General features: G+C 39.8%; 5 protein-coding genes across 11 annotated transcripts; 3 read left to right on the top strand and 2 right to left on the bottom strand.

Annotated features, from left to right (window-relative positions):
• Positions 1 to 12639: 12639 nt before the first annotated feature.
• LOC104586422 (acyl-UDP-N-acetylglucosamine O-acyltransferase) lies at positions 12640 to 15566 on the top strand. The gene is made up of 4 exons (XM_010243652.3): positions 12640 to 14581; positions 14726 to 14989; positions 15110 to 15229; positions 15329 to 15566. The coding sequence occupies exons 1-4, from the start codon at positions 13388 to 13390 to the stop codon at positions 15380 to 15382; spliced, it is 1632 nt and encodes a 543-aa protein (XP_010241954.1). The 5' UTR covers positions 12640 to 13387; the 3' UTR covers positions 15383 to 15566.
• Positions 15567 to 19335: 3769 nt separating this feature from the next.
• GRXS17 (thioredoxin family protein) lies at positions 19336 to 36223 on the top strand. The gene is made up of 3 exons (XM_010243651.3): positions 19336 to 19753; positions 20000 to 20074; positions 34745 to 36223. The coding sequence occupies exons 1-3, from the start codon at positions 19583 to 19585 to the stop codon at positions 35984 to 35986; spliced, it is 1488 nt and encodes a 495-aa protein (XP_010241953.1). The 5' UTR covers positions 19336 to 19582; the 3' UTR covers positions 35987 to 36223.
• Positions 36224 to 49556: 13333 nt separating this feature from the next.
• Positions 49557 to 51122, bottom strand: LOC104586465 (heat stress transcription factor A-2e-like). The gene is made up of 2 exons (XM_010243715.2): positions 50687 to 51122; positions 49557 to 50196 (listed from the first exon to the last, which is right to left on the bottom strand). Exons 1-2 carry the CDS (start codon positions 50975 to 50977, stop codon positions 49861 to 49863), a joined length of 627 nt encoding a protein of 208 aa, XP_010242017.1. The 5' UTR covers positions 50978 to 51122; the 3' UTR covers positions 49557 to 49860.
• Positions 51123 to 53852: 2730 nt separating this feature from the next.
• LOC104586420 (uncharacterized) lies at positions 53853 to 62287 on the bottom strand. 7 transcript variants are annotated; one of them, XM_019195853.2, is made up of 8 exons: positions 61438 to 62287; positions 59476 to 59551; positions 58017 to 58066; positions 57791 to 57832; positions 56640 to 56728; positions 54463 to 54627; positions 54280 to 54358; positions 53853 to 54184 (listed from the first exon to the last, which is right to left on the bottom strand). In XM_019195853.2, the coding sequence occupies exons 1-5, from the start codon at positions 61704 to 61706 to the stop codon at positions 56641 to 56643; spliced, it is 525 nt and encodes a 174-aa protein (XP_019051398.1). In that variant the 5' UTR covers positions 61707 to 62287; the 3' UTR covers positions 53853 to 54184; positions 54280 to 54358; positions 54463 to 54627; position 56640. The 7 variants fall into 7 exon arrangements, 4 of the variants coding, with proteins under 4 accessions (XP_019051398.1, XP_088750459.1, XP_088750460.1 ...); XM_088894333.1 differs by having other exon boundaries at positions 56662 to 56728; XR_016080186.1 differs by lacking the exon at positions 59476 to 59551.
• A 177-nt stretch (positions 62288 to 62464) lies between these two features.
• LOC104586419 (Tetratricopeptide repeat (TPR)-like superfamily protein) lies at positions 62465 to 65331 on the top strand. Its single transcript, XM_010243649.3, has 2 exons — positions 62465 to 62887; positions 63822 to 65331. The coding sequence occupies exons 1-2, from the start codon at positions 62618 to 62620 to the stop codon at positions 65070 to 65072; spliced, it is 1521 nt and encodes a 506-aa protein (XP_010241951.1). The 5' UTR covers positions 62465 to 62617; the 3' UTR covers positions 65073 to 65331.
• The last annotated feature ends 5760 nt before the right edge of the window (positions 65332 to 71091 follow it).

Genomic DNA, 71091 nt, shown 5'->3' with positions numbered 1-71091 from the left:
GGCTCCTCATCCTTACTGGAGGCTTCGGCAAGAGGATCTGTCTCCATACGGCTCTCGCCTGCACCGATCTCCTCATCTTCGTCAAGCAGGTCACCATCACTTTCTGCTTCGGAGTCCGAATTTTGGGCATCTTCGACGGCCATCTCCTCTGTGATTCTCAAAGTGGTTATGGCATTGAGTTCAAGCTGGGGAAATCCACGTCAAGGCAACCACCTACTAAGTTTGAATCCTTTGCGGTAACTCACCGTCCCTACCTCGACCAGCTCTTTCCGAAACTCCGCTAAGGACTTGTACTCCTCGACAGCCTTAGCCTTGGCCTTCTCCATCGCTTGAAGAAGTAGCTCAGTTCGTTCCTTCACAAGGGCCTTGAGGTTTTCCACCTCCTTCTTCAATGCCACCTCACGCTCCTCGAGCTCCTTCTTCTCCGACATCAACAAGGTGAGCAGCTCCTTCTTAGCCTGCGCATTGTTCTTCAGCTGGTTATTTTCATTGCGAGCTAAGTTCAGTTCGGCGTGGGCTTTCTGGGAAGACTCCTTGGCTCCGAGAGCCCGCTTCAAGTTCACCTTGGACTGATAAGCCAAGGCGTGGATGGTGGAATTCACCTACCAAGAGAAGAAAACAAGCGTCAGTATACAAAAATCCAAGTACAAGACAATTTGAAGAGACAAGTCCGAGAACTTACCACCATGCAGTGAGTAGCCGCTCGGGCCCCGAGCTGAGCAACTGACAATTCAGCCCAACTAGTGACATCCTCAGCAAATACCACGCCCTTGCTCTTGAGAAGGCCGAGTTTTGGAGTCAAAATACTCCGAACTGCATCGTTGTTGCCCGAAGAAGCGGCAGCTGCCGGGACGGGCTCTGCAGACGTAGCTTCCTCGGGCACGCGGGGTGGGGAGGGCTTGTCTGAGTCCTCCTCGACCAGATCTATCACAGGAGGTTGATCGGCAATTGATGGCTGCTCGGGCTCAGGAACGACAGTTGGTGGGTGCTCAACGCAAGCCTTCTTGGAGGCTATCTTCTTCTCCCCCCTCTTCATGCTCCCGAAGAGCTCGTTGGCGGGGATGTCCATGACAGCTGCGAAAAAAAAATGAGTTGCCAGATACAGTACCGAAGTAAAACTGATGGGGAAACTACATCAAACAGCAACCTACCAGGACTCAGACCGACCTGCATGAGCTTTTCCTCGGTCACGAAGCCTTCGAACTTCATGCCGATCTCCGCCCAAGATCGGAGCGCCTCCCTTGTCTTTAGGTCCAACCCTAACACTGGGGTCCTGGATGGCTACCCTCCAATGAGTTAGAAAAGGCCACCCCTCTGTGTTGCGGACCACGAAATAGCGTCTCTTCTAGGCCGGGACCTTGTTAGGGAGTTCGTGCAAAAGTTTGAAACCAGGGCGAGGTGACAGATAGTAAGTTCGCCTGTGCTCGGTCAGAACACAAGACAAATTCTTCTTTATGGAAAGAATAGAAGAAATAATGTCGAGGTGAAGGGGAAGATTGTAATCGTGGAAAAGTGAAGTGATCCCTACGATGTTGCAGATAGAGTTCGGGTGTAACTGATCTATGGTGATGTTGAAAAATTTTACGATCTCAACTATGAGAGTGTAAAGTGGAAGGCGAAGACTAGCTGCGAGCTACTCCTCGAATATCACGATCTTGTTGTGACCGTGATCCAAAGGGAAGTTGCCTAAGGGGATGCTATACACAAAGTCATTGGGAAGTCTGTATCGAGCTACTAAGGTTAGGATCCTGTTCGTCGTCATTGTCGATGGGCTGAAGTTGTCTGGCAGCCGACCTCGATGTGAGGTGGAAGCCATGTTACTTGAGGCCTCTTGCTCTCGCCGAGGTGAGTTCACCTCGGGAGGACCGTGGACCACATCCTGGCCCGAAGTAATCTCCTCGGTAGGACGAGGATCCATGGTCTGAGCCGAGGTACCCACCTCGGCTTCAGCGGATTCACTGCTCCCGTCTAAGAGACTATCAAAGCTAAAGCTAGACATACTAAAATGACACGGGATCAAAAAGAAAAAGCAAAGGAAGACTCACCAAAAGGATGACCGAAGAAAGGAAAGCGACCTCAAAAAGATTTGAACGCGACCTCAAAGATTGCGGATTTGCGGACTTGTGGCAAGGAAAATGAACCTCTGGGCCCCTATTTATAGCCAATATATCCGGGGATCAACGGTCGAGATCAATATGATCCAACGGCTCCTAGGGAAACCGGTTGCATGACCCCCAGGGTTGAAATCGATTTAGCGTGTGTTTTGACATCTGCACGTAACTCAGTCGTGACCTGGGTTATTCTTGGGTTGAGCCGGGCAGTCGAACAGGTCCGACCAACAATTCGCCTGTCAAGCCGCCTAGACTTCATGCCAAATCCACCTGGACTCATCATGAACTCCCCGCACCAGGTTGAGACCCCTGGCTCGGGGAGTGGGGGGCAATTGATGAAGGGTGATTTGGCCCGACCTAGCGAGAAGGGGACATGTGGGCACGATCTAATCAAGGGATGACAGCTCAGCCTGGCAAGCCTAGTTCGCAACATTCGCAGTTCGGGTATCCAGTCACTTCGACTCAGACCCATCTCGGTGTAGAGGCACCTCGGGTATCCAGTCCAGTTCGGGACTGAGGAATCGAAGTTCTAGCTCGGGGCTAAGGAGCCGAAGCTGTTAGACAGTTGTATGCCCTTAGCTCAAATCAGAATGATGTACATTATTACATTTATTGTAAATGAATAAAGTACATATTTGATTCATGTTCTTGTGGTGTGTTTATGTGTAATACCCTTAAACTGGATACTTATGAGACTTGTGTTAGTTTAGAATGTTCACAGCCGTTGGATATGTCTGGGGAGATTTATCCTGCCAAGGCTAACACTAGTGTGTTGCCAAATGTTGGGGCGGCCTGTCTCAGCCACCAAGGTGAGACCCGAGGCACATGTAGTGTAGTTTTACTTGAAACCCTGAACCGGACCAGATTTCTAGTATTGCCCTGGACCTTGGAGATTGATGGGCAAAACTGGAAAGTTACACATAACCCCTAGACTCAATTATGATACTGCACTAGGTGTTGGATTGGGCTGTCTTTGATATGCCAATCAGTGCGATCCTTAGAGGGGGTCAAAACCTAGGTATGTTGGGACAGTCTGAGAATTCATCTGAGTAGGTGATCATAGTGACATGATCAGCTCATTTGTTGGACAAAGGTAATGATCGGGGATGCACTCTCTCTGATGGAAACCAAGACTGTCGGCAGCCGATTTCAATCGTTGAAATTTGTTTTGCAAAATATATTTTATATACGGATATAAATATATATATATATATATATTATGGTTTCAAAATGTTTGCAAAAGGTTTTAATTCCCGGGATCCATGTGAGCAGAGAGTGCAACGCTATTCCTTGCAGCCGAGGGAGAGGTCTTCTCTTGTCGGGCAGTGTATGATCATTATGGGCTGAGAGGTTAAGTGTAAGACCATTGAGGGTAATACCTAATGGGCTAATCTTGCATCTGCCCACAGTCCTTGGGCTTTTATAAGGTGGCTTGGCCCAGAGACCACTTAGTGTAAGTGTTGGGCCCATTAGGAGCCCATGTGATGGGCTCAAGGGGTGCACTGTCCATAACAGTGTATTCGGCCAAGCCTTGTAACAAAGGCTGGGCTGAACCCATGTGGTTGATGTGTAGATCAATGTTTGGGTCCCACTCCATACAACGAAGTCCAACTGGGCAACAGTTTGGAAGCATACTGAGCACTAAGACTTCATGGGCCTAATGCCCATTTTTGAACTGGCCTGATTTGATCAGTTAGATAAAGGGGCATATCTGAGATTAGATTAGCAGATAGGATAGGGTCTTACCCTATCCACTCAGGAAGTCCAGATCTGGAAACCTCCTAATGAGATTAGGAGAGGGGCTGATCTAATATGTAGATAAGATAAGGGTCTATCCTTATTCACTTAAAGGGAATTCAGATCCAAATATGATTTGGATCAGCTACTCCTAATGGGATTAGGAGCTGATCCCTTTAAGCTTATAAAAGGAGGAGGGGGTGGTAGCCTCTTAGAAGATCACATCCTCAATTTCAGAACAAGAGTTACAGAAGAGAGAACATAACATCTAGTGAGAATGCGCTATTTTCTCCTTGCCGCCTCCTTACTGCCGCCGCCATAACTGCTAGTTCGATCTCCTCTTCAAGCAAGAGCGATCAAGATCAGATCTTGATATCAGCCTTTGGGGAAATGTTGATTTGAAGTTGTGCTCACAGCCTCCAGCGAATTCTTGCAAAGGGTTCAGTTCGTTGGACGAACACTATTGATTCTGCTCCAACATTCACTGTGTCATCTTCAGTGGGAGCAGTCTTTGGAGTTTTCTTTGGGCGTGAACACCTTCGTTGGGAGATACTGTTTCTCCGTATCAGGTATATCCCTCTCCTGCTTCTGGTTTTAGATCTTGTTTGATTTAGGGTTCAAGATTGATCTTTGAAAATGCAGATTTTCTAAAAGAGGGAATGGGATTCCCAGATGAGGGGAGAGGACATTTTTGAAATTTTGCCTAACCTTCCTGCAGGGTTCGGTCATCCATATGATGGATCTCTCATTCCTTCAGAAGCGTCGTATAACCAACTCCGAAGGCCTCCCCAATAGATCCCGAATCTCTCGAGATCACGATAAGCTAACAAATCCCGACTTTTCCGAGATCACGATGAGGGCTCATCCCGACTCTGCCAAAGTCAGAAGTGAAACGATAAAACCTTATCTACGTACTGCTCCTTCGGAAGCGGAATGAACCCTATCTCCACACCCCGAAGATCCCAGAGCTCTTTCGTGAGACCCACAACCACTCCAGTATATAAAGACGGGAACCTCAAGGCAAAGGTACGTGTGACTACTCTACTCTCTAACACTCAAGCTCTCTAGCACTCAGCTCATATTTACAACATATTGACTTAAGCAATCGGAGCGACTTCACCGGGTTAGCCACCCCGAGTTCTCTGATAGATTGTTTTGCAGACCACCAATATAGCTCGCCGTCCACCTAGAGTCCAAATCGTCCTCCATCTAAGAATAGTCAGATCACGCCCCATCAGAGATCATTCAAAAACTTCAACAAATTCAAATTCCAAACATTGAATCTTGTATCGAAGACAAGTTGATTTGGACCTCACCCCCTCCGGTAGATTTACCTATAATTCTGGATATAAGCTCGATCTTAAGCCAAAATGCACTAGAATCTTCAAATGCCTCCTCGCTTTGCAATGGCCTTAGCTGGAAAGATTTCTAGAGAATGGATCTCTTAATCCCTTGAATTAAAATGTTTATTTGGTTCTACTATGATCACCGGTGTAGAATAAATATTCCATATATTTAGTTCCACAATAGGTGGAAGTGAGAGATGTGGAATGCTTTAGACCACCGTTTGAGCTTTCATGTGGAGTGGAAGACTCATGCTTCACCTAACCAGGCATTCATTCATTGAAAGGTCAAATGTTTATTTTTTTCAATTAATTGTTTATTCTTCTAAAGTCCATTTCTTTTCTTTTTGGACTTTATGGGCTATGGATTTATTGGAAGGTTCCCTCTCTATCCCACATCCAAGACCCAACTGTCTGCTCCACCAGCTCTTAGTTGAGACACATAAGAGCAGAATTAATTTAGCCCAGTAACCCATGTCGAGACAATTGTTAATGGAACAATGAAAGCGATTGAACTGAATGACTTATTGCTTTGTTTTCTTGCGGATACAATAGTCATATGAAAAGTATTTGAGGCCAAATAATTAACCCAACATGTCATTCCCCACCATCAAACAACCAGATATGAACATGTACTAATAAAGAGGAACAAAAATAGATTTATCATTTATATCATTGATCTGTTTACATCTTAATCAGATTAAATGAGATCAGATCAAAATAAATCCTAAACCTTGAAGATTATAAACAGATCTTCAAATTTAAGATCAGAACTTTGGGTCCATCAGACCGTAGGGGACACGATTATGAGTGAAACTGGGGGAGAAATCGAGTAATTATAAACACCCCACATTTGAAGATGCTGTCTCTCCTTCATGATTGATCCTTCAAAGCTAAGAACTGTCTGCATGCACTCTCCAACACTCTTTTGATGAACAACCTCATATACAGTCCAAAGGGAATAAGGAATGGGGCCCTATTACTCTCTTTGTAAAAGAGTGACAAATTAGAGGAACCAACACATCCTTCTGGTTCAGCTGTCATTATATACTCAGCCTTTACAAAGGAAATGAAATAGTTTAAAACATTCACAAGTTATATGTACAAGTAGCAATACTTGCATCAGAAAAGAGTGGATGAAAGCTATTGCATCTAAAAATAACAGAAATAAGAAGAATCACAGGAACCTTCCCAAGTTGGCTTGTATGCTAATTGTATAGCAAGGTCGACTTCAGATATTATTTTCCTAAGTTTTAATTCATAAATAATTTTAGGAATAATTCAATATTATTAAGGGTTAGTTGAAACAAAGTTTTAACCTTTCTCATTGTCATCATATGCTTTGTTAAATTATAAATGCTTAAATCGTTTCTTACTATTTCAATTCATGTCTTTTTTTGGTCTTTCCTTACCATATATTTTTTCTCATTTTATAGTTATTCCTAAATTCCTTCCTTTAAATGATTTCATATTTTCATTCATCCATCTTAACAAAACTTTTACTTTTTTACAAGTACCACAAGTTTATTATAAATGGAATTTATTAAGCTTGGATAAGAATAAAATTTTTTGAGACTCAGGGTGGTGATGTAGTACTAAGCATGTAGGGTCAGTGGGTCACTAAACATGGAACACACGTTTTGCCAAGTGTGGTTTTCTGATCAATTCATCAAAAAAAAAAACTTGTGGACCTGTAAATCCCTGATTGTTCCACATCCCAACCCACACTTCTGATGTACAAGCTCTCTTTAAACCCACTAACCTGATCTCATTTAGGCCCATTATTTAAATATTGATACAGGTTGATACGCTCCTATATAGGGGGTGTATTATAAAGCCACCAAAATGATATGATATATGGAACATATCGTATCTAAATTTTGAACCTTGTTTGGAAATAGGGAAAGTCATGATCTAAGAAAAACGTTTTTTTCATTTGGCATTCCTTATTTTAAGGACTTGTCTTTTTTTTTTTTTTGCAGTTAAAAACTCATAAGGGTATTTTAACAGCAAAAAGGAATGCCAAATGCAAGCAAACAGCAAATAATGCCGTTTTTTAAGAAAATGATCATAAAAAAATGTCATCCATTCCAAACAGTTACTAGGATTAAGGGGTAAGAACTAAGAACTAGAAACCCCTCACCCAGTGAATGGATGACATTTGTACCATAGATATTTGTATTTATGCTCTTTCCAAACTGAGCCTTATGAAAACAACACAGCAAATTAACAAAAGCCCATGAAGTAGGCCCAATTTGATGAAGCATTTACGCCCATAAATTTATTTCTGTGGGGACTGGGGAGGGTGGTGCGCAAACTGCACTGCACATACACCTAAAATGTAAAACCCAATAACCCATACTGAGCCCAGATTCACAAATATTATTCTTTTTCACTTTCGTTAGAGCTAATCCGTAACTATATTTCGTCTTTATCCCGCAATCAACGCTGTCATAATGAAAATAAAGACCGATCATCCACTCGATTGATGCCACGTGTTTTCCAGATCTTGGATACCCATATACGTTTCCGGTTTAAAAGAGAACCATCGCCGGCGCTAAAAAGCCCACGAAGACGACGAAGCTGAAAAAGGGTAGCGGTGTAGTGAGGAGGGAAACCGATCCAGACCAGAATCAAAACCCTAGCCCTAGAGCGAAACTCAATCTCTTTGAAGTGTAGCAATGGCGGATTTCGAGAAACAGCTGAAGGAGAGAGCGAAGGAGCTCAAGTCCTTCTTCAAGAAGAGTGTGAAGATTGTCGGAGACTCCTGCAAGAAAGGCTGGCACAAGGTCAGACACATCAGAGGCTGATCTAATAGGATCTACCGCAGAAAAACTAGATTCCTTTAGCTTTCAATGTAAATCGTACAAGTCTACCTTCCTGTCGTTGTGTTTCTTATTTTAGTTTTAGAAAATCTACTCTTTTTCAGACTCGGAGTGCTTGGTTGCTTTCTCTTTTGCTTCTGGTTTGATGTTTGAGCGTCTTCCATGAACATCTCTGCTTGAGTTTATATTGATTTTATTTTAATGTAAATCGTTTACCTTTCGGTGTCTATACGATATCTTTCTTTAGTGTTTTCATCTGTAACGGTCTCTGCTTCATGTGGTGTACAACTCAAGGTGGGCTGAATCAGCAGAATGGTTTCTTACCCTTTACCAGACACAGATCCATACTAACGATTGATAGAGCGCCTCTCATCACATGACTGGTGTTCCTCTGTATGTTAGTTAATCAACTTTCTGTTGAATTTTAGAAGACGATCGACTAAAGGCTCCGTTCAGTAGCACCGGAAAACGGATGATTTTCTGAAAGCTGCTATTTTACGGGTAAAATCACAATTCTTCCACTAATTGTAGAAAATTCATGTGTTTCTCAACTAGTTGAGTTATTTAAAAAAAAAAAGAGAAATATAATTTGTACTTTCCAACTAAAGCAAAGCACCATAAAAAAGAGAAATAATTCCTGTTGAATATTATTTTCCCTTCGACCAAGAGGAAGAATATTATTTTCCATGGAAATCTTCATTTCCTCTCATTTTGCATGCAATCAATCCTTCACTTCACAGGCTGTCCAAGTTACACAGTTCGTACTTCATAATTAAGTTACCATTGCCAGGATGTAAACGGTGTAGAGGGACCGTTGGATTAGAATCCTTTTTAAATGCCAGGATTTATTAGTATACTATCTTTCCACCCTGGATCCGCTGGTTACTTATAAATTGGATCCGTTGCTAGATCTCCATTAGGAGTTTACCTTGGAAAAATCAGGCTGTAATCTCTATGCTTTAACTGTACTCTCTCTCTCTCTGTACTTTACTGGTCCAGAGGATTCCTTTTTTTAGTCCCGGTACACAGCATCCTATGTGAGTATTTGGACCCATGGACCAAAACCCCAAAACATCCCCCTCCCCCATGACTAGCTGTGAATGTTATTCAACGCAAGACCTACTTCTACCATGTTCTCTCTCTCTCTCTCTCTAGTCTCTACACATACACACACAGGATTCCTTTTCCGTCAAAGAAAGGAGTTACTTTAAAGTTGCATCCAACTTACCATCCACAGCCAAATCTGTCTTTCATATGTGTAAAAAAAAGGAAGAAAGAAAATAAACAATGCAAAAATGCAAAAGCTTTATGACTTGGGGCATTGGAAAAACTTAGGAAGAAATACTTTGCATGCAGCAATCCTTTTTCTGTGGTGGTAATTCTTTCTCATATCTGTCTGCGCCATTTGCAAAGGTTTCTGGAGCTGTTATATCCTGATGCTCTTGGTTACCTCTTTTGTTTAGCAAATTTTTGCCTAACAGGCTTTAAAAAAATTCTCCCCTTCCCTCCCCAGTCCTCACCACCTCCCCACCCAAATTTCAAATTGTGTAAGTTGCCAATTAAGGAAAGTTCCTCTCGTTGGGAACTCATGTGCAACTTGTGCACTAGGCCTCTCTGATTTTATATAAACTAGGCATAACAGACAGCAGAGACTAGAATATTTGTTCAGGACTGGCCATGAGTTTCCAAGGAACTAAAATTCAGCAATACTTTGCTCCACTCCCCCTAACTGGCATTGCATTTTGAAGAGTGCCCATATTTGTTCTATAAGCACCCCAATACTTTACAAAAATAAGTAAATAAATAAAGCACCCCAACACTTTGCTCTGCTTCCTTTAGTTGGCATTACATTTAAGTTTTGTGTGTGTTTTAAATAAAGCCCGCTCTTTGACAGTTTGTGTTCTTTCTTTGCTTTGCTTTAGTTTTAACCTACTTTATATTTATATCCAATTTATAGCATCTTTTTTGTAATCTTCTTATGTTACCATATTTTTCATAAATTTCTTCATTTTGTGTTAATGTTCAAGTCATCCTTCACCTCTCTTTATAACTTAGAGCTACCTTTTACTTTTATATGCCAAAACAAAAGAGACGAAAGTTTCATTAGTCTATTCTATTCCAAAGGGGGAAATGGTATATTACAGTTAACTGGATCCAAAAATAAAGCATTTTCCAAGGAATCCTTTCACATGAATATGGATCTAGTGTGCAAAATAAAATCAAAGCAATGTTATGTTCATATGTTACCCATCAGTGTTGTACAGCTGTCTCCTGAAGATGCACATGACTACATGAGGCCCCATATTCCCACAAGTCATTACAGCCGCATATCAGGAACTTCTCCCTTATTATTCATGGGGACTTGGGGAGATGTTTTCTGAAATATGACTCCAATGTTTTGTTGGGGCTAGATCCGGTTTTGTCCAGATTAGCTCGTATCTTCTGAAAGCAAAAGTCATGTATACACCTGCAGGCACAACATCCAAATGCACATTGAGAATATCCCCCCTATTACTGTGTTAAATTTATGGGAAGATATTCCTTTTGTGAGTTTGGATCTACTACTACTCACACCAACCTTACAGCAAGTTTCAGCAGCACATGTGAAACATTTTTTGTACTTGTATTGTTATTCACAGGGAGATGTTTCTAATACACTGTGGGATATGGTGTGAGGAGAAAATCCCAATTCTCCCTATGTCGTGCTCTCAGGTATGTATACGATTTTTGCGTTCAATAGATCCCATCTCAGTCCAGATCTGCGGGCTAGCCCAATGGGCTATCCAACAGGGATAGCCCTCGTCAAAACCCCATACTCATTCCAAGTTCCAACCCTGGTGAGCGGTGAGGCAGGATTTAATCCCATGTCTCCTCTACATCTCGAAGACTTTAACACCAAGTCAGTGGGCACCTTCGCTATGAATATGTTTGTCATCACTATTGCTGTCCAGACTTATTGGCATTTGAGAGCCTTGTTGGAATGTTCAGTTAACAGTTTTTAACTCAGATAAACTACACAGTATGGCTTATAGCATTTGTTCAGAGTAAATTTGCGATCATTTATGCCCCAATACCTGACTAAAACAAACCCTATTTTGGCATCCTAAATTCAGATTTGGAGCTGTTGATATGTAGCTATTGTCTGACAGCCATAACTCGGCCCATCTTTCATGTTTAAGAGATCATCCCAACATTGGGATGGGATTAATTTCACCTTTTAGACCACAAAGTGAATCTGGGTTTGAATATATTCCTTGTCGGAAATGAAATCATCCTCTTTGAACTAGTATTTGGTTACTATTGAAATAGACCGAAAGCCAATACAAGAAAATGACCTGACCTGTTAAGCATTCTACTTATTCGTGGAATGTTGTAATTGGATGAGTTTTACCTTAGGATCACAAAGGTGGATCTGGATATGAATTTAGGCAAAATCTATGACGCATCAACTGTGCATCAAAGGACATGGATCAATGATATTTTTGGTTCATGCCATGTTAAATGTTAAAATATACCTTGTTATACACGAAAGTACATTTTATGAAATATGAATTAATGGAAAAAAAAAAGATTGTACTTAATATCAATGGACGGTGGCTGAACTCTTGAATGTATTATTCCTTGGGATCACTACCTAAGGCTCAGTTTGGAAAGAGTATAAATGCAAATATGTACAGTACAAATATATACAAAATAATACAAAACATAAGGTTTTACGCTCTACATATTTGCATTTGTACTCCTTCCAAACTAAGCCTAAGGTGGTGTTTGATATCTGCAGAAATAGGCACTGAAAGTAGGATACCGACAAAGATTTAAAAAAAAAAAATGAAGCTTGAGAAACAGTATAATTATGCCCCTAAAAATTTATCATATATCAATAAACCCTGCATTTTAGCTACGTTTAAGTTTAGAATCTTTTCTGCATTCCACTTTCAAAGCCAATTTTTGCAGTTGTCGAAGACCCATGGTTGTGTTTGGATAGGCTTTTGCTTTCATCCATCCAAATATACCAACTGTAAGACTGCAAGGTCAAATTCAACTGAACAATGTTTTAGGGCCCCGATTTATGAATAATAGCCACGTGGCAAATTCTTGCGTTACTTGAATGGTACGAAGCCTTAGACCATCCAATTCACTTGACATCACTTATATGGGAGTCTTGATCACATTCGCATACACATACATGCTCATGCTTTTGATCAACAAAAGGAGAATGTTAGTTCCACCAGTTGATTAGGGCTTAAAAAAGCCCAAGTGCATCCGACTGTAGATAATCCACATGATAAGGCCCGTGGACCGTTCTTAGTTCACTAGAGGAGAAAATGGTCGTTAATGGGCTAAGGGCCTAACTTTCATTTTCGGGAGTCGGGACATAACAAATTGCTTACTTACGGCACTAATTAACCGTTGACTACCATTCCGCTCTGAGACGACACGTAGGAATCAATACTCGAATCTTCTCCGCCTCTTTCTTATCTCCCTTTTGGGTAATCTTGATTGTAGTATGTTACAATACGTTACTAGCGTACACCGTTGGATATTTGATCCATGATTTGACGATTAGAAATTGAACGGATTAGGTAGGCTCTTGATTATATTAGCCCGCCAACGGAAGTTACGATATCATTGTTGGTTGTTCTTCCTTCTTACGGCCAGGACACCCGAAACCTGGGGCTAATCTTCGATGAAATTAATTAACATAACCAATTCAGTTAGTAGTTTCTGTTTCAGTTTGGTGTGATTTGTTCTCTCTCTCGCCTACTCCTTCCTGGATTTCTGTCTCTTCGGTTGCTCCAGGCTTTTCAGTAATCTTTCGCTGCAACAGATGGAGATGACAATGGCGGATTCTCGTTCGTGCGTCGTTTATTCACATATCTGTGAAGTGATTGCTGGAAAAGAGCGACGAATACGTTGGGCGCCGAAGAGATGTAAGGTATGTACGGCCGGTAGTGGTCGGTTTAAGGGTTACTGAGTTGCAATTAGGTTTTCTCTTGTGGAATTAGGTTTTCTCTTATGGAATTCGAACATCTGTTTAGCATTCTTCGTTGTCTGGGCTGAAGGTACATGAAGAATTGAATTTGAGTTTTTCTTTTGTGGGTTTCGAGGTGTTAGAATGAGTTCTAATGGTAATCGTTTGAATAGAAACGTTGAAACCACTTGTGTCTGTTGGCTTCGATGGAGAATGCTGTCAAAAATCGTATGCTAGGGCTTTCTTAGAGTTTTATCTGGAAAGGATTCAAAAGTTATTATTTCTTTGTGGTTGTTGTATGTTGAAGACGATTTCTTTCTGTTCAGAAGTCAAAAGGGTTTAAAAACTATTGACGGCTCAAAATTTTGGTTCTTTGAATATAAGAGCGGGAAATTTTGAATGGCTGGAAGAAGAGAATTAGGACTTCCAAGGCCAACGGCTTCCAGTCTAAGAGAACAAGCCGCCAGAACTACACTTCGAAAGGTAAGATTACAAGGACACACGTACGTTGAACTGAGAGAGGAAGGGAAACGGTTCATCTTCTTCTGCACCCTTTGTCGTGCTCCATGTTATAATGACTCTACATTGTTCGACCATCTCAGAGGTAATCTTCACAGGGAAAGGTATGAGGCTGCAAAGGTTACTCTGTTAGGATCAAACCCATGGCCTTTTAATGATGGAGTTCTTTTCTTCCATGATTCACCTGAACAAGACAAGCCCCTGGCTATCTCTAGTTCTAGCCAAAAGAGGTTATTGATTTCTAACAATAACCACGACGACAATGACCACAACAACAATGGTCTCGCTCTTGTCAACCATGGTGGAATTTCCAACTGTCTGCCCAATGGTCCCCTTATGCTTGATGGAGTTGATCATAGAAAGCAAACTGTTTCCTGTGGGGTTGAATCAAGATGTATATTGAACATCAATGACAAGAACTTGGATGCTAATGGTGGGAACCAGACTATGATTATTCGTGAAGTTGTCATTAAAGATGAAATTTCAGATTTACAAGTAAAGCTTATGGGTTTTGGACAGATATCGGCAAGGATCTGTGAAAACGAGATCTCAAAAAGGATTAGTAGAATATGGTGTGCTTGGTTGGGAAAACAGGATCCAGGTGACAGGGACATGTTGTCAATACCAGATTATGAGTTTGGTGTTGTTATTTTTTCTTCTACTTTTGATTTAGGTAGAAAAGGGTTATTAGATGATTTAAGCCCATTGCTCTCTTCTAGTCCTCATACAGAAATTGAGAATGTCACTGGCACGAGAAAGAAAAGAAGAAAGTCCTTCTCTGACCCAGAGGATATTAGTGAATCTTTAAGTGACTGTGGTTCATCAGGAGAAGATTTTGGAGATTCTTACAGCTCTATGTCAAGATTGCTATTAGATAGATATGATGATCAGCTTCAACATACAAGGCTTATATCAAGCAAGAACTTTAGGCGGGAATTGAGGCGGCAACAACGAGTAGCAGCTGAAAGAATGTGTGATGTCTGTCAACATAAAATGCTGCCTGGGAAGGATGTTGCAACCTTGCTAAATATGAAGACAGGAAGATTTGCTTGCAGCAGTAGAAATTTGAATGGGGTAAGTTATAACCACCAATTTCTTTTCCATTGTGTTATTTTAGGATATTTCTGTGTATTTTCTTCTAGCTTTTGTTTTTATATTATGGTACCTGATTTAGGTAGTTTATCTGATTGTGCATTATTCTCTTCCTTTGTCATGTAGGCTTTTCATGTATTTCACACTTCCTGTCTTATACATTGGATTCTTCTCTGTGAGCTTGAGATATGGAGAAATCAATCATCCAGCACAAAAATGACCAACCAATCTGGGAGAAAGCCTGGGACAAAGTGCAAGAAAATGCAAATAGATGCTGGGAGGGGAATTGCAGAAACAAAAGTCTCTTCTGTATTCTGCCCTGAATGTCAGGGGACGGGTATAATCATTGAAGGAGATGAGCTGGAGAAACCATCCATCCCTCTTTCCGAGGTTCATATATCACAAACCAAATTCCAATTAATGGATCTTCTTTTCTCCCATTTTCCTCTTCTGTTCCTTTTGTTTGTTTCCATTTGTTTCATTGTTTAATGGCTGCTTTAATTGTTTCAGATGTTTAATTACAAAATAAGAGCAAGTGATGCACACAGGGCATGGATGAAGGGTCCTGAGATTTTACAGAATTGCTCAATTGGTCTACGGTTCCCTGATCTGTCTGAAGAAACTGTTCAGGTTTTGCTTGACAATGCTTTCTGATTGCTTTTTGAATCTGACTTTTCTGTGGATTTGTTATTACTAACTTTTCTTTCTCATTCTCTCTCTTGTTTTCAGGAAAAGGTTTTGAATCTAAAGTTGCTACGTTTCTATCGAGCCAATGGTGAATAGATCATGGAACAAAATTACTCTGAACTACATAAATGTCAATATTTTCTAAGTAGTTCTTTAAAGTAGGACTTATTACTCTGAGCATATATCTGCAGAGTGTTGTACAAACATGTGCATTCATTCCTTATGAACAGTTGATGACAAGTTTCTCCATTGTAATAGTAGAATCTGTTCTGTTCTTGTATCTCATTTGTCACCCATGGTTATTCTCTGTCAAGACTTAGGTTCAATGATCCATAATATTCTGCTTTCCTGAGTTGCTTGGTCCTAAATTTCCTTTTTTTTTCCTGGTAAATAAATAATTTTAGTAATTTAAGCTATGTAGGTCTTCTCTTTGTAGGGCTATAATATATTTGGTTGAATTTTCATAGACTGATTATATGATATAGTTTTTATTGGTAATTCAAATTTCATAAGGATATTTATTTGGAGAATTTTGTTAAGTTCTAAAAATTGGTCTTCTATTCATTCTGTTCGGTGATTTGCTTCATTATTATTTCTTTTTTGGCTATTTTTATTTACATCTGTTTTTGGTTCTTTTCATTTAGGTTTAATTGTTAGGATATTTAGTATTCTTTCTTCTGGTTGTGATTTAAATTACTTTGGATAATTTTCCTTTGTCCTTTATACCATTAAGTCTGCATGGTCATTTGAATGACATCTCAGTATTCATTCATTTGATCAGCCGTCCATGAGGCACCTATTAGACTTCTGGTTTCCCCCTCCAACAAATACACTCTTTTGTTTGATATAAGTTTTCTTTTGACTTTGTAAAAGGGGTGGAAATAAGAGCTGCATCCATAAAAGGGCCAAATATATAACTGAAATAAAAATGTCAAATGAATGTGTCCTTTTTAAGAAAAACACATCTCATTTCATATGCTTCTTGGCACTTCATTTCAAGAAAAATTGTGGCTTGAATTCCAAAGCATTTCCTTTTCCCAGCTCTTACATGTTAGTATGCCACTTGGTATGGGCAAATGAAAGTAGTTGATTGTATGCTTTTAACTTTTTATCTTCTTTTTTTTTTTTTTAAAAAAAAAACCTAAGTAGTTGATTGTATGTTTTTAACTTCTTAATCTTTTTTTTTAACCTAAGTAGTTGATTGTCTGTTTTAGTAACTGAGATTGTATTTAGTAATCAGGGGTGCAACCTGGGCTCGTTTAGCCTGAACTGAATCCGACCTGAAAAGGTCAGGTTGGGTTTGATTTTGGTTGAAAGTCAGACTAGGGGTTAGGGTTGAAAAATATGAACCTGATTCAGGTTTGGTTAGGGTCAAGGCCTTGGGCAATCCAACCCAAACCCCATCGACATCCAATGGATATGTAAAACATAGATTTGAATTTGATTCCTTTACATATTTGGAAATCAATTTGATCAGGTTCAGATAGAGCTCTTGCTGCCTCTAAGCCACCTCAAATGCATGCATTTTTTACTTTTATCATTCTGTCGTTCATCTATCTCAACATTTACAGTTATCTTTCGCTTCTATCTATCTCAGCTATAACATTTTGACAATGTTCTACTCCCATAAAAAGGATGGTGATCTTATAGCCATTTTCTTTTCTTGGTTCAATTTGATTGGCTTGCATCAGCAACTAAATTTTACTTGTTTAAACTTTAAATGGATAGCATCCCATCAAGACATAAAAATGGTCATTACTCAATATTGGTCCCAGCTATCTGGTGTCTTGGTCCTGGGAAGGGGTGCACTGGATATGGACCATTTTTTTTTCCTCCAGACTCATGGCCACATTCTTATGCTTGTCAGGTCAACATTTTATCATTAGACCAAGGAGTGGCCATCTCAAATTCTCAATTCATAAATTCCTTAATTAAGAGTAATTTAGAAATGATTACAAGCTACATGGATCCTGAATATATACAGTCAAATGTTGTCTTTCAAAATAATGCATATTGGCAAACCTCCTAATAAATGCCCCTAAATGACCACTCATCTCTCCCTGCCTTGTGCTTGTCCTCAGTCCTCGCCTAGACAAGAGAAAGAAGCTTTGGCAGTTCAGAAAGCTAGCTTTAAGAGCACACATGCAGGGTAAGAGAACGGAGGAAGGAGGGAATGTGAAAACCATTAGAAGCTTATTTTTTCTTTTTAATTTTATTTATTTATTACAAATTCTTATCCTGTTTGGCTGCTTTGTCAGGACAAAGACTTCAGGGGCTATTCACTAAACAAAAGTCTTACTTAAATGGTTCTTTCGGTTATAAATTGGGGGGCATAATCCATGAAAAAAAAACACTAAAAATTAGATGGCTTAGCATAGCTCATTTTCGATTAACCCGGCTTAAGCCTTCTCAAAAATCAGAATTGACAAACTTTGTAAACTTTTTATCTGGTTGAGCTGATTCCTGAGACGATACGTTTAAAAAACACAAGAATAGAAGAAAAACCCGTTGACATTTGAATCTTGAGAATACTTTTCCTGCAATAACTACTGTTCACATTGCCATCTGACAGTATTTGCTATTCGTCAAATGCTAAGCTGAGGAATGAACTTTAGATAGTTTATGGTTTCTGATTTGTTTCTGTTTTTCTTTGGTTTTGAATGACAAAATAATTTCCTGGAGTTCTATGGGTGGAGTTTAGGCTCAGTTTGGAAGGAATACAAATACAAATATATACAGTGCTAATACATACAAAATAATGCAAAATACAAGGTTTTACTTTTATAGTCTTTCCAAACTGAGCCTTATGGATGGTCTTGGAACAGAAAGCTTATCCATTTTCTGAATACTTAAAAAGTCTATTGTTCTCAACAAGAAAGAGGTATACATGGTTCTTTCAAAAGTGAAGCTTTGTATTGAACAAAAATAAAAAGCTAAAAGCAAATGATCTATAGAACATCATCAAATGGGTTTCAACTATACCAATTCAATGTCTTAAATTTTATGTTGTCTATTAGCAAATGAATGTTTTGTCTATTTCAATGTCTTAAAATAAACAACTCAAAAAATGTGTTTCAACCATACCATTTCAATGTCTTAAAATTTGGGGCATTTCCCACTTCAGTTATATGGCATCTAATGACTTTAGACATCACACTAGTTAATGGTCAAGTTTCTCTTTAGGGGGGTGTTTGGCACTGTGGATTTTTGTAAATTGCTTGGTTTGGAAACACGCCATACCCATTGGGCACTCTTTAAAGGGTGTAGCATGTTTTGAAATCATTTGTGCATGGTTTTGAAACACAAAATATATAGTATTTATTTCACATCAATTGTCTGGGTCAATCCACACCATGCTGAATTGGATAATTACAATATGCAATGAAATAACTAATAAATGATTGAAGTATTTTTATTTAAAATCTTATTCAGTCATTTACAGAAATGTTGGGAACTGTTAAATATCTTGTTAATAATATATTCATATCACAATGCAAAACAACTTATGAATCATGATGCAAGTTCAAAATATTGACACGTATGAAGTGTGTAATTTGATCCATATTCTTTGTTATTTTAATTTTAATATATGATCATTTGCAAATAGATATTATAAAATAATAATTACTATTTAAACCTTTTTAAAACCACCTAAATTTTATTATTTCCTGCAAGCAAAAATTCTACACATATAATATATGATCAATATGTTATGATACTTTACAACCATATTGGCGTGACGAGGTTCAAACCAAGTAATTTCAACCACACACAACGGGGTTCAATAGTTTCAACAAACACATCACACGGATCACAGTCGACACCAACAAAGCACCAAAGGTGACCAATGAAAAATTTCGGTCGATTGACCAGTGACCATGTTGTTAGGCCATGGATTTACACCGAGTTTTGGAACTGATCCGACTCGAATCCTTTGGAACCTAAGATCACGAATCAGTTCCCGCTCCAAGATCCCTATTTACCAGCTGATCCGACGGTTGTTATTGATTATTAAGCGGGGCATAATCTAAGATATTATGCTAGTTGCCACTTGCCACCTTCTCTAGTCGTTCGAAGTGATTCCGATAAGAACTAAAAGAAGAGGGTCGGCGGTCTTTACTTTTCCACTGGCAGATAGGACATTTGGCTATCACAGAAAATATTGAGAAAAATTAAAGCAAGCGCGGAGAAGTCTGTTTTCGATTTAATTCTCTTTCTCTCTCGTGCTCTCGTTTACCACTTTAACGCCGCTTTCACTCGTTCCACCGGTCTTGCTGTTCTCTGAAGCGGGGGAAGATGGGTGGGTCTGTAAAGGATCTTCAGTCAAAGCAAGAGCTCGATACTGTGCTTCATGAGGGCTCACCGGTTATTCTTCACTTCTGGGCATCCTGGTGTGAAGCTTCCAAGCAGATGGATCGACTCTTCTCCCATCTCTCCACGGATTTCCCGCATGCCCATTTCTTCAGGGTTTGTTTTCTTCGTCCCCCCTTCTGTTACTCTCCTTTGATTATCGGATAACTCTTTTGAGAAAACCCATCAGGATTATGATCTGCATTTTGCAAATTGTGCTGGATCTTTTCTTTTTTGTTTATTCTGTCATTTTGTTTTTCCATTCCTGGGGGTGTGGTTGGGGTTGTGTACTAATGGTCGCTTAAAATCGTTGTGCTACTTACTTTTCTTACTTTATTTTATTTATTTTTTAATACTTTGCAGGTTGAAGCTGAGGAGCAACCTGAGATATCTGAAGCATTTTCAGTTTCTGCAGTACCTTACATTGTCTTCTTCAAAGTAAGATGGCTGATTTCAAGAAATAACTCCCAAAAAATCAATAAATTCAGATATCGGTATCTATTAGTTTGATCAAAGCATAATGATCGCCACAGGAGTTAGTATGGCTGCGTGCTTGTAGCTTTTAATGGATTCATATTTTTTATAATTTCCCTGTTGCATAATATACATATGTTGATTATATATAAGAGGTAGGTGTAGAATTGTACTATATGTTAACGGGAAGTTCTGTTGGATGTGAAGAATGCACATGTTCTATAAATAGGCACCTTTCCCTCCACAAAAGTTACTCCATTAAGGTATATCATTGTCCATAAGAAAAAGTCCTGTTTATCTCATGTTTTGCAAGGACATTAACCTTAATTATAACTTTTCTAAGGTGTCCAAAGAGTTTGCTCCATCAATCCTGTCAAGATCTCTCTGATTTCAGTTAGACAGTGAGCCGAGTACCAGAGAGGGGTTACTGTTTGCGTTCTAGCTCCATTTGATTACATTGTCTAAAATTTTGGTGTTATATAGTTGTTTTACCCACCAAAACATTATTCTGAAATAGGGAGCATAGGAACTTTAGGCAGTTCTATTTCCTAATTGTTTGATTTGTGGGTGAAAATAGTACAGTGTCACTTTTGGGTATCCTTGATGGGGTTTACTTGGATCCTACGAAATGTGATAGCAGGGTTTGGACTCTCTCAGCCTTGGGGTTGTTCACTTGTTTTTTCTTTTTCAATGCCTTAACTCAACCTATTGATCACCTTGCAATTTTTTATCAGTTTTTCTGGTCAATATTTTTGTTGGGAAGCATTCCTGGAAAGAATCAACATTTGTGAATTAATATAGAGAAAGAGGCGTAAAATTTGTTTATCTCCTCATTGGTGTGTTCTATGCAAAGATGAAGGTGAGAATGATTATTACTTATTAATCTCTTGCCGTTTTGCTAAATGTATTTGGGAATGGTTCTTTCCTTTGTTTGGGTGTAGGTGGACTCCCCCACCGGATGTGCAAAGTTTTTTTGCCCCAAATTTGTTTAGATGGCCATTAAAAAGAGGGAGAATTATGTGGAGAAGTGTAAGGGCTGTGGTTTTCTGGACTTCATGGGAAGAAAGGAACTTAAGAATATTTTTAGATATGGAAAGAGGGTTACAATCTGTATTGGAGGTGATTCACATCAGAGTGGTGCACTGTCTAAGGTCATTGGAATTGTTTAATGACTTTTCAACTGATGATTTGCCAAGGAGTTGGAAGGAGGTTGCGAGGTCAGCCCCAGTGGTAGTGCCTTCTTAACATGCTTGGGCTCCACCTCCTATTGGATTTATCCAGTTGAATTTTGATGGGAGTTGTGCTGGGAATCCATGGCCTTCGGGTCATGGATTTGGGCATTACTAAACTAGGTGATTCTCTTCGCTGAGATCATGGCAGCCTTGGAAGGTGTACAAAGAGCCAAGGATTTGGGCATTACTAAACTAGTTATACAAGGAGACTTCAAGTTGGTGGTGGGCTGGCTGAAGGAAGAGATAATTGGATTTTGGAACTATAGCAATGAAAGAGGAAATTCAAGTAGATGGCAAAGGATATTAGAATTAAGCTGAATTGGGTTAAAAGAAGTGCTAGCTCTTTTGTTGATGGGTTTGCTAAGCAAGGGGTAAATAGGGATGCTTTGCTTTGGGCTCATATGTAACTTTGTTTTTGCTTCTTTTGGTTGGGAAGTTAAGAGAGTTTATATCCCCCTTTCCTTTGTACTTAATCTCTATTTTTCTTAATGAAACTTATTTGTTATTGATAAAAAAAGTAGCCTAGGCAATCCAGAGCCTTCAGGCATTGGGGGAGTCTTCAAAAATGTGGAAGGTCAGACTGTGGCTTTGTTTCCTGGTCCTATTGGGGTGTGGGACTCTGTTAATGCGGAAGTCCAAGTGGTTATGCAAGGAGTAGAGATAGCCCAAGAGTTATGATTTGAACATTTGTTAATTGAAGGGCACTCAAAATTGGTTATTAGGTGGTTGTAAGAACTGGAGTCAGCTGCATGGTCCTACCGGGGGCTTTGAGAAGATTCAAGTCACTAACCACAAATAATACAATGAGAATTAGATGGGAAGGGAGATCAGAAAATGGGCTGGCAGATTTGTTAGCGAAGCAAGGGGTGCATAAAAACCAGTTGTTTTGGTTCAATTGTAAATTTGATTTGCAGGCAGCACCTTGCGCCTCCTTGTGGGAAGCAGTACTTTTGTATCTTTATTATTGATATTAATGAAATTTGGTTACTTATAAAAAAAATGGTGGGTGAAAACGTGAGATGCATAGTTTGTGTCAGTTTATTGCAAGTTATGAATTTTCTACCTCTTTGAACTTTTTGTTTGTACTTTGTAGCTCTTTCTAATATATTATTACTGGTCTGTGCTCTAGTTTGTGAAAGTTCATCTGTTAATTTTATTAGTAGGCCCTTAGTTAAGATCTCTTCTTCCATTGTATCTGATTTTGTGGAAGCTAATCTGGTTTGGACAATGGCTCTTGATAAATGTTTGACTAAAGCTAATCTGGAGAGGTGTGGCATTCAGATTCTGGATCCTTCTTGTGGTTTGTGTGGATCTCTTTCAAAAATTACAGTGCATTTGTGCATTCACTGCCCAATTTCCTCCATGGTATGGGGGCACTTCCTGAAAGCTCTGGATATTAGTTGGGTTATGCCAAGATCAGTGAGGGAGCTGTTGTGCTGTTGGAGAGTAGAAGGCCTCAACAAGAAGGGGAATCTAGTATGGAAAACCATTCCTGCAGCTATGTTGTGGTCCATTTGGGCTGAGAGAAACAACAGAACTTTCTGTAGTAAAATGAAAATTCTGGATGAATTAGTGCAGAGAGCTGTGCGCAAGTTAATCTCTTAGGTGTCGGTTACTGAGGAGTTCAAACATTAGAATCTGACTCATTTGTTTTGTTCTCAGTCCTGGATGAGTTTGTGATCTGACTTGTACCTAGGCAGTCTTATTGGCCTGGGTTTTGTTGTATTATTTCTCATTTTCTGTGTTGAATAAATTACCTTACCTTATTCAAAAAAAAAAAGTGGAATGTTGATGGTGAAACCATCATTTCTTGTTAAGAAAATTTGTCAATCTCCAAGGAACTGAACTTGCTTTGGTGTTATCCAATTTGCCAGCTACATAAAGCAATGCATGTTTTTCTTTCTTCCCTTGTCATAAAAAACGTTTGCACATTTGTTCATTCTAGTAGACTTGGGAGGTCTACAGAGTCATCCCTGTATAGGGGGCCTATTGTTGATTGTATCATCAGTAGTTTTGGAGAAATTGTTTATAAATTCTTCATTGCAAGGGACACCTCTGGTACTAGTTCTGGTAATGATGCATAAATTGAAGCATATAGTTGTCAAGGCAACACCTAAGCAATAAGGCGCTCATGGAGGGTTGCCCTGCTTAATCTCCAAGATATTTTTTATATGGTGCTCTTGGATACTTTTTATATTCGTAGTTTTTGAGATTATAATAGTAAATTTACATTATTAAACTAAATTATTCAGTTTAAGTTAAAATATTAGTTTTTTTATTATTTTTCTCATTCGTTAGGTTTCAATTAACATGTATTACTGTCTTGAACCCTTACTTAAAAACATGAACTGATAAGCATGGAAAAACTCAAAATTTTGTCCAATCAACACATATTTTCTTCTTCTTCCTCCTCTTCCATCCTTTCATTTATTTTTTTCCTTTCCTATGACAAAAATAAAGTCTCAAACCCTCTATTTTCTGAAATTTCTTTTCTCCCACTCTTTTTATGAACAATTAATAGTGAAAGATGGTTGTTGCTTGCCATGGAACCTAAGGAACTGACTTAGGATTCATGGTTTTTATTAAAAAAAGCCATTGCCTAGGCGACTAGGTGATAAGGTGTCCCCTTGTCGCATAGCCTCACCTTGATGCCTTGAAAGTATGCCTCTATGGTCCACTCCCTTACTTTCACAATTTCTAATGAAGTCTTGAAAAACAAGTCACCCTTGACGAAGCTAAATATAAACAAAAATGACAATGGTGAACTAATTCTTAGTTGAATTGATTAGATTTACAAGAATTGTACAAATCATAAGGTTTATGATTCAAATTGTAGGATTCAAACAGAAGTCATAAGATTTTTGCCAAAAAAAATGATTTGAATTGAAACCCTTGGGATTCATGATTCAAATTGAAACCCTTGCCAAAAAAATGATTCATGATTCAAAAAAAAATGATTCAAATCGTGAATTGTATTGTAAATTGTAAGATTTTGATAACATTGTTAACAAGTTACGAGCATCTTAATAATCAAATTTAAACCTAATCACCTTGGAACAACGGTAAAGATGGTCACAACACTTTTTTGCAACCCTTTAATAAAACATAAACATTCTATCAATCAAATGAATGATGAGTGCATGCTAGTTGTTGCTATCCCAAGTGATATATGAACTACCCACTATCATACGATAAAATGGAGATTACCTCTATGATCCGGTCCACTACCTTACAAGGAATATCGAGAAATATGAAGGTAGCCTAACATGTGGAGCATACATAATCATAAAACTTTCTTGTGGCCTCTTAAAAAACCCCAAACTGCTATAAGTCAAAGAATAAACCTAATCACCTAGTGAGTGCATGCCTAGGTGATTTAGTTTTCACGAGCTCACATGGTCACAAAACTTCTTGTGACCATCCAATAAAACACAAACACACTGCTATCAATCAAATGAAAAACCAAATAACCCAGCAAAGGCATGGCTGCCATTGCCACACCAGATGATACAAGAACAACCTACTATCATATAAAATCGAGACTACTTCTAGGACCCTCAAAGACTTCAAAACCTGGACTATAAGGCATGAAAGAACTCTAAATTTTGTCCAATCAACACATATTGATTTTCTTCTTTCATCCTTTCTTTTCTTTCTTCCACTTTTTCATGAATATTGTTGATTTTCTATGTTTTAAATGAAATTTATACATTTTTAATGAAGATTTTTTTGATCAGCAAAGAAATTCATTTATTGATTTAAATTTGAAATTAAGTTGCAACAATTCCCAAAACAAAAGTTATGTTACAACAATGCCCAAAATAAGGATGGTCTATCAGCTCCCTGCTTGGTTAACACATCCACCAACCCATTAGCTTTCCTTTTAACCCATTTGAAAGTAGAGTTAAATTTCTTTGCAAGTTGGTCAATCTGTCCAAAAGTGAATCTGAGTTTCCAAGTTGCTGACTTCATTTGCTTTGCCCATGTTATGATCAGAAGGGAGTCTCCTTCAATTTCCAACTCTCTTGCCCCTAACTGTTCAGCAAGCTTCAGTCCTTGCAATAGTGCTTTTGATTCAGCTTGAGTCGTGTCACCAAAACTGATTGGTCCTGAGAACAAGGCCAGCACTACTCCTTGATGGTTTTGAAAAACTCCCCCTACTCGTGCTCTTCCTGGGTTTGCCAAATGAACTACCATCAAAGTTTAGCTTCAGTTTATATTTTAACCCTGGTGGTTTCCACTCCATTCTTATGGTTTCTCTATGTGGTTCTGAGAGTGCCACTTCTCTCCAATTTATTTAAGAAGTCATCCGTAGGAATACCTTTGAACAATTCCAAGGTTTTAACCCAATGTACTGATCTGATTTTAATGGCTTCAATAACCTCCTCTAAGGATTTAATTTTTTCATTGAAGATCCTCTGATTTCTCTCTTCCCAAATAGAACAGACCATAGCTGCACGTACTATCTTCCACATACATCTTCTCCTTTTCTTCTGTTGCCTCAGGAAGGTTGGGTTGAAAAGGCTCACTATGCCTAGGATTTATGGTTTTTCATTCAAACAAATCCTATCGCCTAGCCCCCTATTGCCTAGCCTCACCTTGGCGCCTTGAAAACTGTGAATTGAAGTTGGTATCGATGGTAGATATTGAGGTTATTTTGGTTGGGATTGATAGATTCATTAGGGACAATTGGGATGCTAATATGTTGTATGTGCTGAACTTCCTCTCCCTTAAAGATGGAGAGGACAATATGTTATCTTTTATTCACTTACTTTGCAAGGCAATGCAGAGCTCGATTTATTTTACCCCCTGCCTGTTGGCTTGGTACTAGTTGTATAGAGTTGATTAGTTTTCATGAGTTGTTTTACTCATGGACTTATCCATGGACGAATAATCTTCAAGAATAAGTCAGTTGTTCCCAAGAGATGACCAATAGAGAGTCTCCTTCAATTTCTAAGTCTGTTGTTCCTATCTGCTCAGCCATCTTTAGACCTTGAAGTAGGGCTAGAGATTCAGCGTGTATTGAATCACCATAACCTTGTTGGCCCAAGAGATGACCAATAAAGAGTCTCCTTCAATTTTTAAGTCTGTTGTTCCTATCTGCTCAGCCATCTTTAGACCTTGAAGTAGGGCTAGAGATTCAGCCTGTATTGAATCACCATAACCTATTGGTCCAGAGTAGAGGGCCACCACCACACCCAGATAATTTCTAAACACACCCCCTATCCCTGCCCTTCCAGGGTTGCCAAGAGAACTCCCGTCAAAATTCAGCTTTAGTTTGTTCCGTGCTGGTGGCTTCCATTCCATGCTTACAAGAACTTTGGGTACATTTGTTTGTGCTATTTCAGCCCAATTCCTTAGTATCTCATTCGTGGAGTAGTTTCTAAATATCTCCATGGTCTTCACCCAATGTGCAATTCTGATTTTTATGGCTTCAATAACTTCCTCCATTATTTTGCTTTTTCCTGAGAAGATTCTTAGGTTTCTTTCCTCCCAAATAGTCCATACTGTAGCTGCTCTCACTGCCTTCCATATACATTTTCCCCTTTTCTTCCGTTGACAAAGGAAAGAGGGGCTGAATAGACTTACCACATCCTGTGAGGGAGCCCATCTGCATCCAAAGAGAAAACAAACAACATTCCAAATACCAGAAGCAAAAGAGCAGGATAATAGTAAGTGGGTTAGAGTTTCACCACATCCCAAACAAAGGACACACACGAGGAGAGAGGCAATTGTTTGGCCTCCTTTTCTGTAGCACATCACAAGTGTTTACCTTCCCTAGGAACACTTCCCAACAGAAAGCTTGTACTTTTGGAGGGGTCGGTTTAGTCTAAATTTCTCTCACTGGGAAGTTCACCCCCATAGGGTTAATATGAGTGAGCAAACCAAAGAAAGATGCACAGGAAAATAAACCACCACACTCTACAATCAGCTATAGATTGGTCCAAGTAGACCCTTTCAAGTGTTGAAATCAACAGCACTAGAGACTCACACTCATTTTCCCTCAACCCTTCTAAAGCCAAAATCCCAAGAGATCCCTGATTCTGAAAGCACACCAAACCTAGCAGCAGGTTTGTTTTTATAGTTTGATAAAGAGTAGAGGTCTGGGAAATTGAACATAAGAGGCACATCCCCAACCCAAAGGTCTTCCCAGAATAAAACTTTGTTGCCATACTGGTGGAGGAACAAATATTGTGGGGTTGAGTATGGTTTATGGATTGGGAGATGGAGCACGTGGATGGGTTTTATGCTGTACAGAATTAGGTTCTTTGGAAATCGGGACAATGATATATAGCAGCTGAAAGATGTCAAAGAAATCTGAGAAGAGTGAAGATGAAACAAGAAAAAAGAATAGATGATGCCAGGCTCTCTATATGTGCAGGGTAAGGCTGCGTACATCTGTCCCTCCCCAGACCCCACATTGGCAGGAGCCTTGTGCACTGGGCTGCCCTTATTTACTCTAACAGCATCAGAATACTCATAGAATGACAGCATTCTAATCTTGGAACATTTGAAATCAAGAGGCTTTCAGTTTTCCAACACGTGTTTTTTGTGTAGAGAAAAGGAAAATATGAGACATCTGTTTATTTATTGCTCATGGATAGCTTTCATTTGGGGCTTTTTCAATATGATTGAAATCCAGAAGCCAAGCCTGGTCAATCCCTTAGAAAGCTTCTCCAAGTGGCCTAAGATCTTGGGTGGGATAAAAGTGAAAATTCTTTGGAGCACTATACAGTTTGCAACTTGTTGAGGGCATTTGGAAAGAAAGAAACAGTTGCATTTTTGAATATAAGTATCATCTGAGAAGGAAAGTGGTAGCTGAGATATGTTCCTGGTCCCTGGTTTGTCGTTGGCCATTATCTTATACTGAGTTTAAGGATATAAGCAGACTATATCTTGAATAAAACCTATGGGCTACTTTTGGTTTGACTATGGGAGAGGTAAAAGTCTGATGGATCTGGTGGATCATTATGACTTATTCTTATTTGTATTCTTGTGGATGATTTGATTAAAACTTTTCAACAAATTTTTCTACTTACTTTTTGATTTAATGAAAATTTATTTTATATTACCATAAAAAAACTGCAACTTAATGCTGAGAGTATCTCTCTCATTAGAATCAACTTGTAAAGGACAGGCAGGCTAGGGTTTGGATTCGACTGTAAAATTTCAAATTTTATTATTTTTAGAACAAGAATGGTGACTGATGGATTGGAGGGTGTGCTAGTGGTTGAATGCGGGAGAATCATGAGACAAACAAAGAACAGATGTCAGATGGTAATTGGGTTTACTGCAAAATTTATAGTTTATAGGTTCTAACTGATCCAACTCTTCTGTATTTTCAGAGGCACTTAGAGTCTTGCTTAGGCTCTCTTCACTATAAGTGAAGCAACTCCATTTAATGTTCTTGCTTTTGGCTCATGTGATGTTAATTCTACTAAGTATGATCCCACTTTATTAAACTTTTCTTCTGTATTGGGCCAAAGACCTACATCTATAAAGCTTATAGCCTTATACCTGTATGTGGTTGCCCATGGTTCTTACTCTAACCATTTTAAACAACTTGTATGTTTTGGAGACTCCCCCACTGTGGAATGTTAATAGTCATATACTTGTATTCATTACTTATTAAAAATATAATAAAATGTTTTGTTTTTTTCGAAGTTATTATTATGCCCCTTTTGGTCTTGCTCAACAATGGCTTGCTTTGTTTAATTTATTTATTATTTGCTTAGAACAGTTAACTTTAAGTTTTAATTCATTTATATAAATGGCCTTATTGTGCAAGGAATATAAGCTATGCTTTCTTAAATGGGTTTGTGATTGAAAATTTTAAAGACAAAGAAAAAAGGACTTTAAAGAGCCTGAAACTTTGGCTAGGAAGAACCTAAAGAAAGGGAAATGGAATGGGGTTTCCGTTCTTTATATTTTGGTTAGTTCCTAAGGGATTTCAGTTTCTATTTTGATTTTTATAGTTCTATCTGTTTGTAGTTTTTCAGAAAGTTACTGAACTCTTAAATATGTAGTGTAGGCAGGGATTCTTAATGATATGCTGGTCATATATCATAGATTTCTTATACATGCACACAAATCTTTCTAATATGCCTAATATGCTATAGTTTGTAAGTTTTTGCATGTATATTTCTCCACATCTTTTTAATATTTATATTTTATGAACATTTCCCCTTCATTTAAGATCAGGAACTACTGAATATATTTTATATAATATTATGTAAAATAAAATTAACCACATGTAAAAGCATTTATTTGAACCTCAGATTACTTTGGTAAGTGCCTCGTTTGACTCTTGTATGCTAGGTGATAGAAGAAACTAACACCTTAGCATTAGCACCTTAACAATGATAGTGTATGCAAAATAGATTGAACCTGCTGAAATAGTTGATCAAGTGCGAAATAGTGCAGAAAAAGAGTAATGATTTGGCAAAGATTGGTTTTCAAATCAGGCTATTTATATATACAGACCAAAACAATCAGGTCATTTATATTGAAAGAGGCAGGACCCTAACTAAGTAAGGTGACATCTCCTTTCAAGTTATGTCAGAAAGAAAAGGGTAAATTATAGACTGCTGCCCTGTACTTGAGGGCTGGTAACACTTAGCCCCCTGAACTTTGTTTTGCAACAAAGACCCCTTGAACTTCTGGATTTCATTACTTCGCCTCCTACTCCGTTAACAGGGTTGGCTGTGAAGGTAAAATTACCTTCAGCACTATCAGAATGATGAAAATTGCCTATTCGGTATCCAATGGCCTGAGAACAAACACTATCATGCTCATTTCTGTCTTTTGATATTGTGCTTTAGCATTTTCATTTCTGTCTTTTGATAGTGTGCTTTAGCATGCTCATTTCTGTCTTTTGACAGCTTTTTCTCCCAGCCCATTGAGTCCCAAATAGGCAATTTAGTAATTTTACCTCCACAGCCAGCACTGTTAACAGAGTAGGGGCAAAGTACTGAAATACAGAATGTCAGGGGGGTCTTTGTCGCAAAATGAAGTTCGGAGGGCTAAGCTGACCTAGAATCTCATCCATGTTTCCTTCATTATAACTTGTGCACAGAAAAAAGGAAACATTTTTTTTTTCTACACATAATTTTTTGCTCCTATTACTCTCTCATAAAAGTGAAATTTCTAATTCCCTCCCTTTCTGGCAAAAGCTGATAAAACATTTGTCATCACCTGGCAGCCAAAAAAAGGCTTACCTCACCATATTTGACAAGACAAGTTTTAGCCTAACACTCTCATGCCAGGCCTTTTTGTGCTTTTTATTAAATAAAAAACTTTGGAATTCTAATGGCTAATATCACTGATCATTATTGGAAAGGTCCAAAATTGATGGGTATAGAGCCATGGGACCATTCAACTAAATTATGTCCCCATATTAGAAGCAAGGGCTTTTACTTATTTATTTATTTTTGATCAATAACAAAGAGCAATTTTATTAATAGAATCACAAATACATACAGAGAACTAGGGAGAGATAAAATAGCTTAACTCTCCCCCAAAGGATTAAAAGGGAATTACAGTATTGCCCAAAACAATTGACCCCTACTCACCCCCTGTTTTGCCAAATTATCAGCAAAGGCATTTGCAGTTCTCTTCACCCAATGAACCTGAAATTCCACTCCCCTCAGTAGCCATTTAACCTCCCTCTTCTCATTAGCATAAATCTAGAACCCATTACCCCTCCTTAACCAATTTAACGCTAACCGTAATTCTCCTTCAATAATCACCTTTTGAATGTTCAGTTCCTTTACCTTCCTTAGCCCTACCAGTAAAGCTTACAGTTCAACTCTAAGAGAGTCACCCATCCCAATGGGACCTGAGCACAAAGTAACCACCTTCCCACTTTCATCTTTGATTGCTCTTCCAAGACCTGAAGGTCCTGGTTTGCCTTCACTACTCCCATCAAAGTTTTATTTCATAAACCCCGGGGCTGGAGGTGACTACAAAGGGCACACCACTGATTGAGCTGATACAAAGGATGCCACTTCCTTCCAATTGTTCAGCAGCGTACTGCGTATCCATGGAGATATCAGCAAACAACTCTAAAGTTTTCAGCCATTGCATCACCCTAACTGTTATGATTTCAATCAGCTCTTCTTTCTTCCTTTTTTTCTCAGAGAAGGTCCTTAAATTCCTTTCTTCCCACAGTGTCCAGAAGATGGCAGCTCTCACACATCTCCACATGATTTTACCCCTTTTCTTCGACCACCTAAAGAAAGAAGTAGCAAACAAGCCTTGTATACTTTGGAGGAGGGAGCCACCTGTAACCAAAAAGATCCATAAACCAAGCCCAAATATCAGAACCGAAAAGTAGGAAACTAATAAATGATAAGGGCTTTCACCATTAGCCTTGCAATAGGATGCACCAGTGTGGAGACAAGCACCTATTAGGCCTTTCCTTTGGAGAAAATCACAGGTATTACATCTTTCCAAGAAGGCCTCCCAACAAGAAGCTCTAATCCTCAGAGGGATCGGTTTACCCCAAATTTCCTTCACAAGAAAATTCTGGAAGCTACTGTTAGCTGAGTGTACCAAAGAATTAAAGAAAGAGGCACATGAAAAGACTATAGAAGGGGTTAAGGTCCAAATTCTACTATCCCTTTTAGAGGGGTCCAAAACCACATTATTCAAAATCTGAACTAACTCCAAAGCACTCTCAAGTTCTGGTTCCTAAGACCTCTTCTAAAACCCAAGTTCCAATCAAAATCAAAGTTGGACTCAGAAGGGACCAGGAATGAAGACACAAGTTCCCCTTTAAGCCGAGTGATGGAGAATAAAGAAGGAAATTTGTCTTTTAAAGGCATTTCTCCCACCCAAAGGTTTTCCTAGAACTTCACTTGGTTACCAGAACAAAGATCATACCTAATATGCTGTAAAAAGGAAGGGAGAATGGCATGAATGGATCTCCAAGGAGAGGCTTTAGTAGTCCTCAGTTCAAAGCCCCACCCATCCTCAACAAGCCCATGTATACTCAGAATCACTTTAGCCCACAGGTTATCTCTGTCCTCTGCTAATCTCCATAACCACTTTTCCAACAGAGCTTCATTTCTCTTCCGAATGTTTTCTAAACCTAGGCCTCTTTCCTCCCTATTTCTAGAGACTATCTCCCACTTCACCGTATGGTCTTTCTTGTCCTCCCTCAACTCCCACAAGAAGTCTCTCATCAGTTTCTCTAAGTTGATAGATAGTACACTGGTAGACTAGCCAGTGGACTTTATCAAAGTAATTCTGCCGCCCAAGGATAAGTTATTCTTCTTCCAGGAAGCCAACCTCTTTGTGAATCTATCAACTACTAGGCTCCAAAAGCTGTTATTCCCTGGGTTATCCCCTAGGGGCATCCCCAAATACTTAAATGGCCATTGTGACACCTCACACCCCAAAATTTCAGCACTTTCTATCATAGCACTCTCCTCCATGTTGATCTTCACTACACAACTCTTATCAAAATTGACCTTCAGATTTGACATTTTCTCAAAAATTTGCACTACCATCTTCAAATTCCTAACCCACCCCACCTCCTCCCCGTCATAGAACAAGATTGTATCATCAACAAATTGTAATTTGGTGATAGGTATTCCATCTCTTCCAACCCTCCAACCCTTCACTAGGTTCTTATCATCTATCCTTTCTATTAGTCTCCCCAACACATCTACAATCAAGGTAAAAAGAAAAGGAGAGAGACGGTTGCCTTATCTAATTCCCCTAATAGTTGGAAAGTGATCCACTACTATCCCAGTAACCAATATTGAGTAGTGACAACCCTCAATATACCCCAAGATCCATTTACACTATTTCACTCCAAATCCAAAGCATTCCATCACTTGCATTAGGAAGGACCAATCTACTATATCATAAGCTTTCTCCAAGTCCAGCTTACAAACAATCCCTTTCCTCCTATTTGCTCTCCACACATTCATTTGCAATTAAGATTTGATCAATAATCTGCCTCTTCCCCACAAAGGCCCCTTGATTCTGTGAGATTATGCTTGGGAGAACAACTCTAATTCTTCGAGACAAGACCTTAGCCACAATCTTATACACACTATTCACCAAGCTGATAGGTCTAAAATCTCTTGGATGGCATGCATCAACTTTCTTTTGGACTAAAGCAATAAATGTCGAATTCAGCCCCGGATTATCACCCTATCAAAAAATTCGTCAAACACTTTCATGATATCCTGCTTCAAGATCTCCCAACAATCCTGATAAAAGGCCATAGTAAAACCATCCGGCCCTGGTGCTTTGGATCTGTCCATTGCAAATATAGCTTCCTTTATCTCCTTGAACCTTCTCTCTAACCACACCTTATCATCCTCTGCCAACTTAGGCCAATCTAGATTCTAGACCTTCCAACCAAAATTTCTGGTCTAAAGGTCTTCTATAGATTGATTTGAAGTGCTCTACAAAGGCCCTAGCAGTCTCATCCTGCTGAGTAATAACCACCCCTCCCACCTCTAACTTAGAGATAAGATTCTTCCTCCTTCCATTAGCCATTGCATGAAAAAATGTAGTGTTCCTAAGTTGGTTTTCTTCCTCCTGCTTCCTTTATTTTTTTCTTTTTTTGGTTTTCATTTTTTGAGAGAAAAAAGTAGAAATGATGATTTTGGGCTGGGATAACGGTTGGGTTTTAGAATTGTTAGGATTTGGATGGGGAAAAAGGCATCTTGGTTGCATGGATGAGAGCAGTCAATTAAGATGGATAAACACTTTTCTTTTTCTAATCAGTAAGATGGATAAGGGAATGAGGCAACACTCCTAACTAGCAATGTAATGCTGGCCTCATGAAACAAATCCTGGTGCAAAAAGCAAAGTGGTTATACCCAAAGGTAGACTGGATATGGACCTAACACTGGTATTTTAGTACAAAGTGGCCTATTTGAGATTTGAATTCATGTTTTCAAGTTTTCGAGCCCAAGATTTCACTGTTGCATCAATCAGCAGCTCCCCTTGTTATCATCAGCTGAATGCACACTTAAATGTTAAGGGAGAGAAATATCAGCTAGTGACTCTTAACTATCTGCCTTTTCTTTTCAGCTGAATAAGCATTGTCACGGTAACCCTCATGATGTTAATTTTCATATGCAGACGCTGCTTGTTTTTTACGATTGTTGCATTGCACCAGTAGATATTTTCTCATCATAAGGCTTTTCTCCTCTAGTAGTTTTTCCTCTGATTGATGGGCATGAACATAAAGCTCATGCGTGTTTTTTTCATGTGTGTGTGCCTGTGTGGCATCTCTGTAGTTTTTTTTTTTTTTTTCTGGTGCATAAAAAAAGAGTAAAAGCAATTTGTATGTTCAGGAGTTGATCTTTCGTTTGATTCTTGTCCTAGTAAAGTGACCAAATTTTGATCCTCCATGCCTTTTCTATTACTTTGTCAGGATGGCAAGACTGTGGATACATTAGAGGGTGCAAATCCATCTAGTTTGGCCAACAAAGTTGCTAAAGTTGCAGGGTCTGTCAACTCTGGAGAATCTGCTGCTCCTGCTAGCCTGGGGATGGCTGCAGGACCTGCTGTTATTGAATCAGTTAAAGAATTTGCCAAGGACAATGGCTCTTCCAAGTTAGAATCAGGCCTCAGTGATCCATTGAAAAATCTCTTGCAGCAACTAATCGAGTCTCATCCAGTCATGCTTTTCATGAAAGGAAGCCCTGAAGAGCCAAAATGTGGGTTTAGCAGAAAGGTGGTTGACATCTTGAAGGAGGAAGGGGTCAAATTTGGAAGTTTTGATATTCTAACAGATAATGATGTTCGTGAGGGGTTGAAGAAGTTTTCCAACTGGCCAACCTTTCCACAGCTTTACTGTAAGGGGGAACTACTTGGTGGATGTGATATTGCAATAGCAATGCATGAAACTGGAGAACTCAAAGACATTTTCAGAGATCATGGGGTTCTAACTTCTAGTTCTGAGGCAAAAGAGACTGACCCAGAAAAGACTTCAACAACCTCTTCCTTGGCTGGGAAAGGTGGTGTGACTGACTCCACTGGCTTGAGTGCAACCTTGACCTCTAGACTGGAAAGTCTCATCAACTCGGGTCCAGTCATGCTGTTTATGAAGGGGAGACCAGAAGAACCAAAGTGTGGTTTCAGCAGCAAGGTAGTTGAGATTCTTCAACAGGAAAAGGTGGACTTCCAGACTTTTGACATCCTCACTGATGATGAAGTACGGCAAGGGCTCAAGGTTTATTCTAACTGGTCCAGTTATCCCCAACTATATATTAGAGGTGAACTGATAGGAGGATCTGACATTGTGTTGGAGATGCAGAAAAGTGGGGAATTGAAGAGGGTGTTAACTGAGAAAGGCATCTCTGAAAAACAGACTCTTGAGGACCGGCTACAGAAGCTAATCTCATCTTCAACAGTGATGCTCTTCATGAAGGGTACCCCAGATGCTCCTCGATGTGGTTTCAGCTCCAAGGTTGTGAATGCTTTAAGGGAAGAGGGGGTGAGGTTTGGGTCCTTTGACATTCTATCTGATGAGGAAGTCAGGCAGGGATTAAAGACCTTCTCGAACTGGCCAACCTTCCCTCAGCTTTACTACAAAGGTGAGCTGATAGGAGGTTGTGACATTGTATTGGAATTGCGCAACAGTGGTGAGCTGAAGTCTACCCTATCTGAGTAGTACCAAGATCAACCATCCAAATTGAAAGTGTTTCTGAAATAATGCGGACACAACCTTCACCGTGATTATTTGATGAAGTCCATTTCTAACTGTGTTTGGTGTTACTATACGTGTTTGAAATAGGAATCGTGTACTTCATGCTTGATTGATATTCAGTACTTAAGCCAGGACTAGATATGGGCATCCATGAAAAATTGAACTATCAAAATTCATACTCATATTGGTTCTCTATGCTAACCTCTTGTTATTATTGTGGTGCACTTGCTGAATGGGTGGACTCGGGACCCTGCATCTAAATGGTCCTGACAAGCAGGATATCCAGCAAAATATTTTTCTACCATTCAAAGAAAGTCATTTATCAGATGGTTCAAATCAGAAGGACGGGTCAAATTTTGCTTCTTGAAAATTATATCGTCAAATCTATTCTTATCTCTGCAATGATGGCCATTCCTCTTTCTGGTTGCATACGATCTGGGAAGTAGACAATACTCAAATAGCATGATCTTATTTTAGCTCAGATCTTGGACAAGTTTCAGTGCAAAATTTTGAGCATGTCATGGTCGTTCCCTCTTGTTCTTCGAGAGACTGATATCAGTCTCAACTTCATTCTCCATTAAGGTTTATATGGGGTGTATCTTATCATTCGGCAGGTCATCTCAACCAAGGTTGTTCCCCCTTGTTTTTGATTCATAGAGAACACTTGATATTGCATGCTCCTGCATGTTAGGTGTATTGATACTTTGAACTTTGATTGAGATGATTGGTCATCTCAACTAAGGTTGTTCCCCCTTGTTTTTGATTCATAGAAAACATTTGATATGCATGCTCCTGCATGTTAAGTGTATTGATACTTTGAACCTTGATTGAGATGATTTTAGGCCGTTGTGCTTATTTCTAGGGATGACAATTTCTATCTACTCGGTGGGTACTTGCCCTGCCCTTTCTGAATTATAACAGGTGGTTTTTTTGCTTGAAAAATATATTTTAGGGCTGGGGCAGGTTTTGGGATTTTACAACTGTATGTGTACAGGCAAGGTTTGAAATTTTGATATGTATTGAACCATATCAGTCAATATGTATTGTATCGGGAGGTTCCCAATATGTGTTTTGGAGTCTAACTCGGTTCAGGGGGTAGACATGCCTTAAACCGACCCCTCTGAACCAAGTTGAAAAAAAAAAAACTAAAAAAAGGGGGGCAACACACGATACAGTCCAATACACCCCTACCGGTGTATTGGACTGTATCTATATTTTGAACCTTGTGTACAGGTAGGGTATGATATTGACTAAATCCATCCCTTCTTGACTGGCATATTGTTAAGAGGTATATTATCTTATGTATTAGGTGTTCAATTTAATAATATTTTAAATTTTATGTGAAAGGACAATTGATAGTTTATGCGCTTTTTACATGTTTAAATCAAATAATTGGAATTTTTGGTGTTTGTTTATATATTTTACTTGGTTTTTGCTTATATATAATAGAAAATTAGATGTGGGTTTTGGACCAAACTTGCCAATCCAACCTTGGCACCTTGCCCCACTCTCAAATGTGGAAGGGTTTGGATTTTAAAATCCAGCAAGATATGGGTATTGGGGAAGGTACAGGTTGTGAGGTTTAGGGACGTAAGTAAGGTCTTGAATTTACAAAACTCTCCCTGAACCCGTCTCTTTGCCATCCCTGTTCCCTGCAACGTGAGCAGGATAAGAATTTCTCTTTTACCAATGGACTGGTCTTACATATGGGAAGAAGATGCGTTACGTTTCCCTTTTCATAGTTTTCTAACCAAATTCCTGCAACTGTTGCTACTGATGTACCAGAATTGGCATGCTGATATCTTGCTCTCAAGGACTTTGAATGATGCTATCCGCGATTCCGTAATAGCAGATCTTAGTTTTCTTTGCTAGAGCTCTTGTTCTCCACTATCTAGTTGCAGACGCTTGTTTATTTGCCGTCAGCAGTCACGTTTTCTTCCGAGGAGGTCAGGAAAATTGGGAAAGAAACTTGGCTTACAATGAGCAGATGCTTACACACTTTTCTGAACTTTCTCTTGCACCAGTTTCCATTAGCCTGAGGTGAATTTATTGAAAGCCTTCTTCATATTGGCACAAATCAACCATGGTAGTAAGGTCGCAGTAAAGGAAAATTTATGGATAAACATATGAAAGTTGCCTCTCCTCGGTCGATGGCCCGGCTGTTAGATGTATTTTAATTTGAGGCTGTCCTTAGGAGGCTTGGTCCAGGTTTCATGCGACAGTTTCTGAAGCTCGAGTTAATCCTCCACAATTCTTCACGTAAGTTGTAATATTAGGCCAATCATGGTACACCTCAGCTACATACTCAGATTCCTTTAGGATTTAAATCTTACTGGGGCGTCATTTTGCCAATTACCTGGCTCAACTGTCTAGTCCAGTCTGAGTCCGACGACACTGAGCAATAGTGAATTAGTGATGTCAAATGTACCTTATTGAGATGTTTGGTTCTAATAATTCTGTTCGTGTAGTGTCAATACCTGGCGGGGAGCTATCTGCTAGATTCCTGTGTTTGGTGTTGAGAGAGATTCAGAACTTGGATTCTACGTTTATGCAGAAAGGTGGGATTTCAAGAAGTGGTTTACGCTTGTATGGATTGATTCTTTATTAACCGTAAGGAACTGATAGAAGAATAACAGTATGCCATTTGTTTGCTAGAAATTGCACTGTGCCTACATGAGTACATGAACTGGTAAATGAAGCTAGAGAAGTTTTTTTTTTTTTTTTTCGATGATCATTTGGGCAAAATCTGTTAACTTCTCCCTTTTCACGTCATGATTCAATCGTTTTACATAATAGTAGTGTAAATAGTCCTGAAAGGGCCGAGAACTCTGACGAAGTACAGAGACTGACTGGTCATGGTCTCTTATCAACCATGAATCTTGTTTTTCTTCAAAATAATGCAACTCTGGTAGACTACCTTTTGAAGGAAATGTAGACCAGTCAAGATCCACCATGGAATACATTACTTGAAATCAAGGTATGAGAAGGAACTAAAGGTCCAATTCATTAGATGGTATTCTAGCTTGCATGGGGTTAAATGGGCAATAAGGGGGAACTTAAATATGTCTCAGCTACACAACATTAGCTGAGTAAGAATTAAGATTGCTATCTAGCAGGGTGCACAGAAAACAGAATGATAGAGTTGCTTTGAAAGAGGGCTATGGGCTTTGTCTGAGTCACTGAGATGAAGAAGATCTTGGGTGATCCATGTCCATAAGAAAACTCGCAATGGTTCAATTTCTGGTCTACCACCTTTTTTTTTTTTTCAGAATGCATTAACCATGTGGGCTGCTACCTTCGGAAGGGACAAAAGTTGAGAAAAGAAAGCCAAAATGATGTCGTAGCTCCCATTGATTCATGGCGACATGGCCCAGGCATGCCGTAAATTGACTGATTTGGTTTTTAGACTAATTACAAACTTTTTTTGTCAAGGCGGTTGCTGCTCACAGTCACATGCAGCTCGTCATGTTGTTGTTGGTTGATGAAAATATATTGACTTAAGCATCGTCTACTGCATATTTCTGCTTCTAAAAACAGAGCGTGAGTGCATCTGGCAAACGTGTTTTATTTATTTATTTTTATGGATGGTCAAATAGGAATGGCAACGGGCGGGGCGGGGCTGGGTTTTGCCTGCCCCGAACCTCGAGTTAGAAATCATAACCCCCATACATGGGAATGGGGATCCCCAAATTTGCCCCGTCCTATTCTCGTCATTTGTATTTGTATATTTATAAATTTATTTTTTATTATTTTAAAGCTTAAACCTTTTTAATATAATATATAATAATATAATATGTATTAACAGTTTTTTTTATATATATATATATATATATATATAATATCAAATGATTCAGGGTGGGGTGGACAAATATCACCCCCAATCGCTAGGTTATGTTTGATTTGAAGGAAAATGTAGGGAAAGGAAGGAAAATCTATACAAGATTTGTAAAGGTTTTTCTACCTTTTCTTTCCTTTCCTTACTTTTTCCTTTAAACCAAACATTGCCTTAGAGTTTCGGGTTTCTCTGAACCCCGACCAGGGTGGGGGCGGATTGAGGCAGAGCCCCTTGTGAACGAGTCAAATTGCCATCTCTATGGTCAAAGCACTTACGTACCATTAAACCAAATTCTCCTCTGCAGTAAGAGCTAGGGAGAATTGGAAGTCGTGTCATTTTGCTCCCAATTCTGGTTAGAATCAAATTCTGCTTCCAGCAAGAAATGGCAAGCATGACAAAACTTGGCAATGAAACAAATGGGCCCTAAGACGTGCTGGATTGGTAGTATGGTTCATTCTAGAAAATTGGGTCTAGGTCTGCAAATGGATTCGATTGAAATGATATACTTAGATCTCAAATTTGGTTCCTTAATGTTCAGATCCACATCAAATTTTATCCATTGAATTATTGAATACAATTGGTAAATTAAATTAACATTAATCCATTAATCAAATTTCTTTCAGGCTTCCAGCTCCAAAGGTTGCAAATAGTTGATTTGAGTTTGGGGATAGTGTGAACTTTGGGCCTTTGACATTCTAAATGAGGAAGTAATTATACAGTGATTAAAAGAACAGTGAAACGGCCAAACTTTCTTTATTTGGTAAATGAAATGGCCAAACTTAGTTTTACTACAAAGGTGAGCCACCCAGATGTTTCCATGCCGCCCAATTAGCTAGCTGAAGTCTACCCTCTCCAAGTAGGTCTAATCTCCACTGTCCAAGTCAATTGTGTCCAGCCTTCAATGAGATATTACTAACTGAGACTTAGAGTACAAATACATAGAAAATACAAGGTTTTACATTCTACATATTTGTATTTGTATTCTTTTGAAGGTTCAATTTGGAAAAAGTACAAATATAAATATATACTGGTGCAAATATATAGAAAATAATACAAAATATAAGGTTTTGTACTCTACATATTTGTATTTGTACTCCTTCCAAATTTAACATTAGGTCGTGTTTGGTTGCAGTGCAATTTTATTTGCACTAGTGCAAATGCATGGGAGTGCAAATGAAAAAAATGCAAATTCTCATTTAATTTTATTTTGGATTTTGCATTATTCTACTTCATGTCTTAATTTACCCCATTTATAATGCAATCAAACAAAATAAACTAAAATTTGAAACAAAAATAAGTCAGAATTTACACTCAAATCATTTGCACTGCTTTTACATTGCAACCAAAGTCATTGAACTATTTGCATCTGACGGAGGAATCATCAATTTGGAACTTCCCCAACACCCCAGGTTTATGTTTATGCTTTATGATTTTTTTAACTCAATACAATCTCAATCAAATGGGAAATTGATCATGTGTAAACTCAAAATGCCTAAGTCGTGCTGATATGACAGTGCCTTGAGTAGAAGCATCTACGACACCAAATATCACCATAATTAAGAGAAAAAATGGGTTTGAGTTATTTAAAAATAATAATGTTTACAAATTGCCAAATAAATAATAAAAAACAATTGATGTTAGTATTTTGGGGTCACTAAAACCAAATTAAGGAATGAAGGGTACAAATTTGTTCGGCCAGCTTGTAGATCTTGACATGTGGCGTCAATTGGATACATCTCAGCCATTTTGCAAACCCTGACATGCGGCGTCAGTCAGACGTATCCTAGCCACCCATCACCAACCATTTTCAACCACCGCCACTTACTCCCAACTACTCCTCTGAGGCAACTTCAACTATAAAAAGGGGCTCCCACATTGAGGTAAACACACACTGGAACTTGATTGTCGGAGTCTTCGCCCTTGTGATAACTTATGGGGCCTCTAACATCTTCTTTCTCTCAGCAAGTTGGACCAGTTGGCCTCAAATGTTGGAAATTACATTGTTGTCGCTGACTCCATATTTGGCAGCAATAATTAGTTCCATTAAGAAAAAACTAATCTAATTTAATCAACTAGCGTCCTTAAATTGGCTAACAAGCAAGACCCCATCCTTGACGTTCGAAACTTAGTCACAATTGACTAGTTCGAGTTGGTCCTAAGCAGGCTAGACAACATGGCCCAACAATTAGACAACATAGGGCATCCATCAAGAAGCCACCCACAGGGTAGCCGCCCCACTAGAAGCTACGGACAACGTGAAGGGCGATCCGCCCATACCCCACTAAGCCAATGCTTGGAGGGCTTGGAAGGGGCCGACCCCTCAGATTCTGATAGTAGCAACTGATGGGCTATCAAGCCCCATTCCAAGACCCCTCAACTTCCCAACTAAGTGGGCGACCCCATGGGATCCCAAGCTGATCGCAAGAATCATGACTATCAACACCATTGTGTTGCGACCAACCAGGACGATAGAGGGCGCTCAGGCCACCATAGCCCCCCTCCAAGGGTGGAAGGCCGATGCCACGCCTCTTCCTCGCCAATTTCCAACCTCCGTGACCCCCTCAATGATCACCACACTCACAAGGCTCTGGACATGCTGGCATCCTGCGTACAAGAGAACCAGGATCGTTCTACAGCAATGATGCCCTACATCGACTAGCATCTTGGAGACATTCAAGCACAAATTGGCACCCTTTAGGACCAGCTTTGGCAGGTAAAGGAGGGCTGAGGTGATGCCTTCACTAGTTGCCCTACCTCATCCAGCCAAATGGAGGCGTTCATAGATGCCATTATCTTCAAGTCCCTCCCACCAAATTTCAAGGCCCCGACATGGAAACCTACAGTGGGAGAACATACCCCGAAGACCACCTCGAAAGCTTTCGAGCCCTCATGCTCCTATACGTGTACTTCGGTGCCCTCATGTGTTGGGCCTTCCAAGCCACATTCAAGGGAGCAGCACATTGATGGTTCTCCACACTGCCTCCACACTCCATTAGCTCTTGGGAACAGTTCACAGACCTCTTCCTGCGACACTTCATGAGTAGCTGACGGTGCCAGAAAACAGTCATCTCCCTAATGTTCGTTAACTAAAAGCGCAGGGGGAGCCTTTGGGCATATATGAAGAGGTTTAACTAGGAAGAACTTGAGGTTAAGGACCTAGACTCCTTAGTCTCTATGCACGTGGCCATTAGTGGCCTTTGGCCTGGACCCCTCAACTAGTTCATCTCCAAGATTTCGTCCATGACCAAAGTTGAGTTCTTGAAGAAAGTTCAAAAGTATATCGCTGTCAAAGAGGCTGAAACCAATAAGTGCCTCCAAGAACCAGAAGCCGAGGGCCCAATGACAAGAAGAGGAACAAAAAAGACGGCTACAACAATGGTCCCATAAACAAAGGTGGAGAGAAGAAGCCACCGACCCCTTCAATAAGTACACACCACTAAACTCCTGATCGCACATACTAAAGCAAGTAGGGAATGAGGAATTAATGAAGTGGTCGGCCAAATTGAAGAGGAACCCGAGAAGGGGGAACCTGAAGAAGTACTACAAGTACCACCATGGCACCGACCATGACACTGAGGACTACAATGAGCTCAAGAACAAGATCGAGTCCCTCATTTGCCGCGAGCACTTAAAGGATTTTGTTGAAGGCGATGTTCGGTGTCGTCCTCCCAACAGCCATAGGCCGAGCCTTGCAATCATTACCCCCTAGCTGAAGTCGTTGAAGTCATATCCAGAGGCTCGACCTCGGGGGGAGCATTCGCCTCGTCTTAGAAGGCATACGCTTGACAATACAACATTTGGGGCCAAGCAACAAAAAAGCTAAGGTCAGAGGACCTCATTTCCTTCTCAAATGATGACCTACGAGGGGTATTCGTGCTTCATGACGTCGCGTTTGTGGTGTTAATGTCCATTGCCAACTTCATGGTGAAGAGGATCCTCATAGACAACGGCTCCTCAGTCGACATCCTATTCTATGAGACGTTTGAGATGATGTAGTTGACACCAGACCGACTACAACCCATCGACATGCCACTCACCGGCTTCTCTAGGGCAGTTGTTAGCCTGAAGGAAAAATAACCCTATCGGTCACCATAGGGACTGAACCTCTTCACATCACTCGAATGACTGAGTTCTTGGTCGTGAAGATAGGCTCGCTCTACAATGCCATCATAGGGAGGCCAACTCTTCACGTGTTCAAGGCGGTCAACTCATCTTACCACCTTGCCATGAAGTTCCCCATGGAGCATGGTGTAGGAGAGGTTAGGGGGAACTGGCAAGCTATCAGATAGTGCTACGTGGTAGCGCTAGAGGCACAAATAGGGAAGCCCTACCCTTGGAGGGACTCGACCTCAGGGACGAACCATCAGGCCGAGGTTACCAACAGAACAATCCTAGACGGATTGAAGGCAAGATTAGACAGAGCCAAAGGGCTTTGGGCGGATGAACTGTACTATATCCTTTGGGCATATTGAATGACACCTCGGACTGCCATAAGTCAATCCCCCTTCAACCTGACATATGGGACAAAGGCTATCATCTTAGTAGAGATCGGCCAACCGATACTCCAAACCAAGGCTCACCAAGAAGTTGAGAACAATGATGAGTTAAGGAACAACCTTGACCTACTAGAAGGTGTCCAAGAACAAGCCCAAATTAGGGTCACGGCATACCAACAAAGAGTCGCAAGATATTACAACTCCTGAGTCAGAGAGCATCACTTCAAGGAAGGCGACCTCGTCTTCAAAAAAGTCATGGTCCCTGAGCCCGGCATCAGAAAGCTTAGCGCAAACTAGGAAGGGCCCTATGGATCAAGCAAGCAATAGGACTCGACACCTTTTGGCTATAACACATGAGTGAAAAGATCGGTGCCTCGCATTTGGAACTCTGAGAATCTCCGAATGAAAAGTGCAAAGTTCCTCTCACCTTGGATCTTCTTTTGTGTAAACGTTCTCGTTCCCTCTAGTGGCCAAGACCCCTTGGCTGACCGACCACAACATACAACCTTCTTTAAGGTTATATGCTCAGACCAGACCTCGGCCCTAACACACACGACACCTTGTGAGTTACATGCCTAGATGCCTTTTAACTTTTTGTGACAAAGGCAAGAACTTCTGAGACATTGACTACTATTGATAAGTTTGGTCACGACCTAGCCTCGGCCTCAAAGACCCTTAAAGAAGCGAGCCTTTGGAGGACAACAAGTTGATGCCGGCCAATGACTTAATAAAAACACACAACAAACAATACACTAAGTAAATGGCGATTCTCCACTAAGACAACCACTTGTGACCTCAGGCACAGATCCCCTATGCAATGATGCGCTGAGCATGATGTTAGCCTTGACCATAATCAACTTCCTTCTTTTTTACTAAGGCAAAGAGCTCCAAGAATAAGTAAAGAACGACTAGTGGTGTTAGCATCAGCCTAAAGGACTCTAATACAGAACGTCCTCACAAAAAGACTAAGTAAAAGACACTTTAGAGGTAAAGGATTACTATGGCAAGTTTCTTTACAAAGATGCCTCTTTGGGGGGGAGGCATTGGCCCCAAGCACAAAGCAAAAAGAAGAAAATAAAAGAACTAAAGAAGAACATCTTTGGCAAGAAAATCAAGTGTCTTTAAAGAAAGGCCTCTTATGGGGGAGGCATCGATGGCTGGGCTGCCATCCGTCCCCAGTATATCTACTACTTGGTGAGCTTCAACAACAAATAGGATCTAGCTGACTGACATCGAATCTCGGAAGGACCTTCATCACTTGGGCCTTACAGTCCTCGAAGCCCTCCAAGTAAGCCTGAGATGCAAAGGATGTCAGGTCTGTCTCATGTTCCTCCGAGGCCTTGTATTTTTTGACTGTCTTCATAGATGATTCCTCCAGTTTCTTCACTATTGAGGCCAAGGAGGACTTCAATTCCTTACAAGCTCTTTATTATTGGTTTCCTTGACCTCAACTTTCTTGTGACGCTCGTGCTCGTTGCGTACCCGACTCTCTGCCACCTCTCGACTGGGTTGCACCTCGGTCCCTTGTTGCTTCAGACGCTTGATCTCCTCTTGTGCCCGCCGAAGTTGTTGAATTAGCACTTCGACCTTGTCATAGAGGTCGATCGAGCAAGAGACCATCTGCACATAAGAAAGGAAAAATGTTAGTCACATACCATGAAGACCTCAATGACACGACAGACTTGAAGTAGTATACACATACCTCAACGGCCTTGTCCAACAACGTGTCCCAGACCGAGCCCATCAAATATTGAGTCTAGGAATGGTAGTTCCCGAGGAGGACCATACCGACCGCTAACTGTCAGCCGACACCCAAGACTGACAAGGAAGCCCCCTCTCAAACACTCCATGTTAGCTAGAAGATCCGACGAGCGGTGAACAGCTCGTTGTCCCGTAGATAAGACGACCAAGGCTCCGCCTGATGTGACCCACCCGAGGTCCCCTTGGGTCGGCGCTGCTCATGTAGCTAAAGCCTTTTTGCCTAAGGGTCTCTGGCCATTTCGGTAGGCGCTTCTACGCCTACGTCTTTCTACGAGCCACCTTGGCCTCGATTGTTGTCTTGTGGCCCCCTCCTTCGGCTAACGTCGAGGCGTGCTCCCGGTAGTTTCCTTCCCGACGGTTTTCTTTGGCGTTGCCATGAGCAATTTTTCCTTGCTACCGCTCTCCGTTTTTATGAACAAGAGAAGCAAATGAATTAGAAGAATGCCAACAAAACTCAAGAAACTCCACAACTGGTAGACAACGGGAGCGTCTATACTGAGGGGGGTAGGACTAAGGTTGGCCATCACCAAGGCCTCCTCCTTCACCAAGGGTCCGACGTGAATCGTCTTGCCCAGTTGAAGCCGAGTCATCACGACCTTCTCCTCATTGTTGTTGCATGGCTTTATCCTCTCGATCAACGTATCTTGTCTCCTCCAACCAGATCGAAAGGACCAGCCCTTGGGGCAACTCACGAAGAGGAATTTCTTCTTCCAATTGTGAACAGACAATGGGTTGTCCACATTCCCCATTGGCCTTGAAAGTAAAATAGGCCCTCCTCGTTAGGGTGCTTCCTCAGTGCAAACAAACATCGAAATATATTCAGTGTCACTGTCACCTCTTAGAGACGAGACATCATCAATACGGCCACTATCGTCCAAATGGCATTAGGGGGCAAGATCTCAGGGATAAGGGGGTGCAAGGGAAACCGCAACCCAAATTGAATGTAATGCTCATGGACACACACCTCCCCTTCAGGAGTAAGCCACAACCTATCACCCACATAGGGACTCTAACCCTATAGTCCCCTGGAATGTGGTACCTCTCGGCCAATGCACTAACTTGCTCCTTGCCAAGAGTGCTATCCAAGCTAAAGCGGGGGTAATGCCCTAACATCACACCTCAGTGCTCAGCCTCGGCTCGCTCCACGACCTCTTCCACACCCACCACATTAGGGTGCCCAAGAATACTCCCTAGGCCATTGGCCCTCGGCCGCATGGAACTAGTGCTCTTATTGGTAGAGGCCGCACTTTGCTGATCACACTCGACCCCATGAGACGCGACTTTCTCCCTTTGCACATGGGCACTAGACATCCGAGAGGAGCTCTTAGAGTCACTACTGCCACTCCCATCACTACTAGGAGCGTTGCTAGGAGTACTCCAATCAGGAAGGTTATACTCCTCACAACCCGAATCCGAGGCCGATATGTTGAGGACAAAAATCCTTTACTTGAAGATGTTTGTTAAAAAAAGTTTAGGGAATTGGTTGTCGATAGCCGAGGTGTCCTTAATAGCTCCCAAGTAGAAGGTCTCGAACAAATGGTGAGGAGTTGCTTAACATGCCTCCCTATTTAAAGAAAAATGTACAATTCAAATCCAATTGATCCAACGGCCGTTGACTTGCCGACTTGACAGCCCGAACCGACAAGCTCCACGTGGCACCGACCTCGGGAGACGAAACGATGCCAAGAGACGGGGTCGGTTCACCCATCGACTCTAGCTCACGGATATGCTGAACTGGACCCCCACACCATCTTGTGTATGACCTCATTTAATCGACCCCGATGCCCGTCTTGCATACAAACACGCAACGCCCGTCCTGCATACGGAAATGCGACGCCCATCCTACGTACGGATATATGATGGGAGACATCAATGCTCGTACAAGGAACAGACAACGGACGCAGACAACCTATACCAACACGGGCCACGGTCATGACCCCTCGGCCTGAAATGGTTCTTTATTGACGTAAAGGGAAAGCAGAGGAGTACTTGCCACACAACCCTCTAAGAAGAGCTCTACAGCTAAGGCCGGCGCCTCCATGCAAGTACACTATACTATCTTTGGCCATAATTGAGGCCTCAATGCAATGCACCAAACAACCTCGATCTCTATGGTCTTGAGAGTGGAGGGCAAGTGATATAGTGGTATTCGATTGACTTGTAGGCCTTGGCACATGGCCAGACGCATCCCGACCATCCTGTAGACCCTAACAAGAGGCATTGGCCAAACGTATCTCGGCCATCCTGCAAACCCTAACATGTGGCGTCGGCCGGACGTATCCTACCCACCCGTCACCAACCACTGCCAACCATTGCCACCTACTTCCAACTATTCCTCTCAGGCAACTCCAACTATAAAAAAAGGCTCCCACATTGAGGTAAACACACAGAGGAGCTTAAGCTCTAAATCTCCTGTCTTGGTCATTTGACCCTTTACAACTCTTGGCTAACTTAACCGTCCTAGTCTTTGCCCTTGAGATAACTCTCAGGGCCTTTAACATCTTCTTTCTCTTAAAAGGTAGGACCCATCGGCATTGGACATTGGAAATTATTTTATTGCCCTCAGCTCCATATTTGGTAGCAAGACACATTAAGCACACTCTAATATCTGATAATATACGAAGTTGTTTTTTTTTTCCAAAAAAATATTAGTTAATAGATATTAGAAAATATTACTTATAAACAGGAAGCAATTCATTTTGAATTCATTATGGTTCCCGGATCAAACCGAGCCAATCATAATTTGCTATGTCAGCCTCATTATGTGGAACAACCCACGTATGCAGAACTAATATATATATGGCGTATTGGCCCAATATTACAAGTAGAACTGTAGATGATCTGAACTCGAACCAATTTGGATTATAAGAGTTAGTATAAAATAATAATTATAAGGGCGTATGTATACATTATTGAGACATTGGAATTAATTAGGGCATGAAATGAGTCGGATCTGGACGGCATGAAGCCAAATCCAATATCCACATCCAGGTGAGGAAATGGACTCCTGTGCGTATTTGGATTTTGGATCATGAGCGGGTCCTATGAGTATGAGGTATATGTTCCCATCCTTCCATCCATCCTGTCCAGGTTTTGATTGCATCATAGTTGTCGCATATATATATGTATGTACTTTTTGTATGGATCTTGTCAGGACCCAAACTAGCAGAATATGGGTATGGATCAGGGTCCACTTCAGACCAGCCTGTTCCATTTCATGCCCTACCTGGAAACATGTGCTGGAGTGATTAATGGAATCTTTGTTTTTCTTTATGATTAAAGTTCAATACTAGTCTTCAGTGGATCCATAAAAACTTTTGAACCATCAACAAATAAATACTAATAAGTAATGCTCTAACATATAATCTCTATTCAGTTTTGCTTTTTAATTTGATCTTTTATACTGAAAAATGACATTGTCAAATGGTTTAAATAATCATCTGGGTATGGAATTTCTTATTTTTTTTTTCCTGGAAATCTGGCAATATGTTACCCAACCATCCAAAAGAGAAAATGGTGGTTCAATTGGTTGCATCACAAGAACGTTCAAATTATGCTTTAGATCTATTTTTCCTAAGCCATGCAGCTTTCTACAATGGCGGTCTAGTTATTCTTACTACGTTTGTTGCTTTACAAAACATAATATCTTAATGCATGGGTTTAGCCTGATTAGAGTTTATAAAGACAACACAGACCCTGTGCATGTTAATCGATCCCCTCATCTCTCTTCCTGCTTTCTTCATTTTCTAGCTTCTAACAAACTCTCTAGTTTTATTGTGACTACCCGTGTGCTGAAAAAGGCAGTCCAGTAGCTTGGTCTCTAGGGCTTTGAAATGTGAAATCTGCATCAGCAATTCAGAGTTCTCTTTCCTTAGGTTCTTGTTCTCCTCTAGCAGCAGATGTTTGTTTTCGTCAACTGATGCAGCAGTGACCTTATAATCCCTTTTAGAAGCTTCGAGGAAGGCTGGAAAGACACTGGGCTCGCACTTTTTCCTAGTGATCTCCACAAGCAAGTCCCTACGTCCCTTTTGGAACTTGTCGTGGTGGAATTCCCATCTGTCTGTGGCTGATTTCTTGAAACCCTGCTTTTTGATTTGCACAAGTTATTGAAGAAAATTAAGAATTCTGATGCTGTATAAAGAACGTTAGGTTAGAAAAAGAGAAACCCATGGAAAGTGATTTCAGGGTTCTGACTGCTAATTTAATTTCTTCTGAAAAGTGCAAGTGGATGGTCTAGATATGGTGTTTGATATGTCTGCATGAAACAGTAAGAGCTGCGGTCTGTTTCTGCTACATCAGAGATAAAACTAGGGAATGAATCCACTTTAATTTTCTTTTGGATTAATTAAGATCCCAATCCAGTGTAGATATGGATTCCATGAAAATGATCAGTTGGGTTTAATCAAAGTCAGTTCCTTCAATTCCAAAAGAATAATGAGCATATTCATTCAACAAATTAATTAGGTAGCTAGCCATGCATGACTGAAACCGATCGAGAGAAAAACAAATTAAGGGTGTCATTAGAACTGTAGAGCTTTTGAGTTTTAATTTGAATGAAGTCTAGCTACTTACGTAGGTGTTAAGCTGGCGAATGAAGCTGGAGAAGTTTTTGTGCTTGAAATATCTGGGCAAGATGAACTGAGAGAAGTCTTCAGGAGACCAAACAACAAAGCTGTTCCCCTCACCGTTCCACGACACAACTCTTTTATTACAGCAGGAGTTATCATGATCTAATTCTTCTTCTTCCTCTTCCTCGAGGAGATCGTATGTCTTACAAAGGAACGGAGCAGGGCTTCCCGTCCTGGGCGACTGATGATGACTCGCAGTCTGTCTTATAACCAGCTGGTTTGGCTCCGTAGCCATTCTCAGGGACCCTAAAGCTTCCTCTGATCAACTCTCTTAACTTATATATATAAAACAGTACTGGAGGTATGCAGTATTCTAAAGGGAAAGTTCTAAGACTCTTCTGTTTCTTTCTTCGTAGTTCCTTCTTATTCTTTTCCTCTAAGCTGGTGGTGGTGGGCGTACATGACAATGAAGGGGAAGTACTGTTTATAATATAATAGTCATTTTCAACTTAGAAGAAAATGAAAGCCCGCGAGGTCTGACTAGCTATGGAATGGTCATTATCTCTGATCTTAGCTCAACCATCTCTCTCTCTCTCTCTCTCTCTCTACTTAAAAAATAATCTCTCCCCATTTTTTTATTATAATGGAGATTACTATATATAGATTTCAGACATTCTGTTCATTTGGGCTCTGTTCTTTGTGTCTCACGTTTGCTAGAAAATTTCTGTTGATTTCCTTCTCTGTTTATGAAGAAAAAATAGTGCTTTGTTCTATGCAATCTTCATCTTTCGTGCAAAACTATCTGTGATCAATTTTGGCTCCCCTTGAATGCATGTGCTATGTGCTGTGCAAAATGCTGTTGAGTTGTTTTCTTTTAGTCTCACATCAATAACTATAATCCAAACTTCCAAAGCAAAGACCTTGATAATAATGGGTGTGAGAATCAATCCACCGTCTGATGCATTTCATGAATTCAAGATCTACGTAACATTCATTAGCGGGTGATTTAATCAGGGTCTGTTATTGCGTGATGGGTAGCGTTGATCTTCATCTCTTCCTTCTTCCCTTCTTTCCTCAGTTCCAGTTTTCATAATAAACAATGAAATAAATTAAAGAAGAGAGTGTTGGTTTCGTTTGACCGCCAACGTGGAGACGGGGGTTAGATACTTACATTAAATAAAGGAAATTTTTGATAAATCTAAAACTATTAGATATCAACAAGACCAAAGCACTTTGCCCCTCAACTTTCTGTTTCTCTTATTTTATATTAAATCAAACACAGGCTAATCTCACTTGAGCACAATAGTAAATAGGGCTGTTCACGGGTTGGGTCGATTTTTCCAACCGACCCGACCTGGTCGGGTTACCTGATATAGAAATCGAAACCGACCCAGTGTTAAGCAAAACTGACCTGATCGGTTTGAGTTGGGTTAGATCGGTTTGGGTTGGTTTCGGTTCTAAGTTCATCCCTGTGATAAAATTTTGCTAATTTTAAAAACAGTCATAAATTGAACTTCATTTCAGCCATCTCTTATGATAAAATTTAAATGAAAAGTTAATCACAAAAGTTGTTCATTAATCACTATTCACTAATCCAAAGTTTCTTGCAACCATTCAAAAACTAGGTGGACTAATGGGCTTTGGAACTTCATGTTTGAACTAAGTCGGTTTGGTTCGGGTCGGTTTCGGTTTTCTTGTGTGAAAATCGAAACCGACCCGAATCATCGGTTTAGAAATTTGCACAACCCGAAACCGACCCGTGCTGATGAAAGCCCGGTCGACTCGGGTTGGGTCGGTCTGGGTTTGTCGAATTGGTCGGGTTGGGCCTTCTTATGAACAACCCTAATAGTAAATGTGGCATCTTCTCTCCTATTTTGGTAAGGTTTCCTTTATGGTCAGTTGGGATAAATATAATATTGTTAGACTTGAACTGTATAGAGGATTGATTTGGTGATTGGGTCATGAGTTGAACGGTTTGACCATCTAGTTCAATTGTCTAACTCATTTAATAAATAAAGATGAAAAAATTACTTTTCATCAAAATAGGGAAAATTTATGTTGCGGGAAAGACATGATATTGGAGGAGCTTTGATTAAACAAAATTCTTTACGATACCTATAAACATGGTTCAAAGTATCAATATGTATTGACCCATATCAGCCGATATGTGTCGTGCCGATGGTTTCCTAATACGCCCCTCTAGGGGTTGTGTCAGGTCAGACCATGGTTCAGAGGGTAGCCAGGCTTTAAACCGACCTCTCTGAACCGATTTTGAAAAACAAATAAATAAAACTTAAAAAAAAGGTACCGATACACCCTACCAGCGTATCAGCCTGTGTCGATACTTTGAACCTTGCATATGAAGTTTTCCAGTATCTTGCATTTCCAAGAAGAAATTGGAAGTTCAATTAATTTTTTCTTTAGGCCTAGTTTGTTTGTAATGCAATTTCATTTGCATTGGTGTAAAAGCATAAGAATGCAAATTCTGATTTAATTTTGTTTTAAATTTACTTTCTTTTATTTGTTTGCAGTGCAAATGAAGTAAAATATAACCTAAAGAATAATAATAGCCAGAGCAAAAGTGAACTAGAATTTACACTTCTTTAGTTTATACTCCTTTACATGTGTAATTGTACAAATGAAATTGCATTGCAAACAAATAGAGCCTTAATAAATGTGTTGGACTATGATACCAGAAAAAAACTTAGGTGGTATTTGGCACATCTTTTTATCTGTAAAAGCTCAAAAGACCAAAAATGGCAAAAATGAGAAGCCTTCAAATGAAGCTTTTGGATTTTCCACACAAATAGCCTTCCCGACTGTTTTTAATGGCCCAATAGACAATGTGCGAATCAAACGGTCTGATCTTTAAAGACAACTAGACAAGATCCCAAAAGCTTGATACATCTGGACTGTTGAAAGATCTATGTATAAGGACTTGCCAAACAGCCCTTTAATACCAATTGATTAGAATCATAAATCACGGGGTAGAGTTTAGAATCTGATTGGTAAAAACTAAAAACCCTTCCGGTATCATAATCACGTGAATGATGATGCTTGACTTTGGGACTCGCCTATAATAATGATCAGAACCGTTCAACCTGTGGACGAACGGTGCCATCAGAGTTGAGATACGGCATGGTTAAAGGAAGAAACTGGAAAGCCAATTCCATAGCAATGCCGTATAATATTTGAGATTTTGAGTCGCCTGAGTTGGACCTTGGACGTATTTGACCGTTTGAAACATTTATTGAACAACGCTGTGACAAAGAAAATACAAAGGTTAATTTGGTCAAGGCCGGCGGGTGCATCCATATCGTCCACCGAGTCACTGACTTTCCGTGTAACTGGGGGTGAGCAAAAGGTTCAAGTTGTCCCTGCGGCTTCCAAAGAAACAGCTTTTTCTAAAACACAAGATCAGCAGTGGCACCAGCAACACCAAAAAGACTAGCACTAGGCTCTGGAAACAAGAGCGAGCTCTGATCCCTCTACAGTCTACAGCCTGAGGATATGAAATTATGAATAATCTTGTTAAAATTCAGCTAAAGATGATTAACCTATGCACGATTAAGCATTACAAGAGATCAGTTTCCTCGCCTCAAGAGTCAAAATTGCCAAGCTTGTACTGACAAGCCATTTCTTCCCTAAGCTGAGCTTGCTCTTTCACAGCTTGGGCCTGAAAATCCAAAAATGGAGGGACTAGATGACGCAATTCAGAAAGTTTCATTGATTAAAGAATTTATAATTCAAGACAGATGAGCGGTAAAGTAAGACAATTACCATTCCGCTCTCCATAGCATGCTTTAAAGCTTCCATTTGTTCTTCCTTCTGTTTCTCACGCTCTAGCATCAATTCTTGCCTAAGTAAACTGATACATATACCGGCAAGCCAATAAGCCCAGCCCACATTCGTGCCTCACACCAAGCCCGTGCAAGACTGCAGCACCTGAACCATTCACCAATCACCACATAGCGTGTCAGCTGGCAATATTAGCTTACCGTATTATTATACAATAAAATACTATGTTAGCAAACGATTGAATGCAGCTAGAGAAGCCGTTGTAACTAACTGATAGCAGGCAATATAAAACCTGCCCATTAGTCGATTACCATTTGAAGGTTATGAATCATTTTAGCCCTAAATGAATCTGGTAATTCTCCTTCTTGAGGAGGTGCTTCCACCCAGGGGTGTCAATTGGACTGGATTTGGTCCAATCCGGTCCAGTCCAATGTGAGTCCATTACAAATGGACCTGGTCCAATCCAGTCCGATGAATATTCTGGACCATTTTGGACTGGTGCAGAGACTGTCCAATCTGTTCAAATTCCTGTTAATTTAGATTAGTTTCAACTCAAACCTGGTCCATTGACACCTATGTTCTTATCTTCTATCAATGGACCAGATATTGGTTTAATCCAATATAATTTCATTATGGACGGACCAGGTCCAATCCAATATGTCTTATTGGTCCATCCAATCCGTCCAAATTGATTTTGACTTGGACAGAGTCCAACCCAAAACCGGTCCATTGACACCCCTACTCACCATAGCTCCAAGGCATGGACTGACCTCTTCTTGCCGTTAGGAAGAGTTGGATATCAATCTGGTATCAGAGCCTAAACTATGCCTCCCAGTTTCAAATGTGCGGCATAGGTGGTGGTGTCAGTATTGCAGTGTTCGGCCAGGGCTAGGTGGATCAGTGCAAAGCCAGCCTGCGTGGGTACTAGGACTGCGGAGTGTGGTGGAATGTTACGATCCATTTGTCCCACATTGGTAGTATGGTATGCTAATGTGAGATATCCCACATTGGTAGTATGGGATGCTGTTGTGCAGTATATATATATGTGCTCGGGTTCCCTCCCTCTAATAGCTAGCTTTTAGGGGTGAATTCTCCTAACATAAACAAAACTCCCGATTAAACGCAAAAACAATGACAAGTATTTACATAATTTAATGCAAATGATACTAGACATGGCAACAATGGAACAAAACTAAAAACATACAATGATTTAGTTATACCCCCAAGAGTACAATAAAAAAGTTGAGTACTTGCATAGAATAAAGGAGGGGCAGCAATGAAGTACTGGATTCATAAACCTGTGCTCTCTCTCTCTCTCTCTCTCTCTCTCATATCTTACCCACATGTTGCAATGCAAAATACATTAATGGAATTAATGATAATTCATACTTAGCTTTGAGAAAGACTGGCAGATGCTTCTTTCTAGAAAGAAATAAGTAGTATTATTGTAGTAATGTATGATGTGTTTATTGTAGTAATGTATAGTTGTCCAAATTGCTAAAAGTTTTACTTGATAACATTTAAGTATTATTGTAGTAATGTATGATTGATGTCTAAGTGTAGAGCCACAATTCAATGTAAAATAACAAATCTGAGGTTATCTGATCTTCCTCATCTGACCTCCTGACAAAAATGTAGAGCTTTTCTTTTATGGGCCTTCTAGTCTTTAGGAGTAGGAGGATTTTGAACAGGGTTCAAAGAATCGATACACACAATACAAAAAAATTGCATATCATGAGATTCAGAAGGGCAATATGCTAAGATTAAAAATGTTTCAAGCTTCAAAAATTGAGTCAGGGCATCTCTGGGAAGGGTATTTGACCTTCAAAAGTGGCCACATGTCCTAAATCCCCTTATTTGGCATCTTGGTGGGTTCAGAGACCAATATGTATTGGTTGATATGCACTGATATGTTGTAAATATTTTAACCTTGATTTCAACATTAATTAGAACCTTTTCAATTAAAGAAAATAATTATGTTTTTCTGGTTTGTTCCTTTCACTCCATACAGCCTTTGAACTTTATGGGCCCTCCTGAGTTAAATCTTTTAGGACTTTTGCATTTGGGAATCATAATTCCTCACTGTTTTTCCTAAATCACTCCCCTTTACCTATAGGGAATAAGAAAAGTCAAAATTAAAGAAAAAAAATACATCATACTTTATGCTCTGTTTTCCAGGACCTTCTTTGAACCTTTATTCTTTTCTTTTTCCATCTTGCACCTGTGGTAAGCATCTAAATCATAATATCTGCAATCATGAAAAGTTTGTAGTTTAAGTTTTAAAATAATTGAACTGTTTATAATAAAACTGAGATGAAAGAAGGCAAGTAGAGAACTTGGAGTAATAATGTCCCAAAGAGGGGAGTGGAACTTCAAGAAAAAACAAAGATCAGGCAACCAGAACAACCAAAATCTCCAACACAAGTGGTGAGAGTTATACTTTTGGCTGTTAATGAGAGATGTGGCTGGAAATAAATGCCTGTACTTTTATGACCATTTTCAGATGAATGAAGTGGTGCTTAGGAAGCTGTTGCTACATCTTACACCCAATTAACTGTCCACAAGCAATTCAGGGAAGTTCGTTGCCAGTCCTTTTTTTGTATTTGACACTTTGCAAAGAAGACAATTTTTGCATTTTTAAGGATCTTCCTCAGCCTCATAATTCCTGTGTCCATGGGAATCACTTGCATATGATTTTTGATTGACATAATTAATACAGTTTTACTTCATCTTTCCAAGAAGGCCCATGGAAATATAGGCATGCTGTAAGGGAAGTAAAATATATTGAGTGCTATTCAAGCCACAGTGGGTTGGGTTCCAAGGTCTGCAAACACTTTGGCGATTCACTTACAAAGCAAGTGGCAATGAGGAATCGAATGTTTTGGGAATTAGTCCCCCAAATGGGGGGGGGGGGGGGGATTCTGCAATGAATGTTTGTGTCAGTAAGTGTGGCTAACCACCAATATGAAGGTATTGCTCTAATTCCTGTAACAATCTTCAGTCTTTTATTTTAAATAAAATAATCTGTTATCTTCTCAAAAAAGAAATTACTTCATCTATTCAGAATAAAAAATTATTCATTGTTATAAAGCTTCATATTATCAATCCAAGCAAATTTTCATTCAATCAATGGTGAGGGAACAACTGAATCCAGTGACAGGAAAATTATAAGAACGGAACCCACTACTTGGAAGAACACAGAAATGCCATAGAGAAGTTTCACATCCCCTTCCCCTTCACAACAATAATGAATACCAAAGTTACTTGAAATTAGGAATCATGATGGGCAGTTAATGGAGTAGAATCTTACTTTTTTGAAGGAAAGATAGCTGTATTATGATCCCCCATGAACCTGTAAGAAGGATAAAAGTTAGCAGAGAACCTCAGACAAAATAGCATTAAAAATAGTCAAATACAATATGGATGTATCATCTAGAGTCCAATATATTTTCTTCTATTTCATATAGGAATCCTAATTAGGAATAATTAAATTCATCCAACAAACTCATAGAATGTTTAAAGCAGTCTAGTCTTACTCTTTGAACATTTGCTTCTCTTCCCAGTTAGATAGAGTTTCCTGGTTCACCTGTAATAAAAAATTCGAGTTACAGAAGGGTACAGGAATCTCCAACTCATTAGAAGCACCTTTAAGTTTATTGAATGACATGGACAAATCTCCTTCAGTTAATTATTTTACACATAAAATCAAACAAGCTAAATGTAAATTACCAAAAATTTGGCAAAATGAACACTTTTAGCCAGAATTTTTTTTTGGGTACAAAGCGAAAATGAAATATAAAAAACACCAATAGTAGTTGAATTTGGCTATGAAATGGAAAAGAAGAAAATTTCAGTTCTAACATTATTGGTTATTGCACTAAACTATCTGTGAGAAAATGAGAACTAGATACTGGAACAGGTTCCCGATTCAAGAAGTCCAAACCAAATCACTGCTCAAGTAGATGCTAGATTATAGTCATTTAGATCCATTAATTCAAGAACAGTCTGGGTCATAAATTACCTATCGCTGACAATGAAAAGATTGGTGAGTCAAACAGTCACTGAAAGTGTCAAAATAAATAAGTAAACTTGGTCAATGATCAACTGTAAAGATAATTATGACCATGTGGTTTTTATTGCTACCACTTGGATGGTGGAAAAATGTTTTAGAAAGGTGAATTAAACTTAGATGATTTAAACACAACCTATTTTGACAAACTAGGCATAACTCTAATTAATAGTTAAAAAAGAATACTTGTCAAAGACTAATACCCATGAATCAACAGTTATCTCAAGGAAGAGTGCCTTTTATCTCTTCATTAGGACATATCTGGTTTACAAAAATGAAAAAAAGAAAAACAAAAAAAAAACACATGCAAGTCATCTAAACTCAAATCCAAGACATTTTCATAAAAGAATCCCCACTTTAATACAGTTCATATTTGACATGGTATAAGGAGTCTCCATGTAGCTTTTTCCCATGGTCAAAGGTATTTGCATTTCCACTTAATCCTTTCCTTTTGCCATATTTAAAGCTATTGGACTCAAATTTGCTACATCAAGGAAAGGTGATATTAGTGGATTCATAGTTGTCCACCCACATTACCTACTCTCTAGCACTGCATGGAAAAATGGCACTAGATGACTTCCTCCCACATTTGTCAAGGTATCTAGGTAACTTCTGCCAACCAAGGGTGCCTAGTCACATAGGTTATGCCTTGACAGCTATGCTTTCTGGAACTATAGCACCATCAATTTGGAAGACTACCTTTATTAGATGGATCATGGATGGTCCATACTTGCTATATGAGCGCTCCAGGCTTCCACATGCAAGAAAACCCTATTTCAGGGAGGAAGCTATTTCAAATTTTCAACAACTGGGAATACACTTATTTTTCACTTTCAGTTTTTCTATTTTAAGACACGAACCCGAACAACATTTCCCTTAAAAAACATATATGATTATTTGTTTATTGTAACCACACAATTGTTTACTTGTGGCTTCCATGAAGTGTGTGAGACAGGGACACCCTGTTTGACTTCTGCTAACCATGCAGTGAATTCTGGTCGCCTGTTCCTCCAAAAGAAAAGAAGCAATTTGTCAGAAAAAAAGTAAAAGCTCACTAAAAGAACTACTATTAACTTCAACATATTGATAACTTTGTGTCAATACAGGATTTATACTTAAAGATGTGAAAGCTTCATGTTCATCAATATGGATAATTGGGAATCAGTCTACTAGGTTTCTGGTTTTAAAACTCAATGAGTTACCAATCTCAAAAGGAAAAAGAGAAGAAAAAATGGAATTACCAGAGGGTAAGACTTGTTGAAAGTTGAAGTCACCTATCTATGGATATAGGCATCTAGATCAGAAATGAATGGCATGACAAGGTAGAGCATCATTAAAATGCATTTTATCAGCCGTCCCTTGCATATCTTCCTGGAGAAACTTGAGTTTGAACCTTTAGCACCAAACTCCAAAAACACTTGGAGTAAAAGTTGGCAGCCCAATTAGACAAAACTAGGAGTCGAAATATGTCATATCAAAATATTCATGATTATGACATAATAAAAAATGGTAATTACATGTTGGTCTGAGTTATCTTGGGTCTTGGGAGGGGTGGACTGACTATGAACCTAACCTTTGGCATTTTTTTGCACAAAATGGCCTCTCTAAGGCTTGAACCTGCGTTCTTACACTTGCCATCCTAAGATTTTAAGATGCAAGAAATATAAAATAAAACATCATTTGTACAAAATTTACCATAAAGCAAGAGAAAAATTATCAAGACAAGTATTTCGTTCTCCATCAATAAGAGAAAGCCATGACCACTATTATCCTTATTTGTATTCCCCAAAACTTTTGGTTAATTAAAGTTGTGACCTATGGCCACTTGGTTATCTCCTAAATTTCAGTGTGGAATGACTTCCTCTTGTGGACCTTCTTAAACTTCTTGCACAGCCCAGTCCCATATAAACCTGCTTTTAATTGAGAAAACTTTTGCAATGTACACCAACCTCTGACTTTTTTTAATAATACTAAATAAGTTGCCAGTATAGCATATTGATTTATGTTATGTTGAAACCAAGACTATCCTTTATTAACTATACAAATAAAACTTTAAAATGAGTTATAAACAATAAAATATTAAGTAAAACTAGTGAATAGATATTGTAAAACTTAATCTAAAATCAAAATAAATTGAGGCAGAAAATAAGAGAATTGCAATTGCATTCATTTTAAGTTTTACATATATTTATAAACATTAAAGAAAAAACACATTACATACCCACAAACTATTCATCAAATGCAACGTAACACTTATTATATAAACAAAATGTTGTTTTTTTTTTTGCATCTTATACAATATCCAAATCAGTTGATAATGAAAATTAATATTCTTCATATCTCTACAAGATTTATAGAGACTTCCTTAAAATTGCTTTTGTGAAACACTTTGCAAAAAAGATGTATTGAACCTTGTTCAAGATACGAGCCATTCTTCTGCAATGGGTTTTCTCAAGACTGAAAACTAAACTGTGGAAAAGGTACATTTTCCAGATACAAACCAGGTGGATTTATACATGAATTTTCTGATGCTCACAAGGTTTTCATATCCCAATTAATTGGCAAAATCTGCCACCAGAAACAACAAATTTGACAATATTATGTTAATGTGCATTACCTATTCACGTTTCATCATAACTAATGAAGTTCAACGATTTAACAAACTAAACAGCAGACCAAAGTCAGAAACTTGACTAACAATGTAAGCAGAGCACTCCTTCAAACTTACATATCGAACCTCCAGAGTTAATATTCCATGCAGAATCCAACTTTGAGATTTAATATTCGTAAAAGCAGAGGACTGAAGCTAATTTCAATTCTTGAATAGAATCAGTACCAATCATGAAAAAGAATACGCACTCCGTTGAATTGCAAAAGCAATTCCTTACCTCATGTCAGTTTCCCTGATAATGCCGCACTTCCCCCCATGAATTCGTGGCAGCTCCCTTCTTCCCATCCTCCTTTGCTTTATCCGACTTTTTCTTCTTATGCTTATCCTTTGTTTTCTTCTCGTCATTGCCCCTCTTCCTCCTCTTCCAATCCTTCTTCTCTCTTTCTCTCCGTCTTCGACGTCTCTCCTTTCTCTTCCTCCGCCTCCGCTCGTCTTCACTCTCACTTTCTTCCGAAGAGTAATCAGAACTCTCCTATTCAGAATCATCAGAATACGAATCTTCAGAATGCGGCGAATAAGAAGAATAGGACGAAGCAGACGAATCGTCGTCGCTGTGATGCCTCCGAGACCTTCTACCTTTTCTTCTTCTTTTCCTTCCTTCTACTATTCCTCTTGTTGTCTCCTTCGTGCCCCCTGGAGTCTCCATCTTCGTCATCGTTGTTGTCAGTCTCTTCTTCCTTTTTCCTTTTGGACTTGCTCTCATGATCCCTCTACGATGGTGCGTTGGTGCCTCTTCTTCACCATCTTCTCTTTTCACGTATCCTTCTTCATCCTTTTCTCTGTCATCTCTTTCTGGTAAAGATCCATTTCTTCGAGTTTGATCTTTCGCCATTTTTACTGGGGGAAGAAGAGAGAATCGAAGTGAAGGGACAACTGTTGCTAACCACACCTGCCTGCTGCCTCTGGGCTCTGGGCTCCGTCGGGTGGCGGCAAAAGGCTGGAAAGGGCTGGACCGGAGGGGTGCTGGTAAAAACCGAGAAACCGAACCGATCGGTTCGATGAACCGACCGATAATATTTGTATACATTATATTAATTAATTTATTTATTAATATATTATATGTATTTATTCGGTTCGATTTCCAAACCGAACCGTGAGCATCCCTTGAAAACGTTGTGCGTCTGATTCCATTTCCATTGGTGATGGTGTGTGGGGCGCGCTGTGGGCAGCCGATCCGATCACGCGCATAGGGGCTAGGGCTTGAGTTAACTTAATTAACTCCTCGTCTCCTCGTGGCACTGGCACAGTTTGAAAACTTTTCAAATCTAAAACCCTAATAAGGTGGCCTAAACCCCGTGCTTCTCAAGCCAGGCAACTCGCAACTTCATCTTCTAGACTTCTACCAAGAACTCACCAGCCAGAGTTGCTTCGCTTAAACGGACTCAAGTCTTTTCTCGATGTTGAATCGCTTGAGATTAAATTTCCGGTCTATTCGTCTAATCTCTGAAACTATCACGGAAATCATATCAGTGAGCAGATCATGCCATACCAGGAGTGTCAGTAAGACTACTCTGTTTTCGAAGATCAGTCCTCTCGGACAACCTGGCTCCAGTGTCCTTCCGGAGCTCGACAAATGGGTCGAAAATGGGAAGAAGATTGGAGCAGCCGAGCTCCAACGCATCGTTCGCGCTCTCCGCAAGCGCAGAAGATTCACACACGCACTAGAGGTTCCTTTCTGTTCCCAGATTACATAAGCATCTCATGTCTAGAATTCCAATTTTCTTTCGAATTCGGTTATGAAGGATCTTAATGGTACAGAAAATGCTGAATTTCATAATTTGAACTGTAAAGGAACTGAATTTCATAATTTGAACTGTAAAGGAACTGAATTTCATTCCCCGGTTGGTTTTGAATTTGAGGATTCTGTAGAAATGCACTTGTACAGATCATGTCTTCCCTTTGTATTTGAGTGGAATAATATCACTACGGTTTTTGTTGATCAGAAAGGTAGCTTTCCTTCAAAGGGAGCGCTAAGTGCTAAGCCCGTCACGAGCCCCTCTTTGTTAGAAGAGTATTACAGCTTAAGCCAATGGAATGTTATTAGAGTTTAGAGTTTGAAAGATATAGATGTTTGTAACAGAGGAATAGTCTGACAAAGTTGGAACAACACTTGGCATTTTTCATTTTGCCCATTAAAACATACCAAGATTTCTCTGGTAATTCATGTAGAGAGCAAACGTAAAAAATTAAAGACATGTCCAGGAAAGAAATGGAAATAGGGCAAGTACTAGAAATTAATATGTAATAGTTATAATGATAATAACTCTATTGTAGCTCTAACTTAATATGCTAAGCGTACAGATATGTCATTACTCATTGCTTAGAACAAAATATATGCACCTTCATGCTTGTTTAATTGATGTTAGGGCATCTTATGTCACTGAGTGTAACTAGTCTTAAAGTAGTTGTATTTGATAACAACAGGTCTCTCACAGATAACCAATTTATGATGTACTTCATTTTCATATTGCCTGTACTTTTTCTATGAGGAAGAAAGGATTTCTGATTGGTGTTACAAGCAGTTGGTTTTCACTTAGCTATACCATTTGCAAGTTGTACTTTTTCCTAATTTTCTTGCTTGGTGTTGCTACGTGGATGCAGATATCTGAGTGGATGGGTAACAAAGGTATTTGTAAATTTTCATCAAGGGAGCATGCTGTGCAGTTGGATCTAATTAGTAGGGTTCATGGGCTCCAAGCTGCTGAAAGCTACTTCAACAATTTGGATGATCAAGATAAGACTGAGAAGACCTATGGTGCTCTTTTGAACTGTTATGTTAGAGAATGCTTGGTTGATAAATCTTTGTCCCATTTTCAGAAGATGAAGGAGATAGGCTTTCCTCCATCCTGTCTTACATACAATGATCTCATGTCTCTATACGTAAAAATGAGCCAGTATGAAAAAGTCCTCGATGTGCTGATCGAGATGAAGGAGAACGGAGTCTCCCCTGACAACTTCAGCTACAGAATCTGCATCACCTCATACGGGATGAGATCTGATCTTAATGGAATGGAGAAGCTTCTAGAAGAAATGGAAAGCCAATCCCACATCACCATGGACTGGAATACATATTCCATGGTGGCCAGTTTCTATATAAAAGCAGGTATTATTGACAAGGCAATTAGTGCCCTTAAGAAATCAGAAGAGAAGCTAGATAAGGATGGGCTTGGCTACAATCATCTGATCTCACTCTATGCGAGTGTTGGGAATAAAAATGAGGTAATCAGGTTATGGTGTCTTGAGAAAGCTGCTTGTAAGAGGTATATTAACAGAGACTATATTACGATGCTGGGATCACTCATGAAGCTTGATGCATTTGAAGAAGCTGAAAAGTTGTTAGAGGAATGGGAGTCATCTGGTAACTGTTATGATTTTCGAGTGCCAAACACTGTCCTTGTTGGGTATTGTCAGAAAGGGTTATCTGAGAAGGCGGAGACATTGCTTAAAAGCATAGAAACGAGAGGTAAGACTCCAATTCCTAACAGTTGGGTGATAGTAGCAGTGGGATATGAAGGTAAAGGTGAGATTGAGAAGACCATGGAGTGTATGAAAAAAGCTTTGTCGTTGTCTTTGCAAGTGGGTAATGAGAACTGGAGGCCGAACCCTAAAGTGATTAAATGCATATTGAATTGGCTTGGTGATGAAGGTGATGTAAAAAGTGCAGAAGCCTTTGTAAGCTTGTTGAGGATGGTAATCCCTATGAACAGGGAGATGCACCATGCCTTGATCAAGGCAAATATCAGAGGAGGAAAGGAAGTGGATGAGCTTGTACAAACCATGAAAGATGATGGGATAGATGAAGATTTGGAAACAAAGAAGATACTGAGCTTAAGACAAGAGCAACCAAAATGATCAAAGGATGTTAATCTATGTTTCTGCTGAAGCTCTAATAGTTTAAACCCCCTCTATAGCGCTCTAAAGCATAGGTATTGTGTTGTCTTGGTCATGGAATCAGTTGTCAGGGGAGGTTGGGATTATAGAGACTGTTTTATTTATACCTTGGATGTGATACCACTCTTTTATTTGAAATGTCCTCTACTAACTAAGGATCAATTGGTCCCCCATACACTTCAATTAATTTGTGATCTATTTTTAGTTTTTGGAGATACAATAATCCTTGGACTATTGGAATTATAGTGTTAATACTTCAGATTATTAACATTATTCATAAATTTTATTCTATTGCATCTAGTATCCAAAAGTATAAAGTCTACCTAAGGCCTTCTTTTTATCACTCTTGGCAACAGATTACCTAGATAATATCCAAAAGATTGGATTGGACATTGTCACTGTGGCAAGCAACTAATACCAAGTAATTCATCTAAAAACTGGTTTACTAGTGAAGATCAATTACCACAGGATTCAAAGCCTAAGTATCAAATGTGATATAATAAATCTAATGGTCATCTATTTGTTTCTTTTGGAAGGTGTAGGAGAAGCAGTACTCTTAGCAGTATATTTTGCTGTGGAGTCTACCAAGAGAAAATGATGGGGATTTGTTTTGTTTGAAACAAATTCTCTTCTGTCTTTAAAAGCATTAAAGGGAAAACCAGATTCTGTCCTTGGTCCTGTTGTAAGATTTTGGACAACATTCAAATCTGTAGTAAATGCTTTGAATGGTTTATATTTAAGTATGTTGGTAGACAGGGCAATAGAGCAGCTCATTTAAATCACCCAATTCTCTTTTATTTGGCAGGCACTTGAAGATGTAATAATCTGTACAAAGGCAATTACCCAAGGGTTCTTGATGTAACCGTTTCTGGTCACATACCATTTTTTGTGATGTATAAATTTTTTGGCTAAGTACCTCGTTGTTTGACTCGGTGGTGACGTGTCTTGGTGATGAGCTACTTGGTGACGAACTGCCTGGTGGCGAACTCCCTGGTGGCGAACTGTCTGGTGATGCTCCCTGGTGGCGAATTGCCTGGTGGTGCTCCCTGGTGGCGAACTGCCTGGTGGACTCGTCACTTGACTTGCTCCTAGGCGGTCTGCAACTCAGAGGATGGTGGAGCTCCCTGGTGCAGTGCAACCCGACTACCATTCGCGTGAGGTGATTTCCTCTCCTTTGTAGGCGGCGGGAGCTGAGGGACCTGCGAGAACTGAATCAGAGGACCTGGGGGTATTTTCCGGGCGGGGACTCTCTGATGCCTAAGTTAGCATTCTGATTACAGAGAGCTTGGAGAGAAATGAGAGAGCTAGAGAGCAGGGGTTACCATCATTTTTCTTCCCCCCCTCGGCTTTGGGGGTCGGAGTCCTTATATAGTGGTGTCCTCGCGGGTTAGGTGGGTGAAAAGCCTTCAAACGGTAATACTCGTCATATCCCGTCAGAACCGGGTACGGTGATGAACTCCTCGAGGTTGTCAGGATGGCGCTTGTGTCAGGCGGCCAGGTCGGCGCCTGGGCCAGGTTGTCAGGTCGGCGCCTGTGTCAGGCGGCGGATCGGTGTTTGGGCCAGGTTGTCAGGTCGGCGCCTGTGTCAGTCGGTGGGTTGTCCGGGCCAGGTTGCCAGGTCGGCGCCTGTGTCAGTCAGCGGGTCGGTGTCTGGGCCAGGTTGTCAGGCAGGAGATCTTCCTACGATACGCCAAACTACTCTTCTGTACCGAGCTACCCTACAAGTGGCGAGAAGCCCGGGGGAACTATGTCGAGCTGCCTGGCTCCTTGGTGGCGAGCTCTTTGGTGAGCTACCGAGCTCCTTGGCGAGCTACCGAGCTCACGGGGTATGCCGTTAATGGTTCTCGGTGGGCGTCTTATAGGTTGCCAGGTCGGCCAGGTCGGATCATGTGCCAAGCTGATCCAGCCAGGTCGCGCAGGCCGCGTGTAGGCCGCGCCAGGCCGCGTGTAGGCCGCTCGTAGGTCGCGCCAGGCCAGCCAGACCGGTGCCCGGGTGGGACACCAACTTGGTAAGTTGTTTGCCTGGGTGTTTGCCTAGTTGTCACGAGGTGCCACGTGTCGCAATTTCACTGGAGGGCCAAATCTGCCCTCATCAGTTCTTGGGAGGGGTGGATGTGATAAGCCTTTATTTCATTTTCAGTTTTTCACAAAGTTGCCTCTCTTAGACTTGAATCCACGTTCTCACACCTACAGACCGAGATTTTACCATCACACCACCATGGATTTTATGTAGTAATCTCATGGGAAATTTCTTGAATAGTATCCTCCTGTACTTTGCACTTAGTGACACTTCAGTCCCTGAATTTTAAAATGCGATTATTCAGTACTTAAAATGTGTCAATTCAGTACCTGCCATTAACCAACTGTTAATCAGTCGTTAAGTGGCATTTGAAAAAGACACAAATGCCCTTCAAGTGTCATCTAATTTTCTTTATAAACCATCTAAATGTTGACAAAAAATTAACAGTCCCAAATCCTTGCCTCTTTTATTTAAAAAAGTTGGGGTTACCAGAATGTCCACTGATACATGACCCCAACTTTTTTGAATAGAAGAGGCAAGGATTTGGGACTGTTAACTTTTTGTCAATGTTTGGATGGTTGATAAAGAAAAATAGGTGACACTCAAAGGCATTTGTGTCTTTTTCAAATGCCGCTTAACGAATGGTTAACAATTGGTTAATGGCAGATACTAAATTGACACGTTTTGAAAGTTCAGGCACTGAATCACTAGGTGCAAAATACAGGGTACTAATGAGGAATTTTCCCTAATCTCATATTAAGTTATCAACTATTATTAATTTGTACATTTTATGAAATGTAATGGATTTTCTAAGATTGTCTCCATTCCTTGAGGGGTCAAAGAGGATAATGCATTTTAATAACATGAAAGTGTTTTATTTTGAAAAGATAAGATGGTTTGTCCTCTTACGCAAGGTTCAAAGTATCGATACGTATGGACCTGTATCGGCCGATACGTATCGTGCCAATGGCTTCTCAATATGCTCCTCTAGGCCTTAAACTGATCCCACTGAAATAGTTTTGAAAAAAAATAAATAAAACTTAAAAAAAGTACCAATACCGACATATCCACCTGTATCGATACTTTGAAGCTTGTTTTTACGAATTTGATTTTGGGACTTATTTCTTGTCAGCTTAGTGGGCATTTTTTGCAGTGCATGCATGAGCTTTAAGAAGCTCACTACCAAACCCATCTACGCTAAACCTAACACAATTTACACTGGGCTCATGTGGGTTTGGTTGGGACTGCACGAATTGTTAGGTTTTAAAGTCTTTTCATTTTTCATTCATGTTTTGTATTTATCATCTTATATTTTGAGTAACTGAAGTAGAGATCGGATCGGTTGCCCCCCACAGCCCATCCCGTCTGTGCATTGGGAATATCTCCCCATCACAAGCAAGGGAAATGTTCCCACTTCCCAATGCACACCTACACAGAGGGGATGGGCTATGGGGGGCTCTCTGTTGGCAGCCGATCCAATCACCCTCACCCTATGCGTAGTCTTACTTGGTTGGTTCGGTTTGGAACATATCCTATGAAGGTCGGTTTTAAGGTTGGTTTTAGGGTCTACCTGTGGAATTTGTTCTTTTTTTACTCTTTCCTGTGGAAAAAAAAAACATGTTATTTAAAAACTTGATTTTTAATAAATATGATATAAATAACTTAAAATCTTATATTATCTTTCTTGATTAAATTGAGGAAGTTAATATGTAGACTATCATTTTATGGTTCAAAACTTATAATTTAAATTACCTTAAAAAACTTATAATTTAAATTTAAATTTTGTAAATATTACCTTTTACATTACTTATTATACACATTCAAACATTAACATAAAAACAAATGATCAAATCACTTAAACTTAAAGGTCATGGTCAAGTGAGACCATGACCTTTGTAACCATAAATGCTTGGGTTCAAATCTTCACATCCCAAAAAAGTATTCCAGAGTTTATTTCAAGGCAAGTCCGGGTCCAAGGCCAACCAAGGCCGGTTTAGATAAGGTAAACCCCTATACCCTAGAACTGGCATGGGTGGGAATCGATTCCAAAAATTTGGATTTAGACCCTACCCTATAATAGATTGAGTAGGGTCAGTTCTGAATAGAATCTACCCATTTGCTCACCCCTAATCTTAGTATTACAGTTTAATGGAATTCGCACCAATGCCCTGAAGGCATCCCACATAATCAAGAAAAATGCCACCTGTACTCCCACACATGTCGCCCCCTTGACACATGCAGAGCTAACAAGAAGGACATTAGCTAACGTTCATCCTATTAGCTCTGCACACGTCAAGGGAGCGGCATGTGTGGGAGGACAGGAGGCGTTTTTCAATTGTGTGAGGCGCCCAACTGTGGGGCACTAATGCATACCAGTTTAACAAGTATACATGGTGAGTTGTGAGTGTCTAATTTTCAATTGGATAAAATGTAAAAACATCCCCTAAGGTTTCTGACAATCATAAAAACCTCACTTGATGTTTCACTTTCAAAAAAACTTCCTCTATAGGCCCCATTTGGTTCATGGGGACAGGGGTATGAAATCGAAATCGGAATGGGTTATTCCAGTTCCAACTGTTTGGTTGGGTGGAATTGGAATTTCATTCCCATTCCTACTGGAATGGCATTCCCCCATTTGAGGGAATGGCCATTCCCTGCCCCTCTTTTCCCTTGGGAATGAAATCCCATTCTTGCTGATTCTAATTGTCATTCCCAATCAAACAAATTATGGGAAAAGACCATTTAGATTTCAATTCTGACTGTGAACCAAACAGACCCATAGTATTGAAAAAACCTATAGTTACCTCCCTTTTTTATTGTCCTAAATATGAAGCATTGAAGCATTGGTATAATGAATTAGTTTTTCAAAAGTACCCACTTTACCCTTATATCTATCAATTCAGATGGAAAGTTACTAAAATACTCTTAAAAATTTTCACTTAATTAGAAAAAATACCTAGTTAGGTTGAAAATAATAAAGTAATTTTATTCTATAAAAACATTAGGTCTAGTGAAAGTTTAGAAAGGGATCTGGCATTTATAGTTTAAATAAAAAGATGCTCTAATAAGTTGTAAGGGTAATTTTGTAACTTTGAAGTCTTCATTACTGAACAAAGATGTAAGGGAGGTAACTATAGGTTTTTGTGAAATTACAGGGGAGGTTTTTGTATTTTACCCTTTCCAATTTGATCTCGTTAATTGCTGATGGTATGCCATTGATTAGCACCGACACGAAGAAGTCGGATGGATAAGTAAGATCAATCTGAGACCTATGTTTTGGACCTTTTCTTGATTGCCCAAGAGACATATTGCACTAATCTGGGGCACACCATTGGATCCCAAATGAGGTAGAGACTTTTTTTCCACGTATTGACTGGATCCCATTTAGGGCCTGTTTGGGAGGGCTAAAGCTTGGGTTGAGTTGCCTTTGTTAAGCTGCTTTTAGGGATGACAATTTCTATCCTACCTGGTGGGTACGCGTCCCCACTCACCCTGATAGGGCAGTTTTTTTTTTTTTTTTTTGCTTGAAAGATGGATTTTGGGGCGGGACATGTTTTGGGATTCTACAGCCCATATGAGTATAGGTAGGGTATGGTATTAGGCTAAACTTGACCCTCCCTGGTTTGCATATTGTTGGAAAACATATAAACTTTATGTATTAGGTGTTGAATTTAATAATATTTTGAATTTTATGTGAATGATAATTGATAGTTTATGTGTTTTTTACATGTTTTAATCAAATAATTGGGAATTTTGTTCTTTGCTTGTGTTATTTTACTTCTTTATTGCTTATATATAACAAGAAATAATAGGAAATTAGTTGCTGGTTCTAAACCCAACCCGCCCTACCCTTGAATGTGGGGAGGGTAGGGTTGGGGAGGGTTTTTCATTTTCATGTGTTGGGAGAGTTTGGTTTCTCAAAATCTAACCTGCTATGGGTTTTGGGGCGGGTATGGGTTT

The sequence above is a fragment of the Nelumbo nucifera genome, chromosome 1, assembly GCF_055504915.1.
Source record: "Nelumbo nucifera cultivar China Antique chromosome 1, China Antique-T2T, whole genome shotgun sequence".
NCBI lineage: Eukaryota > Viridiplantae > Streptophyta > Magnoliopsida > Proteales > Nelumbonaceae > Nelumbo > Nelumbo nucifera.
Note: the sequence above shows the minus strand (reverse complement) of the source record. Positions and strands in the feature narration are given on the sequence as shown.

Excerpts from the sequence above, each read along its gene's own strand:
- LOC104586420 (XM_088894333.1), bottom strand. The coding sequence starts at position 61,706 with ATGATTCTGAATAGGAGAGTTCTGATTACTCTTCGGAAGAAAGTGAGA. Across the intron at positions 58,067-59,475 it reads ACACTTCATGGAAGCCACAA|GTGAACCAGGAAACTCTATC; the intron begins GTAAACAATTGT and ends TTTTTATTACAG. Across the intron at positions 56,729-57,790 it reads GCTATCTTTCCTTCAAAAAA|ATATTATGATTTAGATGCTT; the intron begins GTAAGATTCTAC and ends TCATGATTGCAG.
- LOC104586465 (XM_010243715.2), bottom strand. The coding sequence starts at position 50,977 with ATGGCTACGGAGCCAAACCAGCTGGTTATAAGACAGACTGCGAGTCAT. Across the intron at positions 50,197-50,686 it reads TTCGCCAGCTTAACACCTAC|GGTTTCAAGAAATCAGCCAC; the intron begins GTAAGTAGCTAG and ends ATCAAAAAGCAG.
- GRXS17 (XM_010243651.3), top strand. The coding sequence starts at position 19,583 with ATGGGTGGGTCTGTAAAGGATCTTCAGTCAAAGCAAGAGCTCGATACT. Across the intron at positions 19,754-19,999 it reads CGCATGCCCATTTCTTCAGG|GTTGAAGCTGAGGAGCAACC; the intron begins GTTTGTTTTCTT and ends AATACTTTGCAG. Across the intron at positions 20,075-34,744 it reads CTTACATTGTCTTCTTCAAA|GATGGCAAGACTGTGGATAC; the intron begins GTAAGATGGCTG and ends TTACTTTGTCAG.
- LOC104586419 (XM_010243649.3), top strand. The coding sequence starts at position 62,618 with ATGTTGAATCGCTTGAGATTAAATTTCCGGTCTATTCGTCTAATCTCT. Across the intron at positions 62,888-63,821 it reads GATTCACACACGCACTAGAG|ATATCTGAGTGGATGGGTAA; the intron begins GTTCCTTTCTGT and ends ACGTGGATGCAG.
- LOC104586422 (XM_010243652.3), top strand. The coding sequence starts at position 13,388 with ATGGCTGGAAGAAGAGAATTAGGACTTCCAAGGCCAACGGCTTCCAGT. Across the intron at positions 14,990-15,109 it reads CATCCATCCCTCTTTCCGAG|ATGTTTAATTACAAAATAAG; the intron begins GTTCATATATCA and ends TAATTGTTTCAG. Across the intron at positions 15,230-15,328 it reads TGTCTGAAGAAACTGTTCAG|GAAAAGGTTTTGAATCTAAA; the intron begins GTTTTGCTTGAC and ends TCTTGTTTTCAG.